This window comes from Erythrolamprus reginae, chromosome Z, assembly GCF_031021105.1.
Source record: "Erythrolamprus reginae isolate rEryReg1 chromosome Z, rEryReg1.hap1, whole genome shotgun sequence".
In the NCBI taxonomy this organism is placed as follows: Eukaryota; Metazoa; Chordata; class Lepidosauria; order Squamata; family Dipsadidae; genus Erythrolamprus; species Erythrolamprus reginae.
The window spans coordinates 40,427,268-40,499,356 of NC_091963.1; positions in this window are offsets into that span (position 1 = coordinate 40,427,268).

A 72,089-nucleotide genomic window follows, 5' to 3' on the forward strand; every position below is an offset into this window, starting at 1 on the left:
TCTATCTTTCTCCTACACCCTCCCCCAGAAAAGACTTGTTTCATTTCCATTTCCAAAATTTGAATTAAGTCGCTTGGTCAATTATCTTTAACTATTATCATTTTATAATTAGTACATACAACCCTAAAAAACTTTTTAGGCAGATTAGGTATGTTCTACTACAAAACATATAATCAAGCATTTTATTTAGAAATAATAGTATGAATAATGTTTGTGAGTGGATATTTTGGGGAATTATAAGCTACGGAATTTTACTCATGTACTTTTTGGTGATTCTCCAAGTTAGCTTTTGCTCTGGAGGCTAAAATGGTTTCATAAAAGTATTTCAAGTAGACATAAAATCTGAAGAGGAAGTATAAAACACTATATTTCAATCTACCCATATTTCTTCTCTTTTCAAAGGATGGAAGGGGGAGAAGAGTTTGACTGATTTATTTTTTATAGTGTACATTCCTCAACATTCCCATTTGTGTTCTGATTCCTGTTTGTGACCTTCAGATTCCATATTTATGATGTCACCACCTGTTTTTCTCCTCCTTCCCTTGGCATTGTATTAGAAAATGAAAACAATACAAAAATACTTTCCTCCCCACCCTCTTTTGCTCTTTTAATATGTATAGCCTTGACAACCATGAAAGGTATCCAACGCACAAATGACCAAAGGAAACTACAGCATAATAAATAGCATTTCTTTCATTTACATCCATTGCCAAGGTGAAGGGCAAAATACCTTAGGAAAAGCGATGGGGGAAGGCTAGGCAATTCTTCCCAATTCACTTACTTGGGAAGAAAATCCTTTTCAGTACATTGACTGTTATTTCTTAATAAACAAGTATAGGATTAAACAATCATACACAGTGGTACCTCTACTTAAGAACTTAATTCATTCTGTGAACAAGTTCTTAAGTAGAAACATAGAAAGTAGAAACAATTTTTCCCATAGGAATCAATGTAAAGGCAAATAATGTATGCAAACCTATTAGGAAAGAAATAAAAGTTCTGAATTTGGGTGGGAGGCAGAGGAAGAGGAGGAGGAGGAGAGTCACTGCTGAAGGAAGAATGTGAGGTGAGGGGAATCAAAAAAATCCAAAATGTTAAGGCTTAAAAAAGAGGGACTCTGAGGCAGCACCCAGAGAAAGGAAAATGCTCCATTCACTCTGGGCTGCCCAGAGCGAAGGGAGCGTTTCTTTTCTCTGGGCGCTGGCAGAGTTTTATTCCCTCTCCAAGTGCCCAGAGAAAGGAAAATGCTTTGTTCGCTCTAGACTGCCAAAGCCCCTTAAGCACCACCAAAAGGCTCCTCTGGCAGCCCAGAAAAGCCCGAGATAGCCGGCATTAAAGGGTGAGTGGCAGGAAACTGGCCAAGCCATCGTGCCACTCTCAAATTTCCTGGGCAATTTTTCCGGACTCGGGTTCTTAAGTAGAAAATGGTTCTTTAGTAGAGGTAAAAGAAATCTTGAACACCCGGTTCTTATCTAGAAAAGTTCTTAAGTAGAGGCGTTCTTAAGAAGAGGTACCACTAAATAATAATTTGCTAATTTGACACCTGAATATCCTGAGTTAAGTGGATATGCCAAGCACCAGAAAGTACCAATTAGCAGTCAAAACTACATAGAACTCTGTATTTTTCCAAATTTATAGGAAAGTTCCTAGAATAACATATCCCCAAATATGTTCTCTAACTCTACCCAAAAATCTAGCATACCTGAATAAATAGCAACTCTGAGACTTAGAGGTGTTGGGAACTTCTTAATTTTAGTGGATATTATACAGGTAAAACTCAAAATATAGAATATCATGCAAAAATTCACTTATTTCAATAATGCAACTTAAAAGATGAAACATAATATATGAGAGAGGCTTATTACATGCTAGGCAAGATAGTTCAAGCTGTGGTTTGTCATAATTGTGATGATTATGGCCTACAGCTCATGAAAACCCCGAATCCACCATCTCAGAATATTAGAATATCACATGCAATCAATAAAACAAGGATTATACAAAGAATAATATTGGACCTCTGAAAAGTATAAGCATGCATATGTACTCTATACTTGGTTTGTGTCCTTTTGCAGCAATTACTGCCTCAATGCGGCATGGTATGGAAGCTATCAGCCTGTGGCATTGCTGAGGTATTGTACTTCATGTAATATGCCAGGATGCCTCAATAGCAGCCTTCAGCTCTTCTGCATTGTTCGGTCTCATGTCTCTCATCTTTCTCTTGGCAATACCCCATCAATTCTCCATGTCGTTCAGGTCAGGCGAGTTTGCTGGCCAATCAAGAACATTAATCCTATGGTCATTGAACCAGGTTTTGCTGCTTTTGGCAGTGTGGGCAGGTGCCAGGTACTTCTAGAAAATTAAAGTCAGCATCCCATAAAGTTCAGCTATGGAAGGAAGCATGAAGTGCTCAAAAATTTCCCAGTAATGGCTGTGTTGGCCCTGACTTAATGAAGCACAATAAATGACATGGCTCCCCAAATCAACATAGACTGTAGAAACTTGTGTGTTTCATTTGGAAACCAAGGACCCAGAGCATGGAGGAATAATGGAGAGGCAAACACTGCATGATGCTTGAAGTCCAGTGTGAAGTTTCCACAGTCTGTGATGATTTGGGGAGCTATGCCATCTGCTGGTGTTGGTCCACTCTGCTTCAGTAAGTCCAGGATCAATACAGTCCACCAGGAGATTTTTGAGCACTTCATGCTGCCTTCCACAGCCAAGCTTTATGGCGATGATGACTTCAATTTTCTAGCAGGACTTCATAAAAACTATGGGGCATTGACAAGAGAAAGATGAGAGAAATGAGATAGAACATTGTAGAAGAGCAAAAGCATCCTGGTCTTCCAAAACACCTCAGCAGTGCCACAGGCTGATAGCTTCCATGCCACGCCACGTTGAGGCAGTAATTACTGCAAAAGAGGCCCAAACCAAGTACTGAGTACATATGCATGCTTATACTTTTCATAGTCTGATATTTTTTTTATGTACAATCCTTGCTTTATTGATAACATGTAATATTCTAATTTTCTGAGATGGTGGATTTGGGGTTTTTATGAGCTGTACAATTATTATTATTATTATTATTATTATTATTATTATTATTATTAATTAGATTTGTATGCCGCCCCTCTCCATAGACTCAGGGCGGCTCACAACAATAACAAAGACAATGTAAGAACAAATCTAATAATTTAAAAAACACTAAAAAACCCATTATTAAAAGCAAACATACACACAAACATACCATATAAAAACTGTATAGGCCCGGGGGAGATGTCTCAGTTATGACAAATCACGGCTTGAACTATCTTGCCTAACATGTAATGAGTCTCGCTCATATATTACATTTCACCTTTAAGTTGCATTACTGAAATAAATGAACTTTTGCATGATATTCTAATTTTTTGAGTTTCATCTGTAAGTGGCATTTCCATAGATCAATCCAAAATTTAGAAGCTTGTTTTTCCCCAAAGGATTTATAAACCAAATTGCAATTGCTTTCTTTAAGAGCCTGTCAAAATCAGATTGAAATGCATCAAAACTCTATTAAAAATCAGTTTAGAAAGACTGAGAATAGAAATGTTAGTTTTCCAATCTCTTCTTCTCTGATACATAATTTATTTTGCATTTTATAGATCCATTGATACAGCTTTGGTTAAAGTTTGTAAATGAAAAAGTGAAATTACTGCCTGGGAGAACTCCCTGGATCTTATTTAGTAGCTTCCATATGTTCTACAAAATTGCACTCACCACAGTTCCTTGTATTTTTTTCTTTTTTCTTTTCATCCATATCAGTTATGTCTAGCTGATGTGACAAGCATATAATCGTGAATCAGTAGAAACAGTGTGTGAGTTGGGGAGAAGTGTTTCTATTATTTCATTTAAGAGCATGTCCTTAATGCAAAACATTTTATTTTTTGCCTCAAGTAGTGGCCATTATTTTTATGCATTTCTAATGGCATAATGTGATGTCAGCTGAAAATCAGACCGAAAGCTTTATTTTACTATTGGGTTTCTTTTACAAAAACAACTGGTTGCTATATCTTTTATTTGTTTTTTTATGGTTTAATAGCAAATGATAGTACAAAATTTTGATTATTTTAATTAAAGAAACAAGAAAAGGGGGTGTCATGCAATTTGACAGACAAAGATAAGTTTCTGTCACTTGAAGAGTAGGCTCTCATTAGCTTATTCCTCTATTCTTTCCTCCAAGCTTAAAGATCCTTCTTTACTTCCTTGGTCTTAAGTTGCCTTGCCCTATCTGATAGGAGTTGTACGAGAAGAGATTGATAATGTCTATTTCTGAGCATAGGAGTTATCACCAGGTTATCATCTGGGTTAAATTCGCCCTCTGCCTCATCCAGCATAGGTTTAATCGTATTGGTTTGTTTGACAGCAAAAGGGTTTTCTTCCATCTCTGCCAGTGATTGTGAAGACATTTCAATTGCACAAGCCTCATCTAGGGCAGCTTTGAAGATGAGGCTGTGCATGGCAAGTAGACAATGTTTGAGGTGGCTATGTCTTACACCAAAAACCAACCAATCTAATAAATAGTCTTCTAAATTTGCAAATTCACAATAGAGAGCTGCTTTCTTTAGCACAGCCACATATTAATATATTGATTCTTTAGCACAGCCACATATTGATATATATTGCATTGTTCCTGTGGTAAAATGTGTACTTCCATTCACATCTAGATTGCAGAAGAGCATAATGATATTTTAATTTGGCCAACATATCCTGCCAAGACATAGTATGTATGGATTGGTGTGTGTGTGTGTGTGAAAAGTGACCTTGCAATGTTAAAGACCCAGGAAATAAGCTTGCTTTCTGTCACCTGAAAGTTCAGTGTAAGTGTTTATATCATCAATATTGTTCTCATTTTTCAGTAGGCAGGTTAAAAGTTATGAAGGTGTGTTGAGTCGATGTTGTTAGTTCCAGTCGGAAGAGTGGGAAAGTTAAAAAAAATATATCCTCAGAGTAGCATGGACCGTTGTGACCGCTGTCTTCATGTCAGATTTAGAAAACATTAGTTAAATCCCATTCTCATCACCAGTACTATGTTTAATAGAGAGCTGGTAATTAACTGTAACATTACATGAGATCTGGTGATGCATAACATTTATTTATAACAGCAGCATAACATAAATTTGCCTGAAGGAAATGCTTCTGACAGCTCCTTAAATAGGGCTGCCATTCAACGCTTAACAACTTCACTGCTAGGGCACCCCTAGTGGGACACCGGAACACTGCATAAGGTAATTTACAATAATGCTCAGAGATATTGCTGAGGAATGACAATGGGACTTTGAATCAACTGTTTGTTTGTTGTTTGTTTGTTTGTTTGTTTGTTTGTTTATTTGATTTGTATGCCACCCCTCTCCGTGAACGTGGGGCGGCTAACAACAGTGGTAAAAACAACATGTAACAATGTTAGCTGTTTTGCTTGTGTTTATGAAGCTTTACTCCCAGAAGAAACTATTACATCAGAAGATGCTGTTACAGAGAAAGATTTCCAATCAAACCTGTTTATGTGATTATGGAGAACAAAATAAAGAAGCATTTGTCACTGGCTATATAAGGAAGAAATTGTGATGGAAATAAAAATGCAATGATACCAAAAAAAGTGATTTATGATCATTATTCACACTTAAGACCATTGCACAATCCCCAAACACCTCCCCCTTGCCCATGTTGTTTTGTTGATTGATTGACTGTGTGCCTGTTTTTTATATATACTGTTTTTATGAGATTATTAATTTAAATTGTAACTAGATGGGTGGGCATTGGATTTGGTATTATGTACTGTACTGTTTTTTATTATTGTTGTGAGCCGTCCCGAGTTTGCGGAGAGGGGCGGCATATAAATCCAATAAACCTAACCTAACCTAACTTCACCTGATCAAAATTCAGACACTTGGTAATTGGCTATGATGGTTGCCAGAGGCTCCAAAATCATGTAATCACTTTTTGCAATTTTCCGGCAAAGTCAGAAAGCAAAGCAAACTCAACTGGAATCCAAATTCACCTAACAACTATGTTACTAGATTAAATTAACAGTTGCAGTGATTCATTTAACAACTGTAGCCAGAAAGGTTGTAAAATGGGGTAAAAACTCATTTAACATAAATTTTGGGCTCAATTTTGGTCGTAAGTTGCGGACTAACTGTATATTCAATTTGAATTTTCTGAGGGACTGCCTTCCCCAATTTTATCAGCCCATTAGACCTGGCGGCACAGAAGGTACTTTACATTTTATAGGCTCCAGCAGGAGGGCCTTCTCTGTTGCAATCCATGCCTTATAGAACATTCTCCACCCTGAAGTTAAATTAACTCCATCACTGTTCATGTTTTAGAAATCCCTCAAGACCTAGTTATATCATCAGTCCCCGAGGCATATTTTAATTTTTAATAATATTTAATTTTATTAGTAATGATTTTTATATCTTTATAATGACTTTGTACAAAACATATTTAGTGTTTTATTTGATTGCTATTGTACATATTTAGTGTTTTATTTGATTGCTATTTGCCACCCAGACTCACTTTTCATGAGATGGACAGATATGTACATAAAATTTAAAAAAATAGTTTATTATTGTGGTTAAAAGTCTTAATAAAAATAATAAAATAACAATGAAAAAAGATTCCTGATATATGATGAAATAGAAGTGGATGTGTTACAGATGTGGACTACTATCTGCAGCTGCTATAGAATCTTAGGAAAGGATGCAGCTGTTTTAAGGTGTTGCAGACCGATGCAGACTTTTTGCTCTGAAGCAAAGGAGATTGATTCTGAAGAATTGCACAGGCTTATTATTCTTTACCTTCTGACATACACACAGTATTAATATAATAAGTGTTCAGTAATGTTCTGTCTGGGTTTTCCCAGACCTCCACACCCACTGAAAAAACAGCCAGACACTCTGGTAAAATCCAAAAGTATTTTATAGCAGGAAAAAATAAGCACAAAGGAAAACCTGTCTTCACAGCAGACAGGTTACAATACGTTACAACAGGGTCCTGATGTCCAGTCAATTTCACAAGCTTCTTGCTGGCACCCCCCCCCCCAAGGTTTCAATAGTCCAAGGCACAAACCAGGATTGTAGCCACCAAAGTTCACAGACAGGTCTCACGAATCTCCAAGATAAAACTCCACAAGCCAGGAAGGGTGGGGCCGCCTTTTATCCTTTCCCAAGCACCACACCCAAACCCAGCTGTGACCTCTAATGCTGGAAATACCTAGCCAATTGAGTTCGTCTCTGATTAGCTCTCCTTTGTCGCATATCTATGATGTCATGAGCATCTTCCCCCAGGGAATCCAGGCTGCTTGCTGGGGAGAGCTCCCCCTGGTGGAACTCTGGCTGTCCTTCTTCTTCAGCCTGGGATTCCGCTTCCTTGTCAGTCTGCACCTCCTGGTCCTCAGCCTCTCCCTCTGAGCTGGAAGCCGACAGCAAATCAGCCATTCCCGGAGGGGTCCCAGGCTGAACCACAACAAGTAAAAGACTAAAGATCGTTAAAAATGTCAGCTGATTTTTTTTTCTTAGGGAAATGCTTGAGTAATGATATTTGGTGTAAAAATGAGTTGCTGCTGCTGAATATTTAAATTAAATGCTAGCACTGGCTTGTAATGCCCCAAAAGAGTAACTTTGGGCATTGAAAGGACTATTTTCAGTATCATCTCGCACTCTGAAATGAGCATCTCCACATGGGTCCAGCTATAAGATCAATTAGAGTGAACGCTAAATCACAGGGATAATCTTCTCCCTGTGACTCTGCACCTGGAGTTTAGAACAAACTAATATCCACCAGAGCTCTGAATCTATTTAGGCTGTAGACATTGACTTATAAGTGGGTTAGGATTTAACTGAGATACTAGGATTAAATAGGGGATTTGCTTCGATAGTTGTTATTGCTTGTGTTTGTTGAATTTACTCCTGATAGTCATAATTCTGAGGTTATCCCAGAAAGCATCATACTAATTTATAATAAATAAATAAATCTCATATTTGTATACACTTGGCTGGGCACTAGTTTTAACTGAATAACAGCCCGCAATATAAACATGCAGTTCAAATCATAGTTCCCTCTAAGCTGAGCAGTGAGCAATCACTCACTTAAAAATCATCATCAACTCAGAGTTTTCCAAACCTGCCCAGAAGCCGAGAGGGAAAGAGTGAGAGGGAAGGAGAGAGAGAGGAAGAGAGGAAGAGAGAGAAACAGATAGAAAAAAGAGAGGAAGGAAAAGAGAAAGAAAAAGAATGGGAGTAAGGAAGAGAGAAAGAAAATCAAAATCTAGTTTGAAACTAGTTCAACTGTTTAAGTGGCATTCTGATATTGATAGGGTTGCCCTATTATGAGCTCACTGTTATAGACACACAGTACAGTATTTTATTTTGAAATTCTCTGAGGCAAAACAGGGTGGGTTTTTTGTTTGTTTGTTTGTTTGTTTGTTTGTTTGTTTGTTTATTTATTTATTTATTTGTTTGTTTGTTTGTTTGTTTGTTTGTTTGTTTGTTTGTTCGTTCGTTCATTCATTCATTCATTCATTCATTCATTCTGTGCCGCCCAGTCCCAAAGGGACTGCCTCTCAGACACTATACTTTTCCGCCCCCCCCAAAAAAAAAATTAGAGGGAACACTGGTTCAAATGCCACAGAAGAATTTTTAAACAGACATTTCAGAATCTCTGCTATCCTTCCTAAGTCATAAAATATATGCTCAATATAATATAGACAACAATCTGGTTATTACTTTATTTTAAAAATGTAAGAGGACTCCTCTGTCCTTTTATCCACCCGGTCATCCAGGAAAATTGATGCTCCCAGGAATAGTAAGGGCACTCTGATTATTTTAACATTCAATTTTTATTTTATTAATTTTTAACATAAGTAATTTTCTTGTTTATTTACTTCCCTTCTTGTCTATAAAGAGAAAAAAACTTTGCATTAAAAAACCCGTTGGTTTTGTTCTCATCTGCAGCAAAAGTGTGAGATCCAAGGAAAGTGTTTTGTTGCTTACTAGAGTCAAAACTGTGATAGATCTGAAATCTACTCTTTTGTAGGCTGAGGACACATTGATGTATTTCAGAATACATGGTAAATAGATCCAGAAGAAAACTTCTGTCTGATTTAATGTTAAAAACAATAAAAATTATAACTATCATTGAGGATAAATAACTATTTACCCCCAATTACATTAAGATTTGGATTTCATGCCATTTATGAGTTACTCTACAAGATACCCCAGGATTTTTAGGAACCAACTGGGGCTGAAATCTATCATTTTGTGATAGATTTATAGGTATTCAGAGATAAGCTTTTGCTGAAAGGTATTGAAAGTTTCATTCCTCTGATTACAAAAATATTCCCAAGTGACTTATGAACCATACTTACATATCTCATGTGGCTTTTGTTTGTTTGTTTGTTTCTCTGGATGCTTGAGAGGTAGGGAAAATTTATCAGGGTATTATTATAAGTTTTTAAATGCAATGATAGCATGAAAAGCCAGCAAGATTTCAGAATAGCAAAGGAGTTTCAGACAAGTTCCCCAAAAATTCTAAAACAGTAAGAAGTTTACAGTTAATTTTTCTTAAAAGTGAAGAATTGGGGTTTGTTTTTTGTTTTTAAAGTGAGAGAATGTTTTGTTAGAGCACAAGGCTCATACAGCTTTTGTTTACTTTTCAGTTTCTCAAACTTAATACCAGCGTGTCTGATCCCATTGTTTCTAATCTTTAGCCAGGATCCAAAGAACTGTAAAATTAGTCTTGTAAATCCAAGGAGACTTCAAGCTTGTTTTGCTTTAACAGCCGCCAACCACAGAGCATGACGAACTGTTTATATCGTGGCACAGGAATTGGCTGTTGAAAGACAAAGAACAAGCCAGCAATCTTTCCTGTGTGTGTGTGTGTATGAGTCGATGTTTGAATTTTAGCTTTTATGTTATACTGAAATATTGTATGAAGGTGGGTCTACCCTCATTTTTCCTTTAAAAAGTCTGCTAAATTGAAATCAGCTCCCTGGAAGGCCTATGCAAGAACTTTTATCTGAAGGCAAAAGGATGAGATGTAACCTGATCTCATGGACTGTTCTAAAGTGATAGATATGAAAATGTTCTCCTCCGGGTCTTCAATCCACTTCTCTCTCCCTCCATGCAGTGTTCCCTCTAATTTTTTTTTGGGGGGGGGGGTGTGGATGGAAAAGTATAGTGTCTGAGCGGCAGTCCCTTCGGGACCGGGCGGCACAGAAATAATAAATGAATGAATGAACGAACAAACAAACAAACAAACAAACAAACAAACAAACAAACAAACAAACAAACAAACAAACAAACAAATAAAAAACCCACCCTGTTTTGCCTCAGAGAATTTCAAAATAAAATACTGTACTGTATGTCTATAACAGTGAGCTCATAATAGGGCAACTCTATCAATATCAAAATGCCACTTAAATAGTTGAGCTAGTTTCAAACTAGATTTTGATTTTCTTTCTCTCTTCCTTACTTCCATTCTTTTTCTCTTTTCCTTCCTCTCTTTTTTCTATCTATTTCTCTCTCTTCCTCTCTTCCTCTCTCTCTCCTTCCCTCTCACTCTTTCCCTCTCGGCTTCTGGGCAGGTTTGGAAAACTCTGAGTTGATGATGATTTTTAAGTGAGCGATTGCTCACTGCTCAGCTTAGAGGGAACTATGCCTCCATGTGTCTAGAAATAGACACCTGCAGCATACCCTCTTACCAAAATATATGGACCCATCCTTTACCCATCAGGGGTGGGTAAAATGAGGACCCAATATTGTTGGGGGCAATATGCTGATTCTGTAAACTGCTTAGAGAGGGCTGTAAAAGCACTATGAAGCGATATATAAATCTAAATGATATTGCTATTGCTACTGTAAAGCATCAATAAGGGATTGTATGAAAAAGAAAAGAAAAAAATTGTGGAGTCCTCATTTTTAGGGCAATTTATCTAATTTATATTTCCTGTATGGTATACATTACACCTATCACTTATTATTTAGACTGAACAGTTCTCAGAATTTTGTAATGCACTTTTTAGCTCAAAATACACAAGGAAAAATGTGCATTGTGAACAAAAATAACTATGATGCATTATTTTAAAAAATAAAAGTATGAAAAAGTAATGGTGGAGGGATTTACTAATGAATATATGTAAATGAGTCCGAGGAATAGGGTGGCATAGAAAAACAAACAAACAAACAAATAAATAAATAAATAAATAAATCTGATATCATCACAAATAATTTGACCAATATTCCTAATTAAACCTATACTCCTAGATTGTTTATATGCATATGTATGAGAATATATAGATAAATAAATATCTATAAATAATATACATATAAATGAGAAAATATGTTGTTATTTTTCTGAAACCTGACTGATATGTAATATGCCAATATTTTCGGTGTCAAAGCCCATTTCAATATGTTCTCTATACTTTTTTTCAAATGATTTTGACTTTCAAAAATTCTGTTATGCGACACTGTGCATTCCCATGAGGTATATAAACTAGCTGGAATGCAAGTTGTGACACATTAAGGTGACATAATTTATCCTGTAAATGAGAGGAAGTACACTATCCTGTTTTCTTTATCTGGACCACAGATGTCTTGGCCTACGATCCTCACTAGAAAACTAGTTTTTTTTAATATGTTCATTAGGTACAGACAGATTATTAGCTTCTCCTGTATCTCATAGATGAATTTAAGTTGAGCTACTGATACAGCAATAGCCATAAAGAATACAATTCAGTATTAAGAAACAAAATTAAATGGGAGGAAAATGAAGTAGATAGTTATTATCACACAGTATTAATTTGCTATTTTTAATTAGCTGGTACAATTTTTTGAGGAATCTAACTGTCTTCTTCCAGAAATTAATCTATGAAGCTAACATAAATACAATACTTTTTCAAGGCAGGATGAGAAAAGGATAGGTGATGATATTGCATTGTCTTGTCATGTACTTTGTTCTGTGTTAATATATGTATTTATGGTTGAAGGGAATCTAAAGTAGTAAAGTCCAAACTGAATACGGTTATTTATATTCAATGGGAATTAGAAATCATTGTTCTCTAGAACTTTTCTTCAGAAAATTCTTGTAGGAAGTGAAAGGTATTATTACTGATGTTATTGTTTTCTGTCCACGCTCCACAAATTAAGCAAGATCAGTTTTACCATGATACTTTATTCTGTGAAATAGTGAAATTGTGGGAAGCTTAGCATCCTGCAAAATACATAATAAAGGATAGACAATTACATTTGCCCTTTGCCCTTCTCAAGAAATCACACATTAATGATAATTCTCAAAAGAAATTATCTTCTTCTCCAACCTAAATTTTGAAAACAAGTTATTATCGATCAGGTAGTTGGAAAACTGGTAGGAAAAAAATGCAAAACAGTTTTATTCATTATTGTATTTTACTTTTCTAGTGAAACATAAATCTTTCTGCTAGGTTTTACAAGGATTTAGTCTAACATGCAACTAACAGTGATAGCAGCCTCACAGTGAGATAAGCAGCAAATAAATTTAACACATAATAGTGACACCTACCTTCCAGTTGAATATGTTGTTCAGTTAAGAAATACAAAATAGAATAATAAGAAATCATATCTATGTAATGAACTGACTATGTAAATGAAATATTTGGATGTGTCTGCCTGCCTCAGTGCTGAACCATGATCAGTGCTACCTAAGAGTTATTCTATAATGTAGACTGAGCTGTTTGTCTCCTATGCTGTTCCTGGCTATTCATAAAATCAATGTAGCAAATTCCAATCTAGTGTCGGATGCGGTACAATAGGTACAACTTGATTTACTGATTTTGGTAATAGGTACCAATTGATTTTACTCCAGACTAGTGTTTATCAATTTTGGCAATTTTAAGAGATATGAACATCAAATCTTATAATTCCCCAACTAGTCATGTTAAGCTGGAGAATTCTGTGGATTTCAGTTTGCTTGAATTCCCAAGTCCAATGGGCTAATTGGAGAAGTTGTTCACACAAGATTGCCAAAGTTGAAAAATATTGCTCTAGATTCCTGGCCAGTGCTGGACCTAATAGCTTATTTTTCTTTTTATTACCCTACAGAAAAGGCTTGGCTCAATATCAATATGCCTATTAAAACTGTTTCTTTTTCACTCATGCCCAACATTTTTCATTGCTTTCCCAGTCATGAATGCCTTCCCATCCTTGTTTCATGTTCATGGAGCAGATTCTTCCTTTTAATTTTTTTGTCATTGCTGTTAGAGATTAGATTTTTTTTAAATTCCATTTAAACAAAGGATTTGTTGAAATATTATAGTTTCATTCCAATGTACTTATAAATGAATCATTATAAAAAGAAATGGGAAAAAAGAACTATAATGGGTATTGGGTGGGTCAGAAATCAGATCATGTTCCACCCAAATTGGGTGAAAGGCAAAAAATATCTTCTAGGAGATGCAAGGGTAGAACAAAACAAGCCATTAGAAATGGAGAACATATGGCGAGCTCTATAGCCATTGCTAGAATAACAGGAAAAAAATAAGAAATCCACTAACTGGATGCAAGCCAGTGAAGGGCTCCTACAGGAACAGTCAGGAACGCAGTTCCTGGTAGCAACATTTGGAGCTCCACCGCAGAGCACCCAATTGACACTGAAAGATGTTGAAACAAAATGCATAAGCCACGCCCACGGTGTGGTAGTAAAAATTTTGGTAGCCCATCACTGATGATAAATAAATAAACAAACAAACAAACAAACAAACAAACAAACAAATATTAGAGACTCAACCACAAAGTCCAGCACTGTAATTTTTTTCCTAGGTTTTAATGATTTTTGATAAGTACCAGGTTAATGCTCTTAATGTCATGACTAATCATTTATCACTTCTTTTCATAGCTGTTAAAGAAAACCAGTCCCATTAAAATGGGTTACATTTGTTTTATAAAGCTACCCAAAATAACATGGACAATATCGTTCATAAAAATATAATATAGAGTACTTCCCAATTGGAACAGAAGCAATAGAAACACTTAGCTATAAAGCTTCCTGATAGTCATTTCTCCTATTATAGGTTCTTCTCAATGGTCACTTCTCCTATTGTACACATAAAATCATGTGAAGTGGACAATTTTATGATTGTATACTCCTATATAAGATTTCATGAACTCAATACACCTTACAAATCTAATTAATTAATTAATTAACTATACTTTTTTCAGTTTAGTGATATATCTAGATCTGATATATCTAGATCTGATATAATCCACAACAATAAAACAGTACAAATCCAATAGTTAAAAATAAAAATAAAACCCTTAATATAAAAAAAACAATCATACATCTCATACAGACCATATGTAAAGTGAAGACAGCCCAGGGGAATCAGTTCCCCCATGCCTGATGGCAGAGGTGGGTTTTAAGGAGTTTGTGAAAGGCAAGGAGGTTGGGGGCAGTCCTAATCTCCAGGGGGAGTTGGTTTCAGAGGGTCGGGGCCACCACAGAGAAGGCTCTTAGGTTTAGGTTTAGGTTTATTGGATTTATATGCCGCCCCTCTCTGCAAACTCGGGGCGGCTCACAACAATAATAAAAAACAGTACAGTAGACAATACCAAATCCAATGCCCACCCACCCAATCTTCCCCTGGGTCCCACCAGACAACATTGTTTCATCGACAGGACCCAGAGAAGGCCAACTCTGTGGGACCTAACTGTTCGCTGGGATTCGTGCAGCAGAAGGCGGTCCCAGAGATTTAGCTAAACCATATGCAGAAATAATTATATCACCAAAAAAGCATCAATTCATAAAGGTTTTTTCTCAAAATTCTCTTTTTTAGGATTAGGCTAGCTCTTCTAGATTGATTTGACATCATGGGGGAATTGAGATCCTCTTTCCCCATAGGCCTTTACAATTCTATGCATGGTATGTATGTATGTATGTATGTTTGGTTTTTATATTAATTGATTTTTAATCATCAATACCAAATTACTGTTGTACACTGTTTTATTGTCGCTGTTAGCCGCCCCGAGTCTCTGGAGAGGGGCGGCATACAAATCCAGTAAATAAATAAATAAATAATAAAGAAATTATATGTGGACATTTTGGGATTTGAGGATATCAGTTATACTGAATTAATGTACCTGAATGTCACATAACATATTTTATCAAAGTTCCCTACCATAGAAAGAAAATCTGGTCCGGAAATAACATGCAATAGTATTCTGTGACATCTCACAAATCTATGATGAAGCATGTAACTAGTTTAAAGCAGCTTAATTCCTTCTTATATACAGATGTTAGCTGAAAGTACTCCAGATATGTCAAGAAAAGTAAAATTCAGCTTTATTATTTCTGTGTCTCTGAGTATCAGTTGGAACACTCAGGCCAAGCACATAATAATCCTTATTTTTAAACCAATCTAGATAAACAAACCTTTCCATTTTTCAGCCTTGCATTGCTCTTTTTGGCTATAATTAATCCTCTGAGAACTTACAAACTAAACTCCACTTACTCAGTCCAAAATGGAAACATCTTCTTATAATGGTTCTTTTTACAAAGAACAGGCCAAATGTTAAATCACATTTTACTCAGAATATGGAAATACTTTGAGTGATGAAAGTTATACTTAGTCAAGGTTGGAGTACATCCTTCACATTTTAAGTATGTATAAAAAATAGTAACCACTCCAGTATGATGTTTAATGATACTTAATGTGCTCTGGAGCCTGCTCAGATCCAACTGTCTCCAAGAATTAGGTTGCACTGAGAATTAGAAATAGAATTTCAAAAGACCCATAACCATGTTCAATATACTGTACGTTAGAAATAACTCAGTAAAAATAATTTCTATTAAGAAAAAAAAGATACAACATTTGAACATCAGAGTTTAGTGAATCCTGTTTGTGCAACATTTTGGATTTCATTTCATAATGGTACTTAAAAATAGGTGTGGTTTTGAACATAGTATATTCTATATAATTATATAGAAAGTTATGTATCTTCTTTAGTTAAGTGGGGGCCCGGGGGTGGATATAAAAGCAGAAGGAGGACATAGATGTCTATTTCCAATATAAAAATTCCAAATTTCCATTTTCCAGCTATGAAGGGTAGGGTAAGAAAGGAAAGTGGCCCTTTAATTCCTCAATCCAACCCAAAACCAATCTCAAATCCAAAACCAATCTCACATGCAAACTAAACAATGCAAGAAGCATAACTAACAAGATGTCTGAATTCCTCTTCCTACTAGACACTGACACCTTTGACATTATTTTTGTCTGTGAAACTTGGCTAAATGCATCCTTTCCCGACTCCATTATCACATCAAGAAAATACCTTGTTTTTTGGTCCGACCGAGAATCCTGCAGAGGAGGCGGAGTAGTTATATTGTACAAAAAGACACTAAACTTAAAAAACATCCAAGTTTCACATGATCTTACCCTCCCAGAAACCATCATCTGTGATCGGTTCCTGGATGCCACATTTCCTACTTTGTTACAGAGCCCCAGACTACAACATTACCCATGCGAACAAAGTAACAAATTAGCCTCCTGCCCATACCCTCTTACCTTCTTTGGTGATTTCAACCTACCCCACATTAACTAGACCCTAAACGAATGCACTATGGAATCCATCCATACAACCAGGGGTGGGCAGCAGGCAGGACGGGGTGGAACGCAGTTCCACTGGTGGAAATAAAGATGCGTGCACAGTTCCAGCTGATCGGCGGCTGTCATTTCCTGGATTACTGGTCTCGGCTCAGCTCTCCTTTTTTTTCCTACTGCTGCTGCTGCATCTGCACTCCTTGCTTTTTTCCTCTTTCCTCCTTCCTGGCCTCAGATGAGCTTTCCTCTTTCCTGCCCAGCTCCCCTCCAGCCTCACGTGGCCACCTCCTGCCTGAGGTACAAACAGAAGACATGGGTGGAAGTGGTGCTGGCAGCATTTATGCTTCTGGCAGCACCCATTCACCTAGCTACCCAGCCTGAGGCAGGGGACAACCCAGGAAGGAGAACGCGGGAAACGCAAAGCAAATTGTCACCCCAGTGAGTGACACTGGTAAGGTTGTAAGTTGAGGACTTAACAGTCCATTTGAATGATGATGATCATTCAAGCCACTCCCACCTGATCATATGGCCAGCAAGCCACTCCTACCCAGTCATATGAACATTAAGCCACACCCACAAAATAAGCCACACCCACAGTGTGGCAGTAAAATTTTTGGCTGCCTATTACTGCATACAATCCTATATAATGCTGTTACCAATCTGGGACTCGATCAACTAGTAACAAATAATACTAGACTCAGCACTGTCTAGACCTCATATTCTGCAACAGCAAAAGTGCAATTTATGGACTACAAACAAAAGGACCATTTTTCAACAGCAAACACAGCATGATTAACTTCAGCCTCAACCTACACCACTCCCTAATAATGCAAAACCCAAGTACAACTTTAAAAAAGCCAACTATGAACTCATAGACACCAATCTCTCAACTCTTGACTGGCAAACTCTATTTTCTGGCTGTAATACTGTTGGTGACCTCTACAATATATTCTTGCTTAAAGCCAAAAGAATTATCAGACTACATGTACCACTAATAACTACCATAAGCAAGAAAAACAAAAATGGTCATGTAGCCAATTTCAAAAGCCTCTACAAAAATATATGCCACTAAATAAAAACAGAATGTTTCAGCTATCACAGCAAACCAGAGGAAAATCTCCTGCGCACCAAATCCAACCGTGCATTCTACAACTTTGTTGATAACTAACTCAAGGACTCAAGACTCATCCCACCACTAAAAGGACCCAACAACAAAGAATGTTACGATAAATCAACCAGAGCTAACCTCTTCAACACATTCTTTTGCTCAGTCTTTGTAAATAGCAATGGCTCATCCCCAAAAGTCCCTAATCGTACCTCACATGACTTATTCATTCATTCATTCATTCATTCATTCATTCATTCATTCATTCATTGCCCCCACAATCCAGGTCCTCATTTTACCCACCTCGGAAGGATAGAAGGTTGAATCAACTTTTAGCCGGTGATAAGATTTGAACCGCTGACCTACAGATCTACAGTCAGCTTCAGTGGCCTGCAGTACATACCACTCTACCTGCTGCACCACCCCGACTTAACACAAATAGATGTCACAGAAGACAATATTGAAAAGGCACGATGAGATCTTAAACCATCTCTATCAATTGGGCCTGATGGTCTATGTGCATACTTCCTAAAAAAGCTATCAACAACCATAGCCGAATTACTAATCATAATCTTCAAAAAATCATTCAGGACCAGCTCACTGCCAAACATATGGTCACAAGCAATGGTCATCCCCATCTTCAAAAAGGAAATCCCAGTCTAGTTGAAAACTACAGACCAATCTTTCTATTCTGCATCACATGGAATCAATCATTAACCAATCAATTACCCTCCACCTAGAAACTAACAAACAATTTGGTTTCAGAAAAAAAATATTTTGTAAACTGCAACTCCTTCATTGCAAAAACATATGGACTATACATCTCGATCACTCGCAACAGTATACCTTTCACAACTAGACTTACAATCCTAGGTTTAGAAAGCTTAGAACTATGTTGCCTTAAACACGACCTAAGCATAGCCCTTAAAATCATCTGCTACAACGTCCTTCCAGTCAATGACTACTTCATCTTCATAACACATGAGCACATAACAGATACAAACATAAAGTAAACAATCCTAAACTCTACTGCAGGAAATATGGATTGCATGGAACTCATTATCTGACTCTGTAGTATCATCACTTAACCCCCAAAACTTTTCCCTTAGACTATCCACTATTGACCTCTCCCAATTCCTAAGAGTTCAGTGTGCATAAGTGCACCAGTGTGCCTTTCGTTCCTTGTCCTAATGTTCCTCTCTTACTAGTATCATGTATATAAACATTGTTACCGTATTTTTCGCTCTATAAGACACACCTGCTGATAAGACGCACCTAGATTTTAGAGGTTCGGGGGGGTGCTGGGAAGCCCCCCAGGCCGGCTGCGATCTTTTAAAACAGCCGCGCCGCTTCCCAGCTGCCTCCTGAAGCCAAACGCCAAAGGCGAACTTCCGCGTTCGGCTTCAGGAGTCAGCTGGGAAGCGGGTTCGGGGGGTGCTGGGAAGCCCCCCAGGCCGGCTGCGATCTTTTAAAACAGCCGCGCCGCTTCCCAGCTGACTCCTGAAGCCAAAAGCGAACTTCCTCGCTTCAGGAGTCAGCTGAGAAGCGGCGCGGCTGTTTTTAAAAATCGCAGCCGGCCTGGGGTGCTTTCCAGCACCCCCCCGAACCCCCAACTCGGAACCGCGTTCAGACGATTCCCCCCTGTCCCCGTCCCCGTGCCTACCGTGCACCGCTCGCCTTCCCGGGCAGCCCGAAACGCCGGATCGCTCGCTCCCTCGTGCGTCCCGCCCGCCGCCAAGCCCCGCCCGCCGCCAGGCTCCTTCCATCCACTCGGCCCGGGCGGCCGCTTTCCCGGGACGCAGGCGGAGCTGCTGCTCCAGTTCGCTGCCAGTACTGTAGTATCCAGCTTGCACGCATTAATCGCTTTTCCATTGTTTCCTATGGGAAACAATGTTTTGACATACGAGCTTTTCGACTCACGAGCCTCCTTCTGGCACCAATTAAATTCGTATGTCGAGGTTCTACTGTATATCGCCACCCCCTCTGCTCCAGCGCCTCCACCCCCCCTGCCTGCATCTTCGCTCCATAAGACGGGGCTGATTTTTCATCCTACTTTGGGAGGAAAAAAACTGCGTCTTATGGAGTGAAAAATATGGTATATCTTTGTATACCACCAATATGTACTTGACAAAACAAACAAACAAATACATGTTTGAGTTCCATCATATAGCCCTTTTACTGCTGTTTTCTTTTTTTATGAATTTTTAACCATGGTGATCCAGAAAATTAGCATTCTATAAATTCTTATAAAAACTAAATGGTACCACTCACATAGCTATATTCATTTGATTCCCTGCTGGCACAACTGAGAGCAAATAATATTTGAGAATAAAAGGATAATACTTAAATTCCATATGGATGAGCCAATCAAAGGCAAAATATCTGCTTACACTTTCTGTATATATGTAAATTAAGGGGCTGAATTTTGTTAGTATCAAAAATATCTGTTTTTTATTATTAACTTAGTGAAAATACTATCTGTTAAATATCAAGTGAAATTTTGTTGCGACATAAAACATTCTAAAGATGTCTAAAAGTCATCTGGGGGAAATCTACCCACCATTATTTCTTTAAACATTTGTGTATGTTAATGTGTGTGTGTTATTGTAAAGGTCCAAAGTTTGCATTCTAATTTAGAAGAACAACCTAAAAGAAATACAGTATTCATTTTGCATTGGTAAAACAGGGTTCAGGAGCCCATGTGTTGGGCCTAGGAAGGCCTTCATGTCTGACAACCTTAGATTGGTTGTGGGGCATGAAGACATCGTTTCCAGAAAGAGGTGGCCGAGGGCAGGGTATTGGGACCTTTCCCGTGCTCACCCTCGCCAACTCTTCGGGTCTCTCCCTTGGGGGTGGTTCCTAAGAAGGCTAGTGGTGAATTTAGATTGATTCACCACCCGTCCTTCCCGAGGGGAGAATCAGTGAATGATTTCATTCCTGATGAGCTTTGCTCGGTCCGCTATGCGGCTGTTGTCATGGCGGTAGCCATGGTTAGGAAGTGTGGAGTAGGAGCCCTTATGGGTACATGCGACATCAAGTCGCCATTCCGGCTCCTCCCCATACACCCAGATGATTTCGAGCTCCTGGGCTTCCACTTCAAAGTGGCTTTTACGGGGATAGAGCAGCACCAATGGGATGCTCTACATCTTGCTCCCTGTTCGGGAGCTTTAGCACCTTCTTGGAGTGGGCGCTCAGGAGGCGCACTGGTCTGGGTTCGGTCATTCACTTCCTCGATGACTTCCTGTTGGCGGGGCCTGCGCATTCAGAGCAATGTTCTGCCCTGATGCGGGCCTTCGAAGCCCTTTGCGCTCAATTGGGGCCCCCTTTGGCACCGGAGAAGACCGAGGGCTCCGCCACCAGGATTACTTTTCGGGGTCTTGAATTGGACTCAGAGGAGCAATCTTGCAGATTGCCCCTAGACAAGCTGCTCAAGGTCCAGAGCAAGCTCGACATAGTTTGGGTAGTCGGAAGGTAAGCCTTCGTCAGCTGCAGGAACTCGCCGGGCTTCTTAACTTTGCCTGCGGGTTATAGCCCCCGGCAGGGCTTTTTCCCAGAGAGTAGATACTGTGATGAAGGGGCTACGTTTGCCCCATCATCGTACTCGCCTGAGCGCTGGGGTCAAAGATGACCTGCGTGTATGGCGGAGTTTTCTGGCCCACTTCAATGGTCTGTCCTTTTGGAGGCACGAGCTTCTTTTGGAAGCAGAATTGCAGTTATGCTCAGATGCTGCGGGGACCCGTGGGTTCGGGGTTATCTTAGGCGAACAGTGGGCCATTCCATATGGCCTCTGGAATGGAGGGCCTCTCCCTTGGTCAAAGATCTGACCTTCCTGGAGCTCTCCCCACTGATAGTAGCTTTAGAGCTGTGAGGAGAGTGGTTTAGGGACAAAACTGTGCACTTTTGGTGTGACAACCTGGCTGTAGTCCACGTTGTGAATGCCCTGTCCTCTTAAACGACAGGGTCATGTGGCTTGCCCACCATTTCGTCCACAGGTCGTTGTCCCTAAATGCCCTGTTTCTGGCTCGGTACGTCCCTGGTCTAGGCAACGGGATCGCTGATGCCTGGTCCCATGGTCAGTTGTCCAGGTTTTGGACCCTGGCTCCGTGGGCTCATGCGTCACCGGAAGCCTTCCCCGACCACCTTTGGAGCCTGGGGGGCTCTTGAGCAATGGGGGACTGAAGCCAATGGGGCCATGGCCCTCTCAGTGGCACCAAGCACCTTGAGGGCATATCAGAACGCAGATAAGGAGTTTTGGGATTTCAGGCAAACCAGGGGTTACCCTCACATTTGGCCATTCCCAGTGGATCACCTTATGGAGTTCTGCATGCAGCTTCAGGCAGCGCGGCCTTTCAGTTAGGACTTTTAGGTCCCTGTTGGCAGGCCTCGCCTTTTATCTAAGGCTAGTGGCTTTTTGGACCTTTCTATGACTCCCGCATTCGGAAGATGCTGGAAGGTTGGGTGAGGGAGCGACCGGGGACCCCAGCGAATAGCAGACAGGCATTAATGGTACATCAGCTGTCGCTCATCGATTGAGCTTGGAACAGCCCGTGCGCCTCACTGTGTGAGGCCCGCCTCTTTCAGGCAGTGGCCTGTGTCATGTTTTTCGGGGCCCTTCGAGTCAGCGAGGCTCTGGCCTCCTCCCAGGCTGACAGGTCTCTCTGTGCCTTCCAGTTTTCCGACTTGCATTTTAGCGAAAGGGGTGTCTCTCTATTGGTGAGACAATCCAAAACTGATCATTTATATAGGGGTGTTAGGATAGAGTTGACGGCTGCCACCGATCAGTCTGGTGCCCGGCTGGCGGTTCTTTCTAATTTCTGTAGTCTTTCTAATTGAATTAGAGACTGGTGACTGACTAAAGTATCATAAAAGCATTCAAAATAAATACATGCATACAGGCTAGGATTCCCAAAATTTTTACTTCCACACTGTGGCCGTGACTTATTTTGTGGGTGTGGTTTAATGGTTATGTGACCAGGTGGGAATGGCTTGTCAACCATGTGACTGGGTAGGAGTGGCTTGCCAGCCATGTGACCTGATGGGGATGGGGTGGCTTGGAGGTCATGTGACTAGGTGGGAATTGCTTGAAGGTCATGTGATCAGGTGGGGAGTGGCTTGCAAGTCATGTGATACTTTTATAAAGTATGTTTTCTACCTTAGCATGCACATTAATTTACATTCCAATCCTGGAAATTGGGGAAAAGAATAACTTGCTTCACGAAATCTTTTATTTCAATAAAAATAGGGAAAAAAAATAGGCAGGAATTTGTGTTAGCTCTCTCATTTTTATGATGGCGAAGAGTGAAAAGAGTGAAAAGGAAGGGTCCAGAAGGAAACAGAAAAGTCAGGCAGGAGAGAGTGGATAGAAAGATGAGCGACTGAGTGAACATGTTAATAGTTAACTGTAGAACAAAGAAAGTAAGTAGCAGCACATATCATGGCCTTTCCTTTCCTCCCTTCCTCCTTTCCTTTCCTTTCTTTCCCATTCCATCCCTTTCCTTTCCTCTCCCTCCCCTTCCCTTAACTTTCCTCCTTCTTTCCTTTCCTTTTTTCCTTTCCTTCTCCTCCTTTTCCTTTCCTTACACTAAAGGAATCAAGTCACCTAAAATGGTGCCTACACTAAGTACACTAATGTACCTGCTAAAAACAAAGCCATATGTGAACCTTTTAACCTCTTTTTTGAAAAATTATTATTTCATTCATGAATAAATTAACTAAGGAAATTGGAGAGTATAGTGGTACGTCTACTTAAGAACTTAATTTGTTCTGTGACCAGGTTCTTAAGTAGAAAAGTTTGTAAGTAGAAGCAATTTTTCCCATAAGAATCAATGTAAAAGCAAATAATGTGTGCAAACCTATTAGGAAAGAAATAAAAGCTCGGAATTTGGGTGGGAGGAGGAGGAGGAAGAAGAGGAGGAGGAAGACAGTCGCTGCCAAAGGAAGTAGGTGAGGTGAGAGAAATAAAAAAAATCCAAAACTTTAAGGCTTAAAAAAAAGAGGGACTCTGAGGTGGCAAGGAGGAACACACGCCTTCCATACACCCGACGCAAGGCTGCCTCCCATACACTGCGCCAGAGAGAGAAACCCGGGAGAATGGCAGGAAACTGGTCGGGCCTTCATTCCGCTCTCAAATTCCCTGGGAAATTTTTCCGGGCTCGGGTTCTTAAGTAGAAAATGGTTCTTAAGAAGAGGCAAAAAAATCTGGTTCTTATCTGTAGAGACGTTCTTAGGTAGAGGTACCATTGTTTCTATGATCACCAGGACAAATTCAATTCAATTCAATTTATTAGAATTGTATGCCGCCCCTCTCCGAAGACAAAGCAGATGGCATCACTCTGAGCTCTCAAAGCAGCCTGCAAAATTGCTGGGCTGCTCTCTCCCCTCCCCCCTCATCCCTGCGGCCTGTAGGAGAGTGCTGGTGGGGAGAGCATCACTATTAGTAGCCATTCTTATTATCTGTCAATCATCTCCTTTCCTTTCCTCTCTTCTTTCCCTTCCCTTATTTCCTTTCCTCTCCTCTCCTCCCTCACACAAAGGTTGCTGGGCTGCCTTTGTCTCCCCCTCCCCACCATAGCCTTTAGGAGAGGGTTTAGGACATTTTGCCTCCACCAGTTGGATGAAGCTCTTTCCTCTGCAGCAGCTGATAGGCCGCTGCATTCTCTCCCTTGCCCAAAGGCCCCTAGCTCTCCGCCCCAGCCCTTTCATCACAAAAATCCACATTCAGCCACAGCCTTTTGGCCACATGGGACACTTCGCCACCATCCAATCAGAACAGTTCTAACAAAATGCTACTTTTGGAAGGAAATAATGGGACAGTTTGCTCTTTCATACACACACACACCAGTTGAATGATAGAGATGGAAGGGGCCTCAGTGGCATCTAGTCTGACCCCCCTTCTCATTCAGGAGACTTACAGAATGATAGAAAGAGAAAGGACCTCAGTGGCCATCTAGTCTGACCCCCATTCTCATTCAGGAGACTTACAGAATGATAGAGAGGAAAAAACTTAAGAACAATCTGGGGAGATAATCTATAATAATTTTAATTCACACAAATAGCATGTTACTGAGATTTATATCTGGGATATGAGGTTGCTACGGTATAGGAAGAAGGAGGGAAGGAAGGAAGGAAGGAAGGACAATCCTATCCATTGTACAATTTTTCACTGAACATTGAAATGGCCTCCTACTTCAATTTAACCATCATAAGTATGGAAAAGACAATTTAATCTTATTTGTGGAACTCTTCATGGAGATTTGATGAGTAGTATTTCCTAAGTGAATACACTCATGGGGAAACAGCTGGCTGTTTCTCTAAGCAATTTCAGCTGATTGGCTTTTGGTGACATTAAGAGAAAATTGGGAAGGAGAGCATAATAAGGAATATGTTCTTCAACAAATCCATATATTACTTTATACTTTGGAATGGCTTCTCTTTAAAAAAAAAAGGGTGTGTGTTGGATCTCAGCAATTCTGTTTAATGTTTGGTTTGGCTTTCTTATAATTTTTTCTAAGTCTTAAGTTGAGAAAAATAACCAACATTCTTGATAAATTTCCACAAGGCTACTGAGTCACTCATCATAATACATTCTAAGTAAAAACAAAAAACAGCATATTATTGGCTAATAGCTTTTGCCAAGATATGGTTAGCTAGGAATCAGCTTTTGTTATTACTCACATTTGGTTACATGACTAGACAATCCAGTTCCTACAGTCTCAGAGAATTTATGTATTTAATTAGCAATACTACTTCTCATTAATTGTTATAAAGACTCATGCCATTAAAACAAATTCTTATTTCTGCAAACTGTATCTAAAAGTTTTTCTTAAAAATAAGTTGCTTGATAAAGTTTCAAAATAGACCTACTTCAGAATAAATATATTTAGGATGTGCATTTAGTTGTCCCCTCATGTAACAATGATTATTAAGGAACTAGTAGCAACTTATTAGAAAAGTTCTGTAATGATGGAGGTCAGGGATGGGTTCCAACTTACTTCTCTGCCGATTCACTTCCTCCTGTACATACATACAACTTCTGTGTATGTGCAGAAGAAAAAAAATCAAACGCTTCAAGAAAATTCATTAAAAAGATGGTGCTCCCCTCCTCCTGGACCAGCACAGACTGATCTGGTTCAGTTCCATCATCATGACATCACCAGCGGGTCACTAACGGTTCATGCAAACCAGTCCAAATCAGGAGAAACCCACCTCCGATGGAGGTACAAACAGCTTAGGGTTTGCTTAACTTATACACCATTAAATATTCTATTTTGTCTTTAAAAGCTCCACAACTATGTAGATGGAGAGATGAACTGGAATTAAAGGGTATAGATTCTTTTTCCTTGTCATGGTCAGATCATTTCCTACTGAGGTTAGACTTTAGGATGCTACTCTTCCACTGCAGGAGAAGGCAGACCTGATTAAGTGGTTCCACCCCAGACACCTAATGGACCCTGAGGGATTGCAGAAGGAGCATGGGATGATACCGGACTCCTTTATCCACAATCCGGCTGAGTCTCTGGTAGCTGTCTGGAATAGGGTGGCACTGGGGGCACTGGGGGCACTGGATTATGCCTTAGTGACCTCTCCACAGTGATAGATCCAGGAAAGCTCCCTGGTTTACCGAGGAGCTCTGGGAGATGAAGTACCAGAAGAGACATCCAGAACAATTCTAGAGGACCAATAAGTCCAAGTCTAACCAAACATGTTTAAGAGCATTTAAAAGGGTTTAATTAGAACTTATTTAGTGGTGACATGGGTGGCAGAATCCTCACGTTTTCCTGCACTTATTGCATCCACTGATTCATGCCTAACTGCCCTATTTAGGGTAACTTCCCCTTAATGTAGGGAACATTGGAATTTCTGTGTGGTAGAGCTGAGGAATTTGCTCAGTTTCTATTGGATAAAATTGCCCAGATTCAAATGGACCTGGACTCCAATTGGGAAGTTTTGACTGAGATGACAAGGGCAAGTCTTAGTCGTATTATATGGGATGAATTTGAGACTGTGACTCCTAAGAAAGTAGACAAGGCTATGGGAGTGATGAGTTCATCCACTTGTTTGTTGGACCCATGCCCCTCTTGGCTGGTTTTGGCCAGCAAGGAGATAATGTGAGGCTGGTTTCAGGCTTCAGTTAACGTGTCCTTGAGTGAGGGGTCCTTCTTTAAAAGAGGCGATGGTGAGACCCTTCCTCAAGAAGCCTTCCCTGGATCCAGAGAATTAAAGAACTTCCATCCAGTCTCCAACGTATTTGTGGGAAAGATTGTAGAGAAAATTGTGGCACTTCAACTCCTACAGTCATTGGATGAAACAGATTTTTTATCCATTTATCAAATTGTTTCAAAGGTCCTGGAAAAGACAGGTGTTATTATTTGATAGTATTAAATTTGTGATCACAGCACAGGTGGCTTCCTCCCGTTTCAGATCAGTTCGCCTGAACTGGTAGTGACCTGCTGATGACATCACAATGACATCACTGAACAGGATCAGTTGGTGCTGCCATTTTTTTTTTAAAATGATTTAAAAAAATTATTAATTTTCTTCTGATCATGCACAGAAGCCGAGTTCTGGCACTGTGTATGTGATTGTCAACTTTTTGTTCACGTATGTTTATTTTTTGTTTTTTCAGACTTTTTATTACTGCACATGCGCATGCCCACAAGGCATACCCACGCGGTGGGAGGGAGCAAACCAGCAGCAAGGTAAATTGAACCCACCCCTGAATCACGTAATGTAAGTTATTCTAAATAAAGCTACCTTTTCCAATTGACTAATAGTGATTTTGTCAGTGCCAATAATGTTCAACTATATTACAAATCTTTATTATATTATTATAATTGATGTTATAATTATTACTATTGTTGTTGGCCCAATTTGAATTGCATCAAAAGTGTTGGGATTACAATTTGCAGAATACTCAAATCATTGACCATGTTGCACTTCTGTAACAACCAAAAGGCATTACATTTTTTAAAAATTATCTTAAGCTATATTCTTATCCATATTTTAATAGGAGTCATTTAAATTTATTTCTTAGTAAACATGCAGACATGATCTAGGGCTGCTGTGTTCTCAAGACTAGTCAGCTTTGCCAATAATCCGAAATACATTTGTACATTGATGTGACAGTGACATAAGGAGGCTGTTGTTACTGGTGCAAATATTTAGCATTAGGGTGTCAGTAAAATGAAACATCTTGGCTTTTCCCTTCCCATGTTCCTGCTATGAATCACTCCTAAAATGTGTGCAAAGAAACTGCTACATTTTACCAAATTTAAGGAGTTTGCATAACTAGCATATCCTTAAAATAGAATCATTTTATTCTATATAATTCTGAGACATCAATTTAAATGCAAAGGTGTCAATTTAACCATTGATTCCTATTTACATTCATACACATCTCCTAAAATACTTTGCATACAATAGGCAAAATCTATTTCCCCAGCCATGGAACATATAAAACCACTCCAGCTGTTGTTCCTCATTTCTGAATCAGAATTTCTTTTCCACAACACATTTCAGCATGTTGTTTTGCAAAATAAGTTGCACTTTTTGTCCTTTAGCATTATTTTGTTATTACAAAGATACAGTTTTCAGACTGTCTTGATTTTGCATACTCTGGATTGTTTGCTGATTTCTATCACAGCTCACAAGGCCATTTCCTGTATTCTTCAAGAGGTTTCTCAATTTTCCATTATCAAATTTTGAGGACTATAGAGACTGTAGAGAAGATAAAAATGGGCAAAAACATTTTCCAGTTTCTTTTGCAAGAGAATACTCTGAGAAAACTTCCAGTCATGGGAAAATTGTATCTAGCGTATTATTTGTTTTAAATCAGAAGACAAGGAAAAAACACATTGGAAAAAAATAGAGAAAAAGAATGTTTGGCTGTAATTTTGTTACACACATGATAACAAAGGCATAATTTAAATTCATGAATGGCAATATTCAAGTACAGGAGTTATTTTTTAACGTACGATCCTACAGTTCAGAAAACCAGGTATATCCAATCTTAGTTATAATATTCTAAAATGAAATATTCTACACCCTTTCATAGCTCCATGTATTAAGAGGGTGTTAATAATATGATATTATGAAATTTATAAACATATATATTTAATATATTTAATTTAAAAAACATTTAAAACATTCATGTAAATCATGTAGAAATGTGAATATTTCTAAAAATTAAATAAGCGAAAGCATTGTTTTATCAAATGACAATAGAAATTTGAAAGGGAGTTTGATAAAAGTAAATGTGATGGACTCTGCACTTGTAGAAGCAGAGGAGAAGGATGGAGGAGAGCCATGGTGGCACAGGGGTTAGAATGCATAAGCCACACCCACAGTAAAAGGTTTGGTAGCCCTTCACTGGTCTCCAGATAGTTACATAGATGACCTACACAAAAGATATCAAGTTTTAACCTTCCTCGCCAGCATTGCATTGGTGAAATCCTCCTGGTTCTGTCAGGCACACGAGTTGGTAGTGGTTCTAGTAGCAGCCACAACGCAATACTCCACCCACCTACCTGGATGTCACTTACTTCACATGCACTTCTGAACTGATAAGAAAGGCAAGTAGATTTCACCCCTGCAGCATTGGTCAACTCTGAACAGAATCCATACCCAACATGGTGTCTGCCACCCCTCAGTCTAACTGTGGTGCTTCTCGACAAAATATCCATCACATTGAATCCAAATGTCCATCAAGAGCTTACGCCAGCCTGATGTCTGATTTATTTCAACATAGACCCCCCTCCCTGTCCTTGAATGGCTGGGTGGACTAGACATTAACATTTGAACCACCATAAGTTCATGTATTTGCCATACACTAAATAAAATAAATTTCCTGATTCTATTTCTCTTCCATTTTTATCCCATTGAATAGACTCCTCCAAGTTTTAATAGGCTTCTTTTGTACATCCAATAAAAAACATTGTTATAATAATTTTCTTGGTTTATCATTTGTATTTCCTATTTAATTTTTAAAACTTCAGTTAACTTTTTTTTTAAAATAGAGTAATTTACCAAAGTCAGGTATCTCTATTCCAATGGAGATATGTGTCCCTTTTAGATCTCTGAACTTCTTATGGCTGAAAAAATGTGTGTAGTGTCTACTGGAAATAATGAGAAACTTATATTTCATTTTGTACATATTTTCAAATTATGAAATAATAGAACAATTTTCATGTCACAAACATTTACTCAAGCATTGACTTCCTTTTCAAGTTTCACACCTGCCAAGATTCATTTTGATTTATGAGTCCAAATTAACTTAAAATCACAGCCAGATATTCAGCTGGAATGAATCAGCCTTCAACGAGGTAGATTTACATCAGCTCAGAGTCCAATCCTGATCAAACCAAAATGCAATTGGTTATGTTTGAACTTCTCTCTTTGCAACCAAGAAAAGCTGTGAATTTCTCATGATCTTCTCAGTGCGTGATGACAAACTGGCCCAGATTTATTATAGATGTTATAAAATAAAAGATGGAGTGTATGATTTAATGGAAACTATTTTCATGTCTTTCATATAGAATAAAATTTCCGAATAGGACTTGGGGTAAGTGCCCTCAAGTACTATTCTGTACGTTTTATACAGCTTTAATGAATCTAAATTCACAGCCAATTCCTGTGAAAGGTTTTCCGTAGTCTTAGCCAGAAAAGGTCAAGATTTTTAAATCTCAGCAACTTTAAGATAAGAGTACTTAAACTCCCAGAATTCCTTAGCCATCTGACTGGAGAATTCTGGGAATTGATATTTACTAAGAGGTAACAAGTAACGTCTGGGTTTGAAGCCAGAATAGTGGAAACTAGTGACGGAACACTTTGCAATCCCTTCATTCATTATGTTCTCATTACCATCCAGAATCAGAAATGATGCTGATATATAATTTCTCTACCTTGATTTTTTGGGGGGTGGAGGTGGGGGTGTAGCTCACAGCAAGGCACTTAAAACATATACACTTGTCACATAAATCTTCTGCTTTCATATTCATATATGAGCTCCTTCTCCTTTTAAAATCTTTTCCAATAATCTATATCAAGGGTGTGCTCCTACCACAACTTTCTTGATTATGTTTTGGCAAAAATGAAAGGTATTTTGTAAAGCTTATCTGTGTCATAATTTTATCATATAATTTTAAAAGGGTATTATTTCATTGTAAGCTATCTTTCACATGTAGAAAGGGTCATTGCCTCCTGAAGGACTAGGACTATCATTACACATAGAAATGTTTTTCCATAGCACCATACAAATTGAAACATAGAAACATAGAAGACTGACGGCAGAAAAAGACATCATGATTCATCTAGTCTGCCCTTATACTATTTCCTGTATTTTTATCTTAGGATGGATATGTTTATGTTTATGTTTATTTAGATTTGTATGCCGCCCCTCTTCGCAGACTCGGGGCGGCTCACAACAAAGTGAAAAAAACAATTTACAACAAATCTAAATTTCTACTAAAACATTTTAAAAAACCCCATTTTCTAAACACACATACATACACACATACCATTCATAAATTGAATATGCCCGGGGGAGATGTCTAACTTCCCCCATGCCTGACAACACAGGTGGGTCTTAAGAAGCTTACAAAAGGCAAGGAGAGTAGGGGCAGTTCTAATCTCTGGGGGGAGTTGGTTCCAGAGGGCCGGGGCCGCCACAGAGAAGGCTCTTCCCCTGGGGCCCGCCAACCGACATTGTTTAGTTGACGGGACCCAGAGAAGGCCCGCTCTGTGGGACCTAATCGGTCACTGGGATTCGTGCAGCAGGCATGTTTAAATTCAGTTACTGTGGATTTACCAACCACGTCTGCTGGAAGTTTGTTCCAAGGATCTACTACTCTTTCAGTAAAATAATATTTTCTCATGTTGCTTTTGATCTTTCCCCCAACTAACTTCAGATTGTGTCCCCTTGTTCTTGTGTTCACTTTCCTATTAAAAACACTTCCCTCCTGGACCTTATTTCACCCTTTAACATATTTAAATGTTTTGATCATGTTCCCCCTTTTCCTTCTGTCCTCCAGACTCTACAGATTGAGTTCATTAAGTCTTTCCTGATACTTTTTATGCTTAAGACCTTCCACCATTCTTGTATTATTGTAATTGTATGTATTATTCCTGATTGCACCAATGTAGACGAGTGATTGGATCTGAAAACATGGATTTTAAAAAGATGTGTACTGTGCATTACCTTCAACCTATTTTTAGCAGCCAATCTGCTCTTTCATCTAAACGAAGTACTTGATTTCTGTACAAAGTTCTTTTCTATTAGAAAGTACTAGGACTCCCGAGATTCATTTTAAATCCCCAACTGCAAAGCAGTGTTATCAGGATACTTGTATGTATTTTTTATATGACAATATGCCTTATTCCTTACATTCGTATTCAGTGTGTCAGTCATAATCTTTCAGAAATACTGTGCAGTACCATATCATAAACCTATGTATGTACAAGCCATTCCTAGCTTACTCTACTGTAAATGTGATCTAAGTTTATTTCACTCTATCAGACATGTTTGCATGGCATGGTAAAAAAATAAGTTAAGATGGCAGCAATGATGGTGTGACCAATGGTCTTGCTGTTTTATACAACACACAAACACACAACACACAAAAATACAACACACACAAAAAATAGGTAGCACTTTGCTTATACCCTAACCACTTTGATTTTGACTACATTTTCATCATCCCAATGCTTTCAAGGATTTGTAACTGTGGTCTGTGAATCACAATCTGGAAGGCAGGTGGATGGCAGTCTTTCCAATATAAAACCAAACAGGAAAATACTCTGGCATGTGTATTTACTGTAATTCAAAGTGGTCACATAAATGAGAGAAGAAAAAGCAGAGCTGTACCTCAAAGATGTGTTTCCAACATTATGCATTCCATCTTTGTGTGTGCGTATCTTCTGTGTGTACCTTAAGTCACTTTTTGGCTCTGCCACCTGCCTAGAGTACTAGTTCCTACAGATTTTTACTAAAAAATTTGGAAACAATTTGCCATTGTCTCCTTCCTAGACCTAAGAAAAGGCAACTGGCCCAGAGACATACAGCTGGTTTTGTGCCAGAGGTGGGTCTTTTGGTTTCTAGCCTGGTGTCTTAAACACTATACTATACTAAGCTATCTCATTTACCAGCTCTCCAAACCTAAAATGTTTCCCTGCTGCATATCTTTGTGCTGCATGAGAATACAAAGTAGTTCTGGATGGAATTCTAGTGTCGAAAACAATTATTTCTACCACAGTGAGAGGAAAAACAGAAGACACCATTGGCACAAATTCCCGCAATGAAGAAATGTGCTGCTTTGCTGAATATGAAGGAAGTTTCACATGAATGATTAACCAGGCATTGAAATAAGGATGTACTGTTTCCAGGGACTACACAATCATACTCCAGAATTGTTGTATGCCAGTCATTTATTTCCCTTGAAAAAATATTTGCTGTGGGCTGGTTCTCAGCCATATTGGTAGAGAGGTTTCCCTTTTGGCGAGTTTTCAGAAGAGGAAACAAATGTAAGAATGTGGTGCAATCAAATGAAAAATAAAACAGGCCTATAGCTCAGAGCAAGAAAAAAAAACAAATGGATATGTAGGCAGGATTAGAACATATTTCCATGTCCTTCATAAACTGTATGTTTTAGTCAATGGGACCTTAAATTACACATTTTTTTTCCCCGGGATCTTGTGTAAAAGACTGAATGAAGAGATGCTTCATAAGCATTTTCACTGCCAGACCCTTTTCATCTCCTCTTGATGGTTCTGTAGACAAAACAGAAAACTCCTGGAAACAATTTCATAGTTTTCTGCTTAAATTTACTTAGGGTGAGTGCCTTTTCTAAACACGCCTGAAAAGCAAAGAATCAAACTGAATCTCATCTGAAAAACAGTTGACACTAGTATTTTCACTAAACATTCCTCCCATAACCATGATCTGACAGGCTGCTGGACTTGAACTGAACCAGAACCTTAAAGAATTTATATTACTGCAAGGGGATAACCATTCAAATTAATAATAACTGATAATATTGCTGCAACTCCACATTCACATGTGCTCATAAAATTTATCTTAAGATAAATGCAGCCTCAGGCAGTCCTCTGAACTTTATATCCTCATAGAATACAAGCAGGGATAGTGTTGTGATTCAGTCTGAGGCTCCTCAGGGAACGGGTGGAACTCTGCCGGCTCCATGCTCAGAGGGGGAGGAGGAGGAACAGGAGGAGGAGGAGGACCAGGCAGACGGGGAAGAGGAATGTCAGGACGAGGAGGAGGGAGAGCAGCCTGAGACCCCCGGGGGGAGCTCTCCCCAGCGAGTAGCCGGGAGTCATTAGATGAGAACGCACAAGCCATCATAGATATGAAGCAGAGAAGGGCAGCACAAAGAAGGGGCCAATTAGCCAGGTATTTTCATCCCTAATAGGCAACAGCTGGGTTTGGGTGTGGTTCTCCTCAGCAAGGTTGAAAAGGCAGGCCCACCCTTCCTGTATTGTGGAGAGTTATCTTTTGGGAGTCCTGTGACCTTGCTTCGATCCTTGGCGTCTCTGATTCTGACTTGTGGCCTCGAAGGCTGAAAACTTGCGGGAGACATGGGTTTTATTATCTACAGTGGTGTGTGTGCCAGCAAGAAGCCTGTTGTATTGTCTGGCCGTCGTGACTCTTCTGTGAAGCTTCATAGCATTCCAGTTTGTAAGAACAGTTTTTTGTTATCTGTGTTTGTTTTCAAAGATATAAAATGACTTTGCTTTTTACCAGCGTGTCTGGCTACTCTTTTTAGTTGGTGTTGATGTCTGGGGGAACCCAGACAGAACAGATAGTAGCTATGAAATTTGTGCACTAGTTTGTGAGAGATGATGCTAGTGAGCAGGGGAATAAATTTTCTTCTACACTTTATTTTCCATTAGTAAGATGGAGGATTCTGGGAGCTGAAGTCTTAAACTTCATTTCAAAGAAAACAGTGCAAAATATAAAATATCTATAAGCAACGTTTCTACAGCTGAGATTAAATACTATAAAAAATCCTTGAAAGTAATGCCATAAGTCACTTATATCTCACTCACTGCTTTCAATTAAAAGCTTACAGGGATGACAGTAGGAAGGTCCAAAAACGCAATATGTTTAGTGATGGGCGAACCTAATGGTGTTCGGGTACGACAAGTTCGGACGAACTTTACGCAAAATTCGGCCGAACCCAAACCGAACCTGAAACCCGAACGAGGAATCCCACCAAGAGATTCCAGGGGTGGAGCTTTTGACATCACGTATACCAGCAGGTTGCTAAGGACGCCAGGGGGATCACTTCCTGGATTCCATGGAATACAGGAAGTGATCACCTTGGCGTCCTTAGCAACCTGCTGGTGACATCAAAGCTCCGAACGCTGAACGCAACCCCGAACTTTGCCCAAAGTTTCAAAAAATTTTGGGTTCGTGTTCGGCATACCAAACACTGCAAAATTCAGTACAGACCCGAATTGTGCGGGTTCGGTTCGCCCATCACTAAATATGTTTGATTGCAGCTTTCTACATCAATTAAAAGGAGATAGAGCTTTGATTGTTTGCATAGATTCACTATCCATATTTTTTTTATTAGCACCGAAAGATGCTGAGCTTGGGAAGCTGATAGCTCAGGTTCAAGACTGGAGCGCCACATGATGGGGCAAGCTTCTGTTACTTGCTTGGCAATTGTCAATCTAATAGTTCAAAAGCACACAAATGCAAGTAGATAAATAGGTGAGGAAGTAACAGCATCAATGCTCCTTGTATACTCATGCTGGCCACATGGCCACAAAAATGTCTTGGCTCTTTTAGCTAAGTAACAAAGGTGAAATCTTTACCTTTTAAAAAATTAAACTTATATGCCACTCATATGACCATAGCCAATAATAGGTGGCTTACCATCATTCAATTAAAATATGAATATGAAATAACACATAAAACACATAGGGATCTTAAATTTAAAAATAAATTAATATAATATTTGACCAGAATGGAAAGGGAGAAAGCAAATTGCTTTTGGGAGAGGAAGTGGGGTGTTAGCCAAAATGCCACAACTCTATTTGGACCTCAGCCAGTAGTGCTTATTCAAGCATTTTTGGAAAACCAAAAAGGGTGGATGCGAATCTGACCTTGCAGAAAAAGATGTTCCAGAGAGCAAGTGCCATGGCAGAAAAGCTTCAGAATTATTGTGTTGTTGTTGTTGTTGTTGTTGTTGTTATTATTATTATTATTATTATTATTATTATTATTTAGATTTGTATGCCACCCCTCTCTGTAGAATTGGTATTATGATATTAAGTTTGTGATATACACACACAACCCCCAGTGGTGGTGTGCAGGGGTGCATACTGCATACTTAAAATCCTGTATTATATTCAAAAGGATTGAAAAACTCAAAATTAATCACTAGTTTACATTGTGCATAAAATCTGAGATCCACGACTCCTCTTAAGTAATTGTACACATTGGAATTTCATTTATTTGACAATGGATTTATTAGTATGTTTATATTCTGTCCTTTTAGCAGGAGTGTCAATTCATGTAATTACAGCACATAAAAATCAGTCAGAACTATGATGGTATCCCCCTGACTGAATTGTTTAACCAATCACTTTTTTACAAGAGATGTTCCTGATGATTGGAGAATGGCCAGTGTTGTACCTATCTAAAAGAAGGGCAGTAGAGAAGAAGCTGGTAACTACAGGCCAGTTAGCTTGACATCAGTTATAGTTAAAATGATGGAGACACTACGCCAAAAGAGGATAAATCAGCACCTATAAACCAATAACTTATTGGACCCAAACCAACATGACTTTACTGAAAGAAAATCATGTCAGACTAATCTCATTGATTTCTTTGACTATGTCACAAAGGTGTTGGATGAAGGTGGTGCCGTGGATATTATCTATCTGGACCTCATCAAAGCCTTTGATACGGTTCCACATAAAGAACTGATAGATAAATTAGTGAAGATTAGATTTAATCCCTGGATAGTTCCATGGATTTGCAGCTGGCTGAAGTGTAGACATCAGAGGGTTGTTAATGGTGAGTATTCTGAACAGACACTGATTACAAGCGGTGTGCCACAAGTGTCTGTTCTGGGTCCTATTCTTTTTAATATGTTTGTGAGTGACATAGGGGAAGGTTTGGTAGGGAAGGTTTGCCTATTTGCCGATGACTCTAAAGTGTGTAATATGGCAAATGATTTAGCTTTACTAGATAAATGGTCAAAGCAATGAAAACTCCAGTTTAATGTTTCCAAATGTAAAATAATGCACTTGGGGAAAAGGAATCCTCAATCTGAGTATTGTATTGGTAGTTCTGTATTAGCAAAAGCTTCAGAAGAGAAGAATTTAGGGATAGTGATTTCAAACAGTCTCAAAATGGGTGAACAGTGCAATCAGGCAGTAGGAAAAGCAAGTAGAATGCTTGGCTGCATAGCTAGAGGTATAACAAGCAGGAAGAGGGAGATTGTGATCCCGCTATATTGAGTGCTGGTGAGACCACATTTGGAATGCTGTGTTAAGTTCTGGAGACCTCACCTGCAAAAATATATTGATAAAATTGAACGGATACAAACATGATGGAAGGTCTTAAGCATAAAACTTACCAGGTACGACTTATTGAATTCAATCTGTATAGTCTGGAGGACAGAAGGAAAAGGGGGGACATGATCGAAACATTTAAATATGTTAAAGGTTTAAATAATGTTCAGGAAGGAAATGTTTTTCATTGGAAAGTGAACACAAGAACAAGGGGGCACAATTTGAGGTTAGTTGGGGGAAAGATCAGAAGCAACATGAGAAAATATTATTTTTACTGAAAGAGTAGTAGATGCTTGGAACAAACTTGCAGCAGACGTGATTGGTAAATCCACAGTAACTGAATTTAAACATGCCTGGGATAAACATATATCCATCCTAAGATAAAATACAGGAAATTGTATAAGGGCAGACTAGATGGACCATGAATTTCTGCCATCAATCTTCTATGTTTCTATCACAGCCACCATCTTGACTTTTTAATTTCATCATTCAGGCAGCTCATCTTGTATACTTTGTGCCTTCCTCTGAGAGATTCATAAGACTTCACTGGATCAGAGGGAAAAGAAGAGAAGCAGAGCAAGGACTGTTTTAAAGGGCTGTTTTCTGCTGCTTTACCCTGGATGAGTGTAAATTTCCTACTTTCCGCGCTGTGGTTTTCAGTAAAGAGATCTGATTTGTATTTCCCCTTCAAAGACAGACTCTTAGTGAATGATCTAACACATTAACTTGACTTGGATTTGTGAAAAGTCACCAAAACATGTTAAAATAAAAATGGAAAAAATTCCTTGTCCTTCTTCTGTGCCGAGAAAATAGCCACTGTGTTTGCAACAAGAAATTCAATCACCAATTGCTAGCATAGTAAGTGAGGTCATACAGAAGCTATTCAAGAGTGCATGAAGTTCTACAATTAGTGTTCCTTTTGCTGATGACATCTTTTTCCATCCGCTTGGCTCCTGCCTTTCCCTTTTTATAGACTCTGAATTAACATGAGTGATGCATCCCAGCTGCTGTGGGAAGAAAGGTGAAGTCTGTTATTTCCTTGAGGCAGAAAAAGTTGTAGAAACAATGAAGAAAAATGCTGGCCATTTTCTGTGAGGGATTTCATTCAGATGCTAAAACCTGTTCTATTATGTACTGTAAATATAATAACAATTTGCTTGTTCTTTCAGAAACATCACAATCACTCAAATTTTCAGTGTCCTTGTAGTATACTGTATATCAATGGTTCTCATTCTGTGGTTTGTAGACCATTGGTGATCCATGATGTTGTCACCCGAGAAGGCTTGAAGAAATGTTATCATTTAAATTTTGAGTTAAGTCTTGAGGGTCTGTGGCCATGGTCTATGGCCACAAAAGGTATTTTTTAAAGGTGCATGGTGAAGAAAATGTTGAAAACCACTACTTTATGTGACAGACACACTAAACAACATTTAGCCTGGGAACCAAATCATGATTGACCAATGCCTCATAGTATATACAGATTTATAAGCATCTGCCTGACATTGTCTAGCATTGTATATTTCAAAGTTGCTTTTGAAAGAAAGGTCCTATATACAGTGATCCCTCGGTTAGCGCGGGGGTTACGTTCCAAGACCTCCCGCGCTAACCGATTTCCGCGTTATACTGGATGCGGAAGTAAAAACACCATCTGCGCATGTGCGCCATTTTTTTCATGGCCGCACATGCGCAGATGGTGCAGTTTGCGTGTGGGTGGCGGGGAAGACCAAGGGAAAGTTCCTTCAGCCGCCCAACAGCTGATCTGCTCCGCAGCACGGAAGCAGCGAGGAGCCGAAGATGGGGTTTCCCCGTTGCCGCGCTGCGGAGCGGATCAGGTGTTGGGCGGCTGAAGGAACCTTCCCTTGGTCTTCCCGCCAGCATTCCGTCAGTCGCAGCGCTGGCTGTCAACTTTTCTTTTTAGCACTGGGGAGGCAAGTCAGCTCCTGCCCAGTTTTAAAAAGAAAAGTTGACAGCCAGCGATTGTTCCGCTGCCGCCAACATGGCCTGGCTGGCAGCGGAAGATGTAACGGAGCCCACGGGGGATTCGCCTTCCTCCCACCCGCAGCCGAGACTGATCGTGGGCTCCTTCGCAACCTCGGAGAGCTTCCAGGGCATGAAAGCTCACGAAAACCAGGAAGCTCTCCGAGGTTGCGAAGGAGCCCACGATCAGTCGGCTGCGAGCGGGAGGAAAGCGAATGCCACGGGGCTGGGCTCGGCTCCCCCCTCGGCTCCCCCCCTTACCAGCCCCGCCGCGGAAGGCTCCATTCTGTTCCCTGCCGGCCCGATTGAGCGGCCGGCGGTCTCCATTCAGGGAACAGAATTTAAAAAAAATTATTTTTTAATATTTTATTTTTTTAAATAATATTTTTTGAAAAACCGCGTTGCAGCGTTTCGCGCTAATCGAGAACGCGCAAATCGAGGGACCACTGTATACTGAAATCCTCTGCTAAAAGCAAAGGGAATCTTCTGATTTGCTTTACCAACTTCTACTGTCTCTTTCAGAAATGTTACTTTCAAGATTAATGATATAGGACTAATGGAAATCTGAGGCCAAGGTGACTGACACAGAAGCTCTGAACTAACATAAAGCACTGTAATAAGTTATGTCTCTTCAGACTCTCAACGTAGGGCTTGGCCAGTGATGGCAAACCAATGGCACGGGTGTGACAGGTGGCACACAGAGCCATATCGCAAGCCATTGCCCTAGCTCAGTTCCAACATGTATGTGAGTGCCAGCCAGCTGGTTTTTGTCTCACGCAGAGGCCCTGGGAGGGCACTTTTGGCTTCCAGAGAGCCTCTGGTGAGATGGGGGGGCGTTTTTATCCTCCCCCGGCTTTAGGGAAGCCTTTGGAGCCCAGGAAGGGTGAAACATGAGCCTACTGTTTGGGAAACAGGCTGTTTCTGGCCTCCAGAGGGCCTCTGGAGGGTGGGGGAAGCTGTTTTCACCCTCCCCCAGGCATTGAATTATTGGCATGGGCACTTGCACATATGCTGTTGTGCGTGCACATGCTCTTTCGGGACCCAAGGTAAAAAAGGTTCACCATCACTGGCTTAGGCCATTTCTATCATCTAAAGCATCCAATCTTTAAAGTTAGAAATTTACTTAAATCAGAGTCACCCCAAATCCCTAGTTTAAGAGGTATTGACTCTAAAAATCAATGAGATTATTCAATAAATTAAAAGGGGGTTAGTAAATGTCTGAGGACATCAACAGAGTGTTGATAAAGGATAAGGGGTTGATTTGGGGTCTCTGAAGAATTTCCAGCAGTCCCTATCCGGAAACTCAGGTTAACTGTCAGCAAGAAATACTTGAGTTGTGTCTATTATTACAATATTATTCCTTGCAAATCAACCAGATTCAGATTGTATCTGGCATTTTTGTTTGCCTGTTGAGTTCTTCCCAAGGAACTGGAATAGGCAGATGTGGATGTTGTTACCGATATCATTGAAGGATGTATGTTGCTACAAGTAAAGTTGCCTTTTACAATTGACTAATGGTGAATTTGTCAATACCAATAGTTTTTAAGCAGTGGTGAAATCTAAAAAATGTCCCTACTGGTTCTGTGGATACGGCTTATTTTGTGGGCATGGCTTGGAGGGTCAGGTGGGTTCTGGCTTGCTGGTCAAATGACATTGGGCATGCTTGATGGTCATGTGAATGGGTTGGTGTGGCCAACTTGTAAAATGTGTTGAAACTCACTTAACAATGTTCTTGCTTAGCAACCAAAATGTTCGGCTCAATTGTGGTCATAAGTTTTTCTTTCTTTCTTTCTTTCTTTCTTTCCTTCTCTTTCTTTCTTTTTTCTTCCTTCCGTCCCCCCTCCCTTCCTTCCTTCCTTCTTTCCTTTCCCCCTTTCCTTTTTTTTCTTACATCCTTCTTTCTTCACTCTCTCCCCCATCTCTCTCACACACACATGCACACACACACACCTGCTCTGGGCACTTAGATGGAACCCTTCCCGGGGAGTTCTGCTATACAGATAAACCTGGTGGCAGCAGTGGGAGCAATGTTTGCCTGGCCTGTCTGCCACTCTGGAATTGTGCCATGCCCAGGGGAATTTTCTGGTGCAGCACAGTTTTGGGGTGGCAGAGAGCTTGCTTGGGAGAACCAGCAGCATAGGAATATATTGCTTGGGAGAGGCCAAGGAAGCTCTTCACCCTCCTGGAACTGCACTGTGAGGCAGTGGCTGTTTATCTGTTGTATAATGCTTTGCCTTCCCATAACTCTTATGTGTTCTTCATTTGGTTATTATTATTATTATTATTATTATTATTATTATTATTATTATTATTATTGTCAATACAACACAGCAAACAAAATCACTATGCTGGATATTTCATCACCAGTCGGGCACTTCCCCAGCACCTAGGACTGTGTGATGTAGCGGCGAATTATGTTTGCTGATCCCAGTAAAGCGGCCTTTTGCAATTGACAGATGGAGATTTTGTCAATTCCGATGGTTTTCAAATGTCCGCTGAGATCCTTTGGCACTGCGCCCAGCATGCCAAGTACCACTGGGACCACTTTCACTGGCTTATGCCAGAGTCGTTACAGCTCGATTTTTAGATCTTCGTATTTCACTAATTTCTCTAGCTGCTTCTCCTCAATTCTGCTGTCCCCTGGGATTGCGGTGTCGATGATCCATACTTTCTTTTTCTCCACAATCAGGATGTCTGGTGTGTTACGTTTCAGAATTCGGTCAGTCTGAAGTCGGAAGTCCCACAGTAGTTTTGCTTGCTCATTTTCGACCACTTTTTCGGGCTTATGATCCCACCAGTTCTTTGCCACTGGGAAATGGTAGTTCTGGCACAAGTTACAGTGGATCATCTGTGCCACAGCATCATGTCTATGCTTGTAGTCAGTCTGTGCGATCTTCTTGCAGTAGCTGAGTATGTGATCGATTGTTTCATCTGTTTCTTTACAGAGTCTGCACTTTGGATCGTCTGTCGATTTTTCAATTCTGGCTTTGACAGCATTTGTTCTAATGGCCTGTTCTTGTGCTGCCAGTATTAGTCCTTCTGTCTCCTTTTTGAGTGTTCCACTTGTAAGCCATGACCAGGTCTTTTCCTTATCCACTTTGCCTTCAATCTTCTCCAAGAACTGGCCATGCATTATTATTATTATTATTATTATTATTATTATTATTATTATTGTTGTTGTTGTTGTTGTTTTGTTGTTGTTGTTGTTATTATTATTTAGATTTGTATACCGCCCTTCCTCGAAGACTCACAATTATTGGTTGTTCTTGTAGGCCAGTCTGGTCATTATACCTTCCTGATATATTAATTTCACTTCATCTTCTTCACTCTCCTTCAGTCTTCCTATCCAGGGCTTTTAGTTTAGAGTCCAGTCTACCATTCCAGGTGTACAGCTGATGTATGTCTGATGGTATTGACCAGGAATTAATTGTCTTGATGGCATTGCCTACTCTAAGTTTGAACTTTAAGATCTTCTTCATTCCCTTGATGAATTCATTTTTTTCTGGATGTCAGTGTGGTTGATATTGTCAGCTTAAACAATGCCCAGATATTTGTAGTCAGACTCTTGAGGTTATTTTCATAGAGAAACAGATACTGCAAGACAACTTAGACATTGAAGACCAGTGAACACATTTGCTGTCTCTTATGCCACATGGGCTTATTGGCCTGGCAATTCGGCTTAACCTGGAGGTCCAGATCTCTGTATTTATCATCTGCTGCTATTTTTTTCAGTCAATATCTCTATTAGGATTGACTCAGCCTTCCAGCTTCTGAGGTCAGGTAAATGAGGACCTAGATTGTTGGGAGCAATATGCTGACTCTGCAAATACTTAGAGAAGGCTGTAAAGTATTTTAAAATGGTATATAAGTCTAAGTGCTATTGCTATTAACATTAAAATGGAAGCAGGATAAATATAATACAGTACTTCAAACAAACCTTGAAACATCTAATCTCCAATATGATCTAGGATTTTAGTAATGTCAATTCCATTGCACTACTGGATGTTGAACTGGGAATGATTGCAAACTTTTATGTTTGATAGGCAATTTGTGCATTGAAGAAGAATAAAGCTGCCAACATAGACCAGACCACTGCATAACTTTTGAAAGCTGGCAAAAATAATCTGGTAATGGAGCTGACCAGGTTATTATGGACTACATACACAGTGCATTCCTGATGATTGGTGGAAAGGAAATATTGTTAAACTTCCCAAGACTTCTGAACAAATTCTCAGGGTACACAACCTTATAGAACAGTGTATCATATTCCAGCTATCACTTGCCATAAATTTTATAGATTTCAGGAAGAGCGTATAGAGGAGTTCCTATGGAACATCTATATGAGATATAGAATCCCTGATCAATTTATTAGCATCTTCAAACTACCATAATAGTAGTTGTTGTATAAAGATCTATAGTGGTAAACATCTAGTTTTTCAACATCAATATTAGAGTTAGACAGGGCTATATTTTATCACTCTTTCTATTTCTCCTCACAATAGACTTGGTTATGTGAAAAGTAGTGAATGGGCCAAATACTGGAATTACCTGGAAGTATCACACAAGGCTCACAGACCTTGATTTTGCTGACAACGTTGCATTGTTTTCAGGTAAATTGTTGGCATCTCCTTTGTAGGACATGGCTATTAACTTAAATACTGAGGGTAGAAAAGCAGGATTACATATTAGTGCAGATAAGACCAAAGTCATGTTGATGGGGAGTTACCTTCCCAACACTTTAATCACAATTGGCCAATAACCAATACAACATGTCCAACAGTATACACACCTCAGTAGCATCAAGATGGCAGCATAGATGCAAATGTCAAATACAGAACTGGTAACGTCTCAGCAGTATTTCAGCACTTATTATTTATTTTGATCAGGTCAACAATAAATAAGATCAAGATGCAGCTTTACACCAGTCTACATCTGTGAAACATAGATATTAACAGCATGATCAGTATAAAGGTTCAATGTGCTCCATCCACATTGCCCACAGAGAATTCTGGGGTATCCCTTGATGTGATTGGGTCACCAATGAGGAAATGTTCTGGTGAAATGAATCCAGGAAGACCATTGTGATGAAACATTAAATGTGCCTAGCTGGCCATATGCTTCATTTGCCAGAACATTGATACCTAATAAATGTTGTATGATATGAACTGCCAGAAGGAAAGGGGAGATGGAGTAGACCAGTGATGGCTAACCTTTTTGTCATTACATGCTGAAAGCATGCGCATGCATCACAATGCAATTTCAGCATTCCCCCATGCCCCTCATGAATGCACATGCAGCCCTTGCATGTGTCATGTCCCCATGAACATCTGACCCTCCATGCTCTTCCTGCCCCAAGCATGTATGTGTGACCCTTTGTGTCCTATCCCTGTGCATGTTTATGTGAGCCCTGCATGTGTGCCCCATCTCCTATGTGTGCATGTGCAATTCCCACATGTGCCACCCACATACACACATGCACAACAGAGGACAGAAAACCAGCTGGCCAATTGGAGGCATGCATACATGCGCTATGGAGCCTTGCTGTGATGATGGCTGGCATGTCCACAGAGAGAGCTCTGCATGCCATCTGTGGCATGCATGCCATAAGTTCACCATCATAGGAGTAGACCCTGCAAAACCTGGTATCAGATGTTTTTTATTTATTTATTTATTTATTGTTAGAGTTGAAAGGGACCATGAAGGCCATCAAGTTCAACCCCCTGCCCAAGTAGGAACCCTATAGTACACCAGTCAAGTGGCAGTTCAATCTTCTCTTAAAAATGTCCAGAGTGTTGCAGTTCACAACGTCCGCTGGTAGGTCATTCCATTGGTTGATCGCTCTGACCATCAGGAAGTTCCTCCTCATCTCCATGTTGAATCTCTCCTTGGTCAGCTTCCAGCCGTTGTTCCTCGTCCGGCCCTCTGGTGCCCTGAAGAATAAAGTGATCCCTTCCTCTCTGTGACATCCCCTCGTACACTTGTAGACGGCTATCATGTCCGCTCTGGCCCTCCTTTTCTCTAGGCTATCCATGCCCAGTTCCCTAAGTCTCTCTTCGTAAGTCTTGGTTTCCAATCCCTTAATCATCTTGGTTGCTCTTTTTTGCACCTTCTCCAGAGTTTCAATGTCTCTTTTGAAGTGTGGTGACCAGAACTGAATACAGTACTCCAGGTGTGGTCGGACCAGGGCGTAGTAGAGTGGTATTAAGACTTCCCTGGTCTTGGAGTGTATTCTTTAATGATAACTTACAGATAGTGAACATCAAATGGGATGATACTGAAGATGCAAATGCAGATACAGTATGATTCATTGGAAGAAGCTTGCTGCCCTATGTGCTTTGTGTGAGAGGCACCAATAATGGTAGGCATTGTTATAAATTTTGAGAATATTAAAATAAAGGCAAGACAATAGAAGGACTTAAGAGCAGCTGGCTACGAAATTATGGAGTTGAAGTCCACACATCTAAACATTTCTGAGGTTAAGAAACACTATAAAGTGTTTTATACTGTACTATAAAGACATGTTTGTTCATAGACTGCAGTTTTCTGCTTTCTTGCATGCAGTATTTGCAGTAGAGTGGTGATTTTAGCTGCCAAAGGGTATTTTCAACAACAGGCTTGTAATTAGCAATTTGGGGATCTGCTGTTGTGGGTATTAAATGGCTGTGGTTGAATCACTTTTTGAAGTTGCTGTTGTTCCCAGATATATACTTCCTGGTAGTACCTCTGGTGTTTTGTTTCCAATGATTTTAGCCAAGAATAACTATACGCAAACTAATGACAACAACCTCAAAGGTTAAGGGGTTAAGAAATTCTATAATTATGTATACCATCATTCTCTTGAAATCTGGACAGACCACAAGCTACTCTTGGAAATTTTTGTTAGAACTAAACCAACTTTTCCCATTTTATCACCACATATGCAGTGCTGGAACATTCTTCGGAGGACATATCACTATACACTCCTGTAAAGAAAACAAAGAAATAATTGCAAAGATTGATGATTTGAGTTACTTCAGATTCTGGATTGTGCTATCACTCCACCACCTGATGTCAGAATCTATTCCAGAATCTCCCTTACAGATACAAAAAAATAGCAAAGGAGTATATCATAGTGGATGTCCTTAACTTGTGGTTCATGGAACTGGCCACATGATCAACTAGATGGGAAATTTATACCAACTAATTCATGACAGTAAGATGATTATAGTCCATAATGTTTCATGACAGTAAGATGAACTTATAGTCCATAATGTTTGTGTTGTGCGGAGGTGGAGAGCTGCAATTACATAAACAGTGTACTAAGTACAAAAAGAGCTGTTTGTTGGAATCCAACAATTGTATTCGTGATCCACATTTCAGCCATGCAAGCTATGTCCTACACTGAACAAGACTAATTAATCCATAAAGTTTGCTTTTTTATACAAAATCTGAAAAAAAAATCCATAATATGGTATGTTTTGTTTCTCTGACATACCAGGCATGTAAATGCTAGAGCAAGGGTTACAGTGAGCTTCACATGGAGTCATTTTGTAGTCCCCAAAGTAGGAGAAGGTCAAATTTTTGGACCTTTTTTGCACTTGGGAATTCAGTCAATTTTAGGGATGAAATAATTTCTTACGACTTAGAGAGGCCTTAGGCATCCATTGCACTCTTTTAGCATCCCCATATTATTCATCCCTCTCGCCTTTTCTTTTCTTCCCTCCCCTCCCCTCCCCTCCCCTTCCTTTTTCTTTTTCTTTTTTACAGGAACAAAAGCTAATATTGAACTTTAATTCCCAAGGCTAAAAACAGGCCAAAAAAGATTTTCAGTTGCTCTGATGACTTTCTTCTTACACTTACTTCTGTCTATTTAAAAAAGAGCAAAGCTACATTGTGTGTGTTTTTTTATTAGTAGAGGCTGCAATAAAAGTGCATTGGTGTTCTTGTGCCCTCTACTGATGAAGGAAAAATGAGTTCATTTTTAAACTAAACCAGTTTAAAACTGGCCTAAATTTATTTCTTCTGATTGACCACAATAGAAGATGCCTACTGTGCTGTCATGATCTAATCCTGTTTTTCTTCTTCCCTGACCCGCTTCAACCTCCTGGTAATGATACCAGCATTTTAATCAGAGCACAGAATTCTTTGGTCAATGGATGACATTCATCAAGTATTCTAATGCTCCTTTATGTTTCATGATATATTATGAAATGATATTTGAGTGTCACTGATTGTTCACAAAGTAATTAAACTGATAACCCATATTATGCTGGCTGCCTCCAATTTGGCAGTTCAAATCTCACCAGGCTCAAGGTTGACTCAGCCTTCTGTCCATCCGAGGTGGGTAAAATGACAACTCTGATTGTTGGGGGCAATTGGCTGATTTTATAAACCGCTTAGAGAAGGACTGTAAAGCACTGTAAAGCAGTTTATAAATCTAAATGTTATTGCTATTAACTCCTTTGTGGTCCTCAATCCCTTGTGATGGTGGTGGTGGTGGTGAGATTGATGATGATGATTGTTATGATGATTATATCTCTGGCCCTTTATATCATTATTTGGCCCTTTGGGTAAGAATTGCAAGTGTTTACAAATCTTTTTTAATCCTACTTAGATTGACTGACAAGTGAACTGAAATGCTCAGCACACTCCTTTGACTAACTTGTTCTCATCCTCTTCAGACTATCTTCAACAGCAGAGAAACCATCTGGCCTAACAAAATTTAAAATATAAATTTAATCATTTTAAACTGTGCTTAGCTGTTCAGGTATCATATTCATCTGGGGCCCAACAGGAAGTAAATGTGTAAGTCTGCACAGTTGTCTCAAAACACAGACATCATCCATCATAAATGTTTTACACACATTCCCAAGTTATAGCACTTGCTTCAAATGATTAGCTATTAAAGGACGTAAATAAAAAATCAGAAACAGGTTTTTTTTTAAGGAGGGTTGTTTCCTGCTCTGGAAATTCTATAGCCAAAAAAAGTGCCAAATTTAGTTTCAATTTTGGGTCATTTGCTGGTTTTAATGCTCTAGTAAAGAGCAACAATGAGATCTCAGCATATAAGCAGAAAATATCCCAACCTTTTTTTTGTGACAGAATATATATATATAGTGTTACTTTACTTCAGACTTCAGTTTTATTACAGGACATTAATCTAAAACTTTCTATTTTCACAGTTAATTTTTAAAAGCAATGTTCCTATACTTTATTAATTTTATTTTTTTAAATAAAATTGGGAGACATGGCTTTCTGAAGCCATTATTAAATTTTAGTTCAATTAATACTGAATCATTTATGTGTCTTGTTGCACATAAAGTAAGGACAAATGAATGGGCTGTTGTTTGTAAAAACAGACTGACTATGGAAGTGCAAGAGATGAAAGTTGTAGTAGTAGTAGTAGTAGCAGCAGCAGCAGTAGTAGTAGTGAAGCGTGCCAAGTCTAGAAGCCTGGCAAAGTGGTTATGTCATCACTTAGTGATTTGTCTAAGTTCAGGAGGGTTTTTTTTTATGAGTTACAAGACTATTTTATCGCAGATTTCTGATGAACTCGGTTATGTAAAACTTCAACTTACTTATTCCCAAACCAGTGCATATCTTCAAATCAATCCTGAATCACAAGTAAAGTTTTTAATTTTAAAAAGTTATTTTTTTAGCAATGTGGCCCTAAGCTGTATAAAAGTTTGTGGATTATATTATTAATGAAAACCAGATGATCTGTTTCAAGAATCAATCAAATTAGGATATAGTTATTCATTGTACGTATGAATGAAGGACCAATTGATTCCAACCAATCACATGTATCAACTATTTGCCTGAAAAATTCAGTTGGATACTGACATCTCTATTAGCCATTTTTGTGAATGGTTTATATAAGAGAATTCCCCTTGTTTTAATTGTCCGTTGACTTTTCTCAATGAGAGACCCGGCACAGGTTTACAGTCTCAAAAATAGATTACAACCAAGTGAAGATAATATTGCTCCACAGTTATTATATAAATAAAATGCTGATTATATCAGTTCTACTCACAGACATTATTTATCCAACAAAAATAATTGGCTTTATTATTTCAGCCAAGGTAAACTTGATACATAAAGCCCTTCTTTTATATAAAATTTCACAAAGAAAGTTCAGATATTAATAACATGCACAAGAGAATGAGAAAATGAGATCATGGAAATGTGCAGTCTTTTGAGATGAACATTATACTGAATTGCGCAAACATTCTTTGATGACATTGTGTCTCAAAGTGAGAACTGACTAAATCAATAGCAGATATAGTTACTAAGAACAAATTAGAGACAAATACTTCAATAGATAACAATTAAAGTATTACCAATGTTTTGTAAATGTATGTTTGTTTATTTTTTGTTATGTTTTTAAAGAATTTAAATAAAAACTATTTTAAAAAAAGAAAACCAATGTTTTTTCTAACATTGTAGATACACCCTGAAATGCTCTTAGGGACTGCCAGATCTCATTTTTTAGAATTTATAAATTATATGACAACCTTGAAAGATAGACTCACAATTGGATGAATAATTACATGCAAAGGGGTGGTTAATACAGTCTATAAAATTCCTACATGTATTTCTTAAATACCTTCATTTTTTTCCCCGTCAGGAATTATCAGAAAGACTAAGAAGAGATAGAAGTTATATCTGCTACAAAATAAAGAGCCTGGCAATAACTTCAACTTGTCTTCCTTTTAAAAGGTCAAAAGTAGAAAATTCAGGGTTCCTTGCATATGTATACCCACCGAGGACAAGAGACATCAGGTTACATAGTGTTTTGAATGTTGCAATAATCACTCCCTGCATGATTTGTGTTCAATATCACAATGCAAGTAAATAGGCCAGAGCTTGAATCATTCTATTATGATGGACTTTTCATTATACAGTGATACCTTGTCTTACAAACTTAATTGGTTCCAGGATGAGGTTCTTAAGGTGAAAAATTTGTAAGACGAAACAATGTTTCCCATAGGAATCAATGGAAAAGCGATTAATGCCTGCAAGCCCAAATTTCATCCCTTTTGCCAGCCGAAGCGCCCATTTTTACACTGCTGGGATTCCCCTGAGGTTCCCCTCCATAGGAAACCCCACCCCTGGACTTCTGTGTTTTTGTGATGCTGCAGGGGAATCCCAGCATCGCAAAAACAGGTGCTTTGCTGGCAACGGAAGTTCGGTGGTGGGGTTTCCCAGCGAAGGGAGCATCAGTGAAATCGCAGCATCGCAAAAACACTGCAGTCCTCAAAACCCCACCTCTGGACCTCTGTGTTTTTGTGATGCTGCGATTTCCCTGAGGCTCCCCTCACTGGAAAACCCCACCTCCAGACTTCCGTTGCCAGTGAAGCACCCATTTCTGCGCTGCTGGGATTCCCCTTCTGGGATTCCCCTGCAGCATCACAAAAACACGGAAGTTCAGAGGTGAGGTTTCCCATGGAGGAGAGCCTCAGGGAAATCCCAGCAGCGCAAAAACAGGTGCTTCGCTGGCAACGGAAGTCTGGAGGCGGGGCATCCCAGTGGCGGCAGTGGGTTTGTAAGGTGAAAATAGTTTGTTAGACGGGGCCAAAAAATCTTAAACCCCGGGTTTGTATCTTGAAAAGTTTTTATGATGAGGCATTTGTAAAATGAAGTATCACTGTACTGGCACAATTATGAATTAGGAACAGATATCTACAGTTTGGTGAAACAAATGAGTTACATTAATGATAATTCCAAATATTGCATTTGATGATGCTTTATAAAGTTTGATGATTGAATCTATTAAATAAGTTTTGGAACAATTGTTTATAAAAATCATTATTAAAATGTAATATTAAACAAAGTCATTATGAAAATCATGTATAGTCATTTAGAATCTGTGCCTTGCTATTGGAAAATGAAAAATGAAAAATCTACAACAGATTTATTTTATTATGAATATTTACTTTCTGCTTGAATCCTCTTGTCCATATGTTTTCACTCTTCTTTGCCTAATCATTTTTCTGTCTAAGTGGGGGGTTGGACTAGAAGACCTCCAATGTCCCTTCCAACTCTGCTATTTCTATATTTGTCATCCATACTTATTATGTGTTCTGCCGGCGTGTTTCAACCACCCGTAATTACAGGGTAATTAGTCCAGGAAGACACACACCACACAATAAAAGGAAAACCCAAAAGATTTTATAAACAGAAAAACAGAAACAGCTCCCTTTTTACATGTCAAAGGGATTTTCTGGTACACACAAGGCACAGGTTAAATGCAATCCAATTGCTCACCCAATAACTGGGAAATTGAGTCCAATTCTAAAGTCCAGATAGTCTACACACAATCTTGAACAGCACAAAAACCATGATCTTGATGAAACAATGAATCAGATAAACTGCCATGAGACTAAAACACCAGGTTGCACTTTACTGGCCATTTTGCATATGCCATACTCTGGTTGCATTGCCTGCTCTCTGCACTCCTGCACCACAGGCATCTCTCAGCACACAAGGTGATGGCACCCCGAGTGAGTCATGGCCTTGTAAACGCCACAACTTGCTTGAGACACCTTCGCCGCTCTGAGAGATGCCTGCAGTGCAGAAGAATACAGAGCAGGCCACTTAGCCAAAGCTCGGGCTTGTCCGACTTGCAGACCACATGCTATCTTCTTGGCACTGCCCCTTCACAAGCAAGGTGGAGGAGGCCCCAAAAGGTAAGGAGCAGGCTGAGTGGGCCACGAGCAGTGTAGCCACTGTGAGTGGCAGGACAGGGAGGGGGCACAAACAGGGTAACCACTGCGAGTGGCAGGGCAGAGAGGCGGCATGAACAGGGTAGCCACTGAGAGAGGCAGGGTGGAGGGGCAAGTAGGGTCGCTGCTGTGAATGGCAGGGTGGGGGGCAGCGGAGGAGCAGGTCATGTAACTTATTTTTGGTCTTTTTTGCTTATGCGCATGCGCGCAAGCAAAAAAAAGCTGAATATTGGCAAAATCTTCTGTGTGCAAGCGTTCTTGTGTGAGATTTGGCTTCTGCACATGCGCAGGAAGCTGAGTTTCATGCTAGGAGTGTGCATGCATGCACAGGGAGGAAGCGATTGTGCTCGACAGGAGCACATGTGCACTCATGCTGCGTTCCAGTAGCACCGGGCGATGGTGGCCCACCCACCGCTGCCTGCAATCCTCTACTAGCAAAAATGGAGCTTGGGAAAGTCAAAGGTCAGAAGATTGCAGGAGGCTGTTAAGGCCCAAAACAGTGCCTGACCCATGTGTCGCCTCCCTGAATTCCATTTTCACTGGCAGAGGGCTGCAGGAGGCCATCATAGCCGAAAACAGAGCATAGGAGGGCTGTCATGGCTGAAAATAGAGCCTCAATGAGTGACATTGAGCTGGCCACATCCAACCTGCCCCTGAGGCCAAACATAACTCTGATGAGGCCCTCAATGAAATTGAGTTTGACACTACTGCCTTAACACACACACCAAATAGATGCTAGTTCTATAGTTCAAATAGTTCTATAGACGTCCAGTCTCTATTTAGTAGCAGTGCCTGCATGTGCATATGAACACCTGTATGTTTGTGTGTATGTGTGTTCGGAACCAATCAATGCACCATGGATTGGGCCCAAAGAGATCGAACTCAGCACCTCTCAACCGCCGAATGCACAGAATAATCTGAGGTCAGGATTAATTTAGCCTATCTCATGTTTTATGAGGGATAAAATAAGGCAATGTTCAGAAAATATTGCACACCTTCAAAAAACATGGAATCTAATTCTATTAAATAAATATATTAGAAAGTATGTAAATAAGTACCGTATGTTCTGCTAGCTACCTGATAAAAAAATATTTGCAGTTGCCAATAGACTAGGCTTCAGTTGAAATTTAGACAATAATTCTTTCCTGCCTTGGCTGTTGTAGGAACTTTTAATTTTGAAAGAAATTGAATGGAAACAAATCTGCCAAACAGTAAAATAAAGTGCCAACTTCCATTCCTTTTATTTCCCAGAACAATTCTGGGGCTTGTCTGGCTTGCAGATGTTTTCTTAAAAAGTAAAGATGCAAATAGTTATTGCCCAGATTTTAGCCAGAAAAAAAGCCACAAGAAGTGATCTGGTCAAAAAAGTCATGCTCATCTATTTGCTTTCTATTAAGTGAGTATATTCTTATTAAACAGATTATTTTATTTACACAAAGATTAAACAAGCATTAAAAAACATTGGACACTTTGTGACCATCCTGTTTTGTCATTTTTTCCAATAATATTTACATAACAATAAATACCATTATTGTTCAATGCACATTGCTTTCTTAAAAATCTTACCTATGAATCCCTCATCCCCCATCATCCAAGGGCATGGGGTGAGGTATCATCAATATGCGGATGATACCCAGTTGTACATCTCCACCCCATGTCCAGTCAGCGAAGCAGTGGAAGTGATGTGCCGGTGCCTGGAGGCTGTTGGGGCCTGGGTGGGTGTCAACAAACTCAAACTCAATCCAGACAAGACGGAGTGGCTGTGGGTGTTGCCTCCCAAGGACAATTCCATCTGTCCGTCCATTACCCTGGGGGGGGAACTACTGACCCCCTCAGAGAGGGTGCGCAACTTGGGCGTCCTCCTCGACCCACAGCTGACATTGGAACATCATCTTTCGGCTGTGGCGAGGAGGGCGTTTGCCCAGGTTCGCCTGGTGCACCAGTTGCGGCCCTATTTGGACAGGGAGTCATTGCTCACAGTCACTCATGCCCTTATCACCTCGAGGTTCGATTACTGCAACGCTCTCTACATGGGGCTACCTTTGAAAAGTGTTCGGAAACTTCAGATCGTGCAGAACGCAGCCGCGAGAGCTATCGTGGGGCTTCCTAGATTCGCCCACGTTTCTACAACACTCCGTGGCTTGCATTGGCTGCCGATCAGTTTCCGGTCACAATTCAAAGTGTTGGTCATGACCTTTAAAGCCCTACATGGCATTGGACCAGAATACCTCCGGAACCGCCTACTACCACACGAATCCCAGTGGCCGATAAGGTCCCACAGAGTTGGCCTTCTCCGGGTCCCGTCGACTAAACAATGTCGTCTGGCGGGCCCCAGGGGAAGAGCCTTCTCTGTGGCGGCCCCGGCCCTCTGGAATCAACTCCCCCCGGAGATTAGAACTGCTCCCACCCTCCTCGTCTTCCGTAAACTACTTAAGACCCATCTATACCGCCAGGCATGGGGGATTTGAGACACCTTTCCCCCAAGCTTATTATAATTTATGTTTGGTATGTATGTGCTGTTTGGTTTTTAATTGATAGGGTTTTTTAGTTTTTTCTTAATATTAGATTTGTGCCTGTACAATATTGTTTTATCGCTTGTTGTGAGCCGCCCCGAGTCTTCGGAGAGGGGCGGCATACAAATCTAATAAATTATTATTATTATTATTATTATTATTATTATTATTATTATTATTATTATTATTATTAATTTATAACCCAATCTTCTTTTAGTTTCTCTTTTTCCAATTCTTTTTTTAAATAGAGTTTATTAATTTACCATTCTTTTCTTTAAAAGCATTAATATAATGGTACAATAAGTAAGTCTGCATTGTTACATTGTTGCATTTATTTCCTTTGAGCCTCTTCACATTTTATAAACTTTAATCACAGTATACTTAATCTCATTTTTGTTATAATAATAACAAAATCAAATAATTTTACGATTAAAATAATTATATATTTCTATTTATTTATTTATTTATTTATTTATTTTGTCCAATACACAATGAGGGTTTTAGTGGGTAAATATCTATATACACATAGTAAAATACACGATGAAGGTTATAGAGGAGATACTCATAGTAAATATATCTATGAAAGAATAGAAAAGAAGATATAGCAATAGAACATATAAATGAAAGAATAGAAGAAGAAATATAGGAATAGAAAAAGGTATAGGAGATATAGGAGAGCAATAGGACAGGGGACGGAAGGCACTCTAGTGCACTTGTACTCGCCCCTTACTGACTTCTTAGGAATCTGGATAGGTCAACCGTAGATTATCTAAGGGTAAAGTGTTGGGGGTTTGGGGATGACACTATGGAGTCCGGTAATGAGTTCCACGCTTCGACAACTCGGTTACTGAAGTCATATTTTTTACAGTCAAGTTTGGAGCGGTTAATATTAAGTTTAAATCTGTTGTGTGCTCTTGTGTTGTTGTGGTTGAAGCTGAAGTAGTCGCCGACAGGCAGGACATTGCAGTATATGATCTTGTGGGCAATACTTAGATCTTGTTTAAGGCGTGATACTTCTGGTGAAGTATCTTTGGACATTTTCAAGGGTGTTAATGTCTGAGATGCGATATGGGTTCCAAACAGATGAGCTGTATTCGAGGATGGGTCTGGCAAAAGTTTTGTAAGCTCTGGTAAGTAGTGTGAGATTGCCAGAGCAGAAGCTACGTAGGATTAGGTTTACAACTCTACATATTTACATATTAGCTCTTTCTTTTAATATTTATTTTTCTATGGTCAATCCATCAATACCATCTATCTCAGATTTCATAATATTCTGAATCTTTCTGGTCTCTTTTTCCAATTCTTACTGTTTTATCAACTGTTTTTTCTTTCTTTTTGATAAAATTTATCCCATATTGCATAGTATTCCGTTCTCCTTGTCCTTCATTTCCAGTGATAGTCTATCCATTTCTGCACTTGTTAGTATTTTATATTATTTCTTCTTCCAATGAATTTTTTTCATTTTCCAATATTGCATGTATGTCAATCTTGCTGCAGTTGTTATATGTAGAATTAAATATACAAGCCCTTTTTCATATTTCCTATGAGTAGAAATTCCTATAGAAACCGTTCTGACTTCATTTATATGTCTCTGCCTACTATCTCTTCTACCCATTATCTTAACCTGTTTCCAAAATTTCCTTGCTTTTTTACATAACCACCACATATGGTAATAAGAACATTTTGCTATTTTACATTTCCAACAGTGTTCTGAGAGTTTTTAAAATCCATTTTTGCTAATTTTGTTGATGGAATGTGCCACCTGTAAAACTTTTTATATAAATTTTCTTTGTAGGCTGTGGCCAAGGTCAATTCTTGCCATTAATATTATATCTGAAATTTTGCTCCCAAATAAGCATTGTTTCTTTGACTTGTTCTTCTTCCATTTTATATTCTAATAAATATTGGTATTTTTTTTAAATCAAGTTATCTACTGATCCTATAAATGAGTATTTTGTAAATGCCATGTCCTTGATTGCAGCTAGTTCAAAAATATGCAACCTAGCAGCAGCTATTTAGTTTGTGGTTCAGGATACTTCCTTTATCAAAATCTCATCATAAGACAAAATGTTTTGGTTCCAGGCTCACCACACTTTCAGTGGTCCCAATAAAAGTCTGAGTCCAGACTCTCTAGCATAGGGATTTTGACATATATTATAGGGCAAATGAAATGAGAAATCCACTGAAAAATCTACCTCTAATGAAGGTAATTGAAGGTTACCTTCAATTCACGGTAACCAGGTGAATTGAACCATCATTTTGAATTATCTTCAGAGAACAATTAGTTGGATCGCTATCATATTCAACAACATGGAACAAAATTAATTATGCAGGATAGTGAATAGCAATGTGTTGCATAGCACAGAGGGTGGGTAAGAAAATTTTGCACTCTGATTGCTATGTTCCGTGATGTTTTTACTTCCACAGGATACTAAATGGGGTCTTTTCAACAACCAGACTCCAATCATTGTTCTGTGTCCAATAAAAACAAAAATTGAAGCCCTGATGAAGGCTGGTTTTAATTTGATAAATTTTCTTAAATATGCAGGAAATACTTTCAGTCTGTGCCTATACACAGCAATTATTCATTCTCTAACCTCGAGCAGGCCCCTCCACATCTTTGTGATTTTTTGTAACCTTAATAATCTTTCATATAATTGTCTTTAGCTACTTTTATGATTTCTGTTTGACATATAGATGTTCTAATTAATGTATAATATTCTGAGACGTTATTTTGCTGTTTGTTTCTCACTACACACAGACACACATTTACTATATATTTATAGTAAAATCTTAAAATTTCCCATGTTTTCTCTAGAGTTGTTTCTCTAATTAAATATAGATGGTGTAATATAAACTGAACAACATATTTGTTTAACATTGAAATTAGATATAACATATAATTTTCACAGCCCTGACAATTAAATGTTTGCAGCCTGTGAATTTAATTATGAATGTCCACATTACTGAATTTTCCCAAGTTTGAATATTTTTGCTATTCTTGTTGTCTGTAAAATCTGTTTATTGAATGAGTAGGAAAGGTAAAGGTAACATTCATTTAAAAAATATTTGGGGGTTCATTACCCAATATAATGTTTGATTGACACAAAAAGCACACAAAATGCTACAGAACTGCTATAATGTGTGGGTGCTTCGAAGGTTTACTTCCTACTTACCTTTGTTTGTGACAAAATATCCATAGAATCTTCATTGGTCAAGAAATATACTAATGGGGTTGAACAAATATATCAATAACCATTATATTTGTAAACATTGTTATCAGGCTTCTGTTCTGAAGTTAAGTACATGAAACTCTCAGAACTTCTTTTAAATAGGTGTTACCATAGAGAAGCTTCCAAAAGATTCCAAAAAATGCTATATTAAATGTTAGTTCTAATTATACTAAATGTTGTTTATATTTCTTGTATATTTTCTCCCTACTCTACATAAAGCATTTTTTCCCATTGGGGCAGAAGTTACCATCTCAATTGATTTCTTGTCTTGATTACAGACTGGTAAGATCAAGTTTTATACCTTTTGTAAATTATTTTTATTTTATTTTTTATTTTTGTTTTCAATGTTACAAATAGTACAATTTGGGGAAATATACTCAATATTGCCAAACATACAACTATATACAAATATACAGGTGATTTTCTTTTCTTTTTGAATTTAGAGTTTTTATATAGTTAAAATATAAACAAAATACATTACTGTATTTTTCAGAGTATAAGATGCACCTTTTAACTTGAGCCTCAATACCCATCTATGTCGCCAGGCTTGGGGCAATTAAATCTTGCCTCTCTGACCAATAAATGTAATGTATGGTGTGATTGGATTGTATGATTGTGTATTATTAAGATTTCTAGTTGTATTTTAAATTATTAGATTTGTGCTACATGCTTATGCTTGTATCTATTCTGTGAGCTGCCCCGAGTCTTCAGAGAGGGGCAGCATACAAATATTAATAATAATAATAATAATAATAATAATAATAGATTAGATTAGATTAGATTAGATTAGATTTATTGGATTTATATGCTGCCCCTCTCCGCAAACTCGGGGCGACTCACAACAATAATAAAAAACAGTACATAATAAAAATCCAATGCCCACCAATCTAATTACAATTTAAAATTAGTAATTTCATAAAACAATCCCAATATATATAAAAAAACAGGCACACAGTCAATCAATCAACAAAACAACATGGGCAAGGGGGAAGTGTTTTAGTTCCCCCATGCCTGATGGCAGAGGTGGGTCTTAAGGAGTTTACGAAAGGCAGGGAGGGTGGGGGCAATCCTAATCTCAGGGGGGAGCTGGTTCCAGAGGGTTGGGGCCCCCACAGAGAAGGCTCTTCCCCTGGGTCCCGCCAGACGACATTGTTTAGTCGACGGGACCCGAAGAAGGCCGACTCTGTGGGACCTAACCGGTCGCTGGGATTCGTGCGGCAGGAGGCAATCCCGAAGATATTCTGGTCTGGTGCCATGAAGGGCTTTATAGGTCATAACCAACACTTTGAATTGTGACCGGAAACTGATCGGCAACCAATGCAGACTGCGGAGTGTTGGAGTAATATGGGCATACTTAGAGAAGCCCATAATTGCTCTCGCAGCTGCATTCTGCACGATCTGAAGTTTCCGAACACTTTTCAAAGGTAGCCCCATGTAGAGAGCGTTACAGTAGTCGAGCCTCGAGGTGATGAGGGCATGAGTGACTGTGAGCGATGACTCCCGGTCCAAATAGGGCCGCAACTGGCGCATATAATAATAATAAAAAAAATAACTATTCCCCAAACTAGGATAAATAATGGGTCTGTCTTATACACTGAATGTAGCCCAATCCAGCCACCCTTGCCCTTTCATCTCTGCCTCCCAGCAATTTACTTTCTTGCAGCAAACAGTGGAGAGTTTGATTAGCACAAGCAACTGATAATTATTAGTCTCCTGACCCACAGCTGATTCAGGACACTGCAGGCAAATCATGTGCTAAAACTGAAAATGAAACTAGCTGTAAGGAGGCAATATGATATAAAAAGTAAAGATAGAAATAGCGCAGACAAACTAAGAAAAAGGGAAAAGAGAAGTTAAAGACATGACTTCTGATTTTGTTTACAGCAGATACAAACAAATGTATCTGCTTCTTTAGAATTACCTTATATAGTTCTGTGCTTCCTGTATTCAATCTTTTTAATTAGAAAATCCAGAAATCACAGGTTCATTTTTGTTGATTTTTAGTAATAAGCCCTTAAAAGTTCCAGTTTTTATAAAAGTACTTCCTTTCCCCCCCTAGTCAAACAGGCCAGTTTTGCCATGTCTGCAAATACTGCTTTCTTCACTATCACAATCCCCAATTCCTGCATTTTCCATCTTTGTATATATAACTTTGCTATGGTTACTACAGTACATATAAAACTAAATCATCCACATATCCTTTCTAATTAGAAATCCATAAATCCTATTTTTTTAAAAAAAATATGTTGTTATCTTAATATTAATTTTTAAAAGTTGTTGCATTACCTTAGGTATTTGTGTCCAGTGCTATAATAGAATGTTTCTATCATTGTTTTTACATTTCTGATAGTAATCTCCATACATCCTATACGATTGATCTGCTGATCTATATAAATGGTAAATAATTTTATGACAGTTATCTTTTAAATTATAAAATAATTCAAATTTCAAACATTTTGACTATATTCTCTCTGTTCTATCTAAATGTTGTAACCATGTTTTTGGCCCCTTTTATCACATATTCTTTAACGTTTTCTTCTTCAAATCTCAAAAACAGTTTATATGTTTTAGCAATCATATGTATATTTTTGGCATGTCAAATTTTTCTTCAATTTCCAAACATTAGGAGTGCTGAAAAGTTATGACATGCCTTGGGGGATTGTAAAGATATTTTGGTTACTTTCATATAATTTAGATGCGCTTGTAAGTATCTACACAACTATAATACTTTTAAAACATTTTTGTTTTATTTGATACAATATAACTATGTTAAACTATACAGTAATACCTCGTCTTACGAACTTAATTGGTTCCTGGAGGAGGTTCGTAAGGCGAAAAGTTCGTAAGACGAAACAATGTTCCCATTGTTTCCCACAAGAATGAGCCAAACAGAGTTAGAAGTCTTAGGAAGCCAAACTTCTGCTCTGTGTTATTTATTTATTTTATTTATTATTTAGATTTGTATTCTGCCCCTCTCCGCAGACTCGGGGCGGCTCACAACAAGATACAGCAAATCATGACAAATCCAAATAAATTTAAAATATTTTAAAAGATTTAAAAAGAACCCCATTTACTAACAAACACACACACAAACAAACATATCATGCATAAATTGAACATGCCCAGGGGAGGTGTTTCAGTTCCCCCATGCCTGACGACAAAGGTGGGTTTTAAGGAGTTTACGGAAGGCAGGGAGAGTAGGGGCAGTTCTAATCTCAGGGAGGAGTTGGTTCCAGAGAGTCGGGGCCACCACAGAGAAGGGTCTTCCCCTGGGGCCCACCAACCAACATTGTTTAGTTGACGGGACCCGGAGAAGGCCCACTCTGTGGGACCTAATCGGTCACTGGGATTCGTGTGGCAGAAGGCGGTCTCGGAGATATTCTGGTCCAGTGCCATGAAGGGCTTTAAAGGTCATAACCAACACTGTTAGCTTTGTAGTTCCCTGCTAATGTAATATCACCAGATGCTAAATAAATAAATAATAATTGGTGCCTTACCTCAAATGTTTCCATTTTACTGTCCTAAAAACTGTTTATATAACATTAGGAAATATAAGATAAGATGGGGGGGGGGGAGTGATTTCTCTTTATATGTAGGGAAACGGAGAAAGATGGCACAGGCATAGCGTCTGTTGTTAAAAGCACCTTCTAAAGCCTCTTATAATTTTTAGCTTGTTCTTTTGCTTTTATTTCATACCATTTTATCTTATTTTAACTCTTTGTTCTTCTGGAGAATTTTTTTTTAGTTTTTACTATTTTCACTGGAGATTAGTATTTTTATCATCTCTGCCATAAGGAAAATAAAAAAGATGCAGTGCTCACACTCCATGTTGTGTCCAGAGGACAGTTAGGCCTTGTACCCGCCCCATATTCCTTGGGCGGGAAAATACTACAAGGTGATTGGTTGGCTCGGCCTGGCAGCCCGGCATATATATAGCTGCCAGGCACGGCCATGTTTTGTCTTTGTTTAGTTCTGTAACCATTACTCCTCATTAATAAAGAACCGTTTATTAGTGTAGTCCTTCAACCGTTTATTAGTGTAGTCCTTCATGACAGCAAGGATTTAACACTCTGCTTCTCAGACTTTTCTCAAGCCTGCCAAACAGCTCAAGTTGACAGATTCCTGAAAAGTAAACAGTCACTTGCTGTAAGTAACCAACCTCTCCTGTTTCTCCTGAGAGCTTCTCAAACAGATATGACACCCTACAATTGGATCTTCTTGAGAGAGAGAGAGACTGCATTCCAATTTTCAAATCTTTCCACCTCTGTCCTTTGAGAAGTTTTCTATTCTCAGATCTCAGCTATTTGTTCAGCTGCTGCAGAGCCAATGAGATAAGGGAATGAGGACTTAAAAAACAAAACTGTTACCTGCTTTGTAGGCCATCTTAAATATAGCCCCTTTAAAAAATTTCAGATGTCTCCATTAGGATAGTCGTCTTTTCAACCAAATTAAAAATAGGGATTGTTTGCTTTAAAAATATATATTTTAGCTATTATAGGAGCGGTTCTAAATGCACCTGAACACACGCAGCTGAAGTATAGCCTCATTTGATGATTTAAATCTCTTCCTTTATTTCTTCTAACCTCCACGATGTCATGGTTTTATATTAAATCATCAATATTTATCTAACCCAAAACTACTTTTTGTAAGATGCCAAAAACTAACAATCCTGAACTCATCCAATTTTTATATCTTTATTTTTTTTAAAGAAATTGAATGATTTCCCCCCCTAATATCATTATTTTAAACAACTTTGTGTGTTATTGTTTAATCTACATTGATATTCATTTTCTAAATACTTTGAAATTAGAAATTCTAAGGACACAAAATGACATCTTAAATTGTTCCTAAATATCTGGGATTATTTTATATTAATGAAGAAAATGGTGGGGACAATATGAAATTGACATATCCTTTTAAATCCCATCTTCTATGTGTCCATTTAATTCATTGTTTGGTGAATAAAGAATTGCATCTTAAATTGCTGGTGTCATAATACATAGTATCACAATCCCGAGTCTTCAGAGAGGGGTGGCATACAAATCTAATAAATAAATAAATAAATAAATAATAAATAAATAAAAGTAATCTAGCCTAGCAAATTGTACAAACTCAATTCACATGTTTAATTAAAAGAGTAGGTTAATAATTAAACCATAATTAAGTCAGTTACAATAATTAAGTTTTGTGAATGCTGTCTTTGCAGTGGTAGGGAGAGCCCTGACACAGAATAATCCTATTCAAAATGTAATTAGGCAGCTGCAAAAAATTTACTATTACACTGCAGGCTTGGCTTATTTTGTGAGTGTGGATTGCTGGCCATGGGACCAGGTGGGAGTGGCTTGATGATCATGTGATGAGGGCGGCTTAAAGGTCATGTAACTGGCTTAAAGGGGCCAACTTGACATCACTCATGTCAAGGGTTTGGGTTAGGGTTAGGGTACCTGGCCCCTCCTCGCCTCAGAAAATGCAATTTTCCTGTCTATTTACTATTACTGAACATCCAAAATTTACTATTTAATTCTATGTATATATGCCATATGTTTACATACATATCACACAGAGGCACAAAAAAAAAAAATCCATTATCTACCATATAAACGGAATGTGTATGTACACACACAAACAAGCACACATACAACCCTTCTAAAATACACATTCAATCTCATTTACTGAATAAGGGAAAAAAACATATCCAGAAACCAGAAGGAATTTTTTTTCCAAAAGGTTCTGCATACCTGACCAAATTTTTTCTACTGGGTCTGTGTACCTGACCATACCCATAGGAGCCCATCACTGTGATGCATGAACCCCTATTGTTGTGGTTAGCTCTGGCCCAGCTCCTGCCCCAAGGAATGTGCAGGTGGATGTGGGGAAAACATCCACATGATGCAGGCCTGTGTTGCTCCCGATGGAATCTGCCGACAAAGCCTCCTCTGACCAAGGAAGTGTGAGTGACAGGGAAGAGGGGAGTTTGGCAGACAGCCCAGGAGGAGATCAATCATCTGTATCATCCCTGGATTCTGAACAAGAATTAATGACACATCCATGCATTCGTAGAGTGATGCATAGGAGACAACAACTGAAGGATTATTACAAGAGAAAATGAGGCCACCTGTGGTTGGGTGGGGCTGCTGTAATTAGTGCTACAGTTAAAAGTGCAGCCTGGTGTTTTAGCATCATGGCAGCAACATCATTCTGGAGAAATACGTGTAGCCCATCTTTTAATTAGAGAAGATACATTAGCAAGCACAGATGCTTATTTTTCAAAATAGAAGGTCATGTTTAATTTAATTTCCCTACCTCTTGGAGACAAAGTGTCAGGATCTTCATGGAGATAGATAGATGATAGATAGATAGATAGATAGATAGATAGATAGATAGATAGATAAAGAAGGAAAGAAAGAAAGAAAGAATATTTTATATTTTACATGGAAAGTACTGCTAAATAAACCAAAAGAAGTAAACTATTTTATATAGCTTTTCCACCACTGATTATATGATTGGGGGAGGGGGGAATTTGTGACTGAATTGTTGTATGTGTTGTGTGATGTCTGAAAAATACGAGAGCCTTTGTGTGGTCGCAGAAGATTCATATATGATGGCTACAGGTATTTGAGGGAAGGGTAGTCGGTTCTCCTCCCTCCTTTCTTTTCCAGTAGAGTTGTTCAACAGCTTGAATATGCACATATGTTTCAGAACAATGGAGTTCCAAATGAAAGTCAGATTTGTGAGTTCAAATTTCCCTGAAAGTGTTGGAATGCCTGTAAAAAATATATTGTGTTTTGGGAGAAGGGTTGTGTATAAGTGTGGATATTTTAATTCTCTATTAAATTGTTATTTCAATGCATAGGAAAAAGACAAAACATTGATGGGATAATATAAATAGACAGGAGGAAGAAAAGGAGAATACCTTTTTAAATTAAAAGAACAGTTAGCAAATTCTGATCAATAACCTAAATATCCCTTTAAGAAGTTATCCCAGACTTATCCACAATAACAAGAAACCCATTGTCTGCAAAAAAGGAAGCTTAAGAAGTATCTTTCTACTCTAAAGCTATTAATCTTTTTAATGAGATTTTTAGGAAGAGTAGGAAATCTCCTGCCATTTTTCTTAAAATCTACACTTCATACTTCAGTAAGTAAAAAGGCATAAGTTCTATTTTAGCTGTTGGAGAAACAATGAAATATCTAAAATTTGGGCTTCTGTTCCTTGCAGATGTTAAAATGGTAAAGACTATTCCAAATTAGGCTCGAGGCCAGTAACTACATGAACATCAATGTGAAATCCTTCAATATATCAAACCTTACATTTATCACAGCTGACAATTATTCTTTTGGATTTGGCCCAATGTCTAGTTCCATGCTATCACTTGATAGTATGATTTTTATCCTTAAGAAATTAATAAATTATGTAGATGCAAATATAAGTATTTTTCATCCCTTCCTTAATAAATGTTGCCTTCTTTGTAGAAATTTTGAATATGGTTCAGTCAGAAATTGATTTTTTCAAGGACTAATATTGTAGGACAATGAAAAATCTTTTAAATAAATTTCTTCACCAACAGCAACTTTCTTTATTCTAGAGCCATCTACTACATAGTTATCCAACTATCCAAAAAAGTAGCATGAGAAACTTTATCCAAATGTTTACTTGAGAACATTGTGCCGTTAGTGTGACAAAAGAGTCATTCTGTAAAAAAAATGTGATAAGTACTTTGATATGGTTTATTCTTCATAAATCCATGTTGGCTTCTTTTAATGTTTTTCTGGATTTTTTTCTTGTTTAACTTCCTAATCCAGCCTACAATGGTTCAGTTTTCTGGTGGTCTTGTATTTAAGGACTAACCAGGTTGAAGATGCTAAGTTATTATTTTGGAAGTATCACAAATTCAAATCATGGAAGCATAACGTGTCCTTTCAAGGTTAAATCTTCAAATGTTTAAAGGGAAAAATGCTGTTAACAAATAATGGTGGTACTTTATAAGATATGCAGCTACATCATACTGTGGGGGTGGTGGTTTGACATATCCTACAGCAAGCCCATTGTGTGAAGAAATCTATGGCAAGCTCCCTCAGGCTGATGCTCTTTAAATCTCTGGAATACAACTCCAAATTCTAGCAACTCCAAATACCATGAGGGAAATGAGGGAGGCAAGTAACCAATCAATCAACCAGAAACATATACCAGATATGTATCTCAATAAAGCAATACAACCTCTGCTTCTTATATACTTGGCTACAAGTTTGTGATTGAATCATGTGGAGCTTCATTTTAATCTTATAATTCACATTTTTCATTTTGCTGCTGTCATATTTAGCACTGGATGCCGTGCACCACAGCTACATTAATCTGGTGTTTGAGTTCAATTTTGTTTACTGAAACGATGTATTTTCCTTCCCTCCCTCCTTTATAATTCCTTCTTTCTTTCTAAAAAAAACCCCGTAATTGTTGAAATAAACTCTTTGAGTTGAAGGCAATTCATAGTGACTTTCAGGGACACAGCCTTACAATTTTCCTGGCAGCCATACAATTTTTCTGGCATATAAAAAGTGATTTATATCCCATTCTAATACTAAGCAAGTAAATCCAACAAATTTAGCATTGACTCCCTCAGAGTGGGCCTGCAACTTGGGCATCCTCTTCGGAGAAGGGCGGCATACAAATCTAAATTATTATTATTATTATTATTATTATTATTATTATTATTATCATCATCATCATCATCATCCTCGATCCACAGCTCACCCTGGAACATTGCAGCTCACCCTGGAACATTGCAGCTTTCAGCTGTAGCGAGGGGGGCATTTGCCCAGGTTTGCCTGGTGCACCAATTGTGGCCCTACCTAGACAGGGAGTCTCTACGCACAGTCGCTCATGCCCTTATCACCTTGAGATTCAACTACTGCAATGCTCTCTACACCTATGAAGAGTGTTCGGAAACTACACATGGTCCAAAGTGCAGCCGTGTGAGCGGTCATGGGCCTTCCTAGGTATATCCATGTCTCTCCAGCACTCCGCGGGCTGCATTGGTTGCCGATTGGTTTCCAGACATAATTCAAAGTGTTGGTTATGACATATAAGTCCTACATGGCATCAGACCAGATTACTTATGGGACTGCTTCCTGTCGCATGAGCCCCCGTGACTGGTCAGGTCCAACAGAGTCAGCCTTCTCCAGGTCCTGTCAACTACGCAATGTCATCTGGTGGGGTCTAGGGGAAAAGTCCTCTCTGTTAGGGCCCCAGCTCTCTGGTATCAGCTGTCTCCAGAGATTCACACTGCCACCACCCTTTTCACCTTTCGCAAGAGCTTGAAAACTCATTTGTGCCATCAGGCTTGGGGCCATTAGTTTCCAGCCCCCTGGCTGATTTTTTTAACATGGGTTTTAGATTAACTAGTTTTAAATTTAATTGGATTGGAATAGTTTTGTATTGGTTTTTTATATGTTGTAAGTCATCCTGTGCCTTCGGAGAGGGGCAGCATAGAAAACAAACAAACAAACAAATAAACAAACAAACAAACAAATAAATGTCACCTAGCTAATTACTTGCTGGATTAATTACCCCAAATCTGTGTCAAATGGAGTCCTTACAACCAGTAGTGTTTTATATTGTTTTTTATATGTTGTAATCTGCCCTGTGTCCTTGGAGAGGGGTGGCATAGAAATCAAATCAAATCAAATCAAATCAAATCAAATCAAATCAAATCAAATCAAATCAAATCAAATCAAATCAAATCAAATCAAATCATAAATATCACCGGGGCTAACTACTTACTGGATTAATTACTCAAAATCTGTGTCAAATGGAGTCATTACAACCAGTAGACTTTTTCGCCTCCAATATATTCTAATATTTTTATGTTTTTCCTTTAAAAACTAAATGTTCCTCTTCTGAGCTATTTGAATGGTTTCAGAAATCTCCATTTTAATTTAGGCTTTGTTGCAAAATTTTATCATAATTATTTCCTAAAATATTAACCCAATCATTGTGGTTGAGATTTTCAAATAGTTATTTTGAATTAGAGTGATTATCTTGCAATCAATAAGTGGACATGCTTGGGTAACTCGTAAACCAAAGAATAGCCCTGGTATAATTTTCAAGCAGGGCTTCAAATCACTGGTTTTTAAACAATCTTTTCAAATGTGATATGTTTACCCACAACCCAATCAATCTTTCTCTGCTCTTACTTCCATGTCTGAATCAGTAGTCATAGTCCGCTCCAAAGAATCCTTTGCATAACAATGCTTGTTTTGTTAATCAGTGAAGAGTTATTCTTTAAACAAAGTCTATCTTCTTTCGGAATACCTGCTCAGGGCTGCAAAAATCTGTATTAGGTGACTATAAAAAATTAAAAGCATTTAATAAAACATTTTATGAAATGTCTTTTAAAAGACATAAACTTCTGACTTTTGGCTCCGGTAGACTTAAAGGTTTTTGTCCCACAATTTCATCTAGGTAAAAGCATACATATTTTCTCTTTATTGCCATCTAGTGGTAAACTGGAGTTTACAACTCAGATCTAAGTTAGATTTCTACTGCACAATTTTTTTTCCAGACAAGATGATACTTCTTTTTTCTTATAGCATTTTATTTTCTCTGATGACTCATAAAAGGTATACACTTCTAAAGAAGAAAAAGGAGCAATTTGACATGGTAAAAACTTGGAAACTCTTTTACAGTACCAAACAAATCATTGTATTTCTGAAACGGATGTTCGGGTCATGTGCCACCGTTAAAATCAGGGCTTCCTCTTTCTGATTTATAAGGTCACCAGAATTCTCCAGTGGGATTACATTGTGATGGTGTGGTTTGACCCAATATTTTTTCGGTTAACTAAAGTAAAGTAAGAAGCCCTTTTGGAAAAACAAACAGATTAAATGAAAATAAACAGCAAAAAATGTGAGCTGGATAGGACTTTGTAATTAAATCTACAGTTATCTGAAGTGGCAGAAAGAAAACTAGAAAAATAATTTTGCAAGCACCATTCACTCAAACACCCTGGTGTGTTATTTGGGGCACTCCATATTACAACTCAGTGATCTTAGGGAAATAATTTCTTCCTGTGATCCTGCTGGTCTCTTCTGATGGATGGGAAGACTGCTGGGGAAGATTCTGTCAAAAAACACCAGGACTTCCTGTGAGAATGGAGTTGCTCTTTCAAAGGCTTTTTTTCTGGGGAGGCTTTAAGAAAGAGAAAGAAAAATTCTTGAATAATTGATGTTTGCGTGACAAATAGAATGTGTCTTTTTCTCTTTTTTTCTCTTTTGTTTATTGTGCAGTACTTACTTGAATATATATAGCTTTGTAATATATTTTTAAACACTTGAACATTTCCTTTTAAAGAATTGAGCTTAAATCTCAATGCTGCAAAACTACCTAGAGAAACACAGCACTAAGCCCTTGAGCTCAGTGGGGCTTAATACTAAGTAAACATGCATTGATTCAGAATGTTTGTAACATTAAACACTTGGGAATAAAATATATTAAGATTTAGATACAAAAACAAACTATTTATGGGAAGAAATGGAATTTACTGAATACATTTATGCCTATATTCTGAATTTCCAGGTGAGTTTCTGGCTAGGGATGTCACCTTATGGGAGACATTTTAAACTTAATTTTGCAGTTATTTATTTTTCCTTGTGTGTCCAATCACACTTGGCCAATAAAAATTCTATTCTATTCTATGATCTAGCAATCAGTCCTATCCATCTTAGATAAAACCTGCTCCTAGCTTCAAATTTTAGATTTTGCCATTTCCTGATATATCTTAATTAAATGTCTTTAATTTTTCTGCTATTTATTTTTTGATTTGATTTGATTTGATTTGATTTGATTTGATTTGATTTGATTTGATTTGATTTGATTTGATTCGATTCGATTCGATTCGATTCGATTCTATTCTATTCTATTCTATTTTATTTTATTTTATTTTATTTTATTTGAATGCTGCCCCTCTCCGAAGACTCGGGCGGCTAACAACAATATAAAAAGACAATGTAAACAAATCTAATATTAAAAATAATCTAAAAAACCCCAATTTAAAGCACCACTCATACATACAATCATACCAGGTATAAATTCTATAAGCCTAGGGGGAAGGGAAATTTCAATTCCCTCATGCCTGACGGCAGAGGTGGGTTTTAAGGAGCTTGTGAAAGGCAAGGAGGGTGGGGGCAACTCTGATATCTGGGGGGAGCTGGTTCCAGAGGGTCGGGGCCGCCACAGAGATTAATTACAATGTCAGTAAGGTTTAATAGTTTAATTTAATGTGTGGAAAGATTTTCTTGCTGATTATAATTATCCCTTATAAAATGTTCAGTAATATCCCATCAACTCAGCTAATCATATTAAGACCATGAGATACTTCATGACCATTGTTGTTACTATACATGTTATAAATAAAGTGACCAGATTTTAAGATTAGGAAAGAGGAACACCACTGAGTGGGGGGGGGGGGGGCCCTAAAAAAAAGGTTAGCCAAAAAAATTCTCTCTCTTTTTTCCCCCCATCTTTCTCTCTCTTCCTTCCTTCCTTCCTTCCTCTTTCTTTCTCTCTCTCCATCCCTCTTCCTTTCTCTCTTCCTCCCTCTCTTTTTGCTCTCTCTTTGTCCATCCCTCCATCTGTTTTTCTCTCTCCCTCCTTCCCTCTCCCTCTCTCTTTCTCTCTCTTTTCCTTTCTTTATTTCTTTCTGTTTCTCTCTTCCTTCCTCTTTTTTCTCTCTCCCTCCCTTACTCTCTATATCTCTCTTTCTTTCCCTTTCTTTCTTTCTCTCCCTCCTCCCTCTCTCTCTCTCTCTTTCTTTCTTTTTCTCTTTCTCTTTATTTATCTCCCTTCCTTCCTTTTCTCCCCTCCCTCCTCACCCCCCCACAAACCAAGCCCCTTCCCCAGGGCTTAGTAGACACTCTGGCTCAGGAGCAGCTTCACCTGGAGAGAGAGGGTGGGGCTTCCACTCCTCCTTCGGGCTCAGAGGCCAATGGGCAGGACGTCTGCAGCACAGGAGCTGCCCGGCTTCCCTGGGTGCCTGGGTGGAGGTGAAGGTGGGAGAGGAAGCGGAGCAGGGAAACAGGCAAGCAAAGACCCAGACGTAAGTGCAGAGATCTCCAGCCAAGCTGGGTTGGGACAGGGAGGGTGAGGCAGCAGCAGAGAGCTCGGAATCCCCTCCCTCCAGACTCTTCCCAAGGGAGAAAAAAAGCAGGACATTTTTCAAAGGGCATGGGGCGCGGGACAAATGATGAAAAAGTGTGACTGTCCCATTGAAACATCTGGTCAAACTAGTTATAAAGGTCTTGTTCCAGTAAGCATATTTTCACTATTTCATATCCATTCCCTCCTCTGTTGTCAGCAGTTTTGAAGTCAAATACTAGTGTCTTTTACATTGTGGTTAACAATTAATGGTCCCCAAAGACCTGATCTTAAAGGTGGTATTCATATATTTTGAAAATATGCAGCTGGCTTCATATATACAATATTTAAATATTAAGATAACGCTTTGGAGATTTTAGCAAAGTTGTTTTTGTTTTAGAATATTTGAAAGAACAGCTGGTGTGCAAACAGCAGGAAGAAAAACACAGAAGTTTGCTTGGCCTCTAAAGTCCCTTCGTCAGCTGCTCACCTACTGAAATTACATAGTTAGCCACAGTATCCTTCAGAGGTACTTAAAATCTGGAATAAAATGAATGTGTAAAAAGAAAGCCACGTGATGGAAATTTTTGAGTTCCAAATAACACTGGGAACTTCAAAAGAGGAGGAATTAATTATGTTTTCTGAATAATTTCCAGTATTCCGTAATAAAATAACTGAAATTACATTACATATATTTCTATGGTGATCTGTCCCTAACATGGTCCATCAGATCTTCCAACAGTATACTCATCACCACTATAACTGAGTACCGTACATCCATCCATCCATTTTGCTGCTAATTGTCCTTCTCTTTCAACTTTTCTCAATGTTTAATGAATAATATAACAAACAACTTACATAATCCATTATATACCAAAACATATTTTATGATCCTTAATTAAGAATGGCTCATATGTTGCAACTTGCTATCTTAATTCAAATAGCTGTTCTACCGATAAGAATCTTGATTAGACTTTGGAATACAGTACGACAAAGAAAGCCAGTTGGGTGTAATGGTTACAGGCACTGGGATAGTAACAGGGAAACATAAGGTATAGTTCTGCTTGAAGCACAAAGCCAGCAGAGGGTCCTTGGGTCAGTCATCCCCCAGCTAGAAAGGAGGCAATGGCAAACCACTTCTGAAAATTTTGCCAAGAAATCTGCAGGGACTTACTGAAGTATTGAAGACACATTTCCCTGCCACCCAAAATGGCAAAGCCCTGGACTCTCCTGTTAGCTTTCTTTTTGTCCCTATCCAGGGCACCAGACCATTTTGAACATTTCTGAAT